We start from the raw sequence: 72,089 nt of genomic DNA, 5'->3' as shown, positions 1-72,089 counted from the left end.
TCCCTTCTGTTCTCTGCTACTTGTAAGGCCTTGTTGGACAGCCATTTTGCTTTCTTGCATTTCCTTTTCTTTGGGATGGTTTTTGTTGCTGCCTCCAGTACAATGTTACGAGCCTCCATCCACAGTTCTTCAGGCACTCTGTCCACCAAGTCTAGTTCCTTAAATCTATTCTTCACTTCCACTGTGTATTCATAAGGGATTTGGTTTAGATTATACCTGACTAGCCACGTGGTTTTTCCTACCCTCTTCAGTTTAAGCTTGAATTTTGCTGTGAGAAACTGATTATCAGAGCCACAATCAGCTCCAGGTCTTGTTTTTGCTAACTGTATAGAGCTTCTCCATCTTTGGCTGCAGAGAACATAATCAATCTGATTTCGATATTGCCCATCTGGTGATGTCCATGTGTAAAGTTGCCTCTTGTGTTGTTGGAAAACAGTGTTTGTGATCACCAGCTTATTATCTTAACAATACTCTATTATCCTTTGACCTGCTTCGTTTTGAACTCCAAGGCCAAACTTACTCGTTGTTCCTTTTATCTTTTGACTCCCTACTTTAGCGCTCCAATCCCCTATTAATGACAAGAACCTTTTTCTTTGGTGTCAGTTCTAGAAGGTGTTGTAAGTCTTCATAGAATTGGTCAATTTCAGCCTCTTCAATAGTGGTGTTTTGTGCATAAACTTGGATTACTGTGATATTGAAAGGTCTGCCTTGGATTCGTATTGAAATCATTCTATAATTACAGATATATAGGTACAGCATAAAATAGAGCCAGAGGCAGACCTGTAAGGCAACAGATCCCCATCCTCAGGCTTTCTGGCCTGGTGCATTACTAATGTGTTATGTTACGGACTGGAGGATATCCAACCTATGATTAAATGCTTTCTGCAAAAACAAATGCTGGTCAAGGAACATCCAAAGGCACAAGAGACTACAAACAGATACTAACAAAAAAAAGTAATTTCAAATGCTAACCAACATGTACTTGGAAGGAATGTCTGGGTGTATCTACTTTATACAGTTGTATCACTTCAGCTGGCATGGCTCCCAGCTATGCAATCCTGGAATTAGTCATTCAGTACCATACTTAGAATTTCCTGCCGTTGTTTGGAAGAATACACTAGATCACTGTAGCAGAGAATACTCGGTGCTAGAAGCATTCACATCTGGAAGGTCTTTTGAATGGTGATTCCCAGAATTTCCTGTGCAGATGTACATAAATCCTAGGTACGTCACAAAACTACAGATCCCAACATTACATAGCAATGCATAGGATGAAGCTATAGCAGTTAAATTCAAAGGCAAGGGCAGGTGATACATTTGTTACACTACTAAAAAATTGAAACAGTTTATAGTTTTTTCATGGTCCACAAACTCAAGGAAAAAGCATCTACCAAATGAGCATCTACTGAGAGCCATTAATAATAATCATGTGCTATCAAGTCAATTTAGAGTTATGGTTACTAACTTTTCAGGGTTTTCCAGGTACAGAGTACTCAGAAGTGGTTTACCCTTCCCTTCTTCCGGAGGTATCCTAAGGCTTCTAGATAGCTCAGAGAACTTCTGGATAGTTCAGTGGCTTACGTCTCTGGCGGAGGAGCCAGAGTTTGTGAGTTCAATTCCTCCTTGACAAGGGCTGGACTTAATGATCTATAGGGTCCCTTCCAGCTCTGCAGTTCTAAGATATTATATATAACAACACCCAGAATGATGCCCCTGTCCTTTTGCAGAACAAAATGATTAATCACATCAGAAAAAACACTGTTCAAAGCAATCCAGCTTTAAAAAAAGTGGAAGCCCCCAGCAGCAGAGGGGAAAACTCTGACTTGGAAGCAAAAGGGGCCAGGCTAATTTCCATAGGCCTTGCCATTGAATGATCATTGGGAAATACTTTGAATTCATCTATGCCAATTTCAGCCAAAGTGTTTGTCAATGTAGTCGCAACCTTGATGGCATCTGACAGCAAGAAAAGGGTACTCAGGTTTCACCCTCAATGGAAACAACAGTTCAACTATTCTAGGATGAAGAAGCCCGTTGTATATTTTTTGAAAGCCATTGTATATTTTTTCTGTGGGGCAGAGTTTGAGGGAAAAGAGGACAGGAAAAGGAGCTGTTTATTCATGTCCAACAATTATATAATACTCAAGTCACAATGTTCTAGCATCCTACCTTTCTCATCAGCCTTCAGGGCAGTTAGTCAGTGCTTACTAAACATGATGTGAGGCGCGGGCTGCAAGCCCTTTATTTCTCCAGCCTGAGCTTGTGCTAAAATCTCCATCCACTGCTAGTTTATCTGTTCTGAAAACATGGCTCAGTAGCCAATAAAAAATTAAGTAACTTGTGCAGACTTACATAAGGTCACTGTAAGATGTATGCCTGAGACCAACAGGGCAAACAGGCAGAGTCTGTGGTACAGCACAAGATGGTCAGATAGGCCATAGAAAGTTTGTAATAGTATTTTGTCTTGGCAGAACAAGGAGAAATATGTACTGTGGTAATTTGTGACAGTTATTCCGACTACCTATACCTTGGTTTTCCCGTCTGTGCAAAAAATGGGTACATAACAACAACAGAATTGTTAAATGTTTCTTTTGCCACCTCATCATCTTCAAGAGTTGTTCTTTCCTAATTGCCTATTGTTAAAAACTTTGCATGGCCCATATGACCACCTTTTCTCTGTCTGTCTCTACCACAGACTCTGAAGGTTAACCTATATGGTCCAGTGACCACATCAGCTAGAAGCTGAACTGTTTTAAAAGGCATCTGTTTATTCTACCACAAGCTTTCTACATCTCTGCATATTACAAATTATTTTGCTTTTCTTATGATTCATCATGAAGAGATAAGCATTGGCTTCATTTGCAAGTAAGCTACTCAGGCATGGAGCTTTGTTCTCCTTAAACAGAAAATGTGCTGGCAGCTTTTAATAAGTGCATGATATAGTTTGGCTCTGATGGTTTATCAATACCACGAGTGGCCTTGATTTCTCTGAATCCCCCTAAATCACCCATTAACTTCTTACATTTTAGACAGATTTGGGGAATACCTTTTCAGGAACATTACCATGGGTGACCAGCATTGCTATTGATCTGAAGTCAGCCCTCTGTCCCAGATGTCTAAGGAGTTCAATCTCTGAAGAAAGAGAAAGCAATACATCTTGATTTAATGTGCAGTTACACGTCCTGCTTTCTTTCTTTCAGATGCAACTATACCCTGAATTACTCCCTGGTCCGTAGTAAGACCAACCATTAAGACAGTCATTCTAGATTTTATTATAATAGCTTTGATCAACATGCTAACATTTTCTACTTCAGAAGCTAGTGCAAGCTATGATGGGACATGCCATGACATTTTGCTTCTGACGAAAGGTGCGTCAACTGGAGTGTATGCATATCCAAGTAAAAGTATGTAGCACCTAATTCATGGCCAGGTTATTTTTGCCCCTAAGGTAGAAAAATCCTACAACATCTCTTCACCTATCTGTCTGTAAAGTTAAAATTATAAGAAACAACTAACAATTTGCTGTGCTTTCTTCATATCTGAGATTTTCTGTTTGTTGTATTTTTATCACTAAATAAAATTTGATTGGGAAGAAGGACATCATTTGTCTTTATATCTCTGGAAAATATATGTGGCTGGCCCTGGTTAAAAATGTTCTTTTCCAGTCTCCCCTCCCTTGGGTATTCCATGTTCCTCTGAGCTCAAGTATTGTGACCAGAGAATAAAGTACACTGATCAGAGTATATATAACCATTTTTCATATCTCTTTAAGGTAGCAGGAGCTCCAGTCTTCTCCTTGGATGAAACAAGCCTCAGGAACAGCTGACAACCTTTGGCAAAATCTTAGCTAAACAGAAGAAAGAGAGAAAAGTTCAGTCTTATAGACTTTAACAGCCAAAGGATGTCAAAAGTCATTCCAAACCATGTGGTACGGGTTGGACAGACAGTATGTGTTTCATCCCAGGGAGAAAATGCTTGTTTACCTCACTTGAACAATGGGCGCTTGCCCTGTTACACTTTGCCAACACAGTATTTATATTACTCAATGGAAAGCTGGGAAAGAGAGAGTTCATTGGCCCAAACCAAAGAATGCTCACTGCCTAAGATGGACCTCTATGAACCTTGCAGATCCATCACTGATCCTAGGACATCTCCAAATCTGGAGGATAAATGCCTGCCACTGGAACCAATGGAAGAAAGAAAAGACACTTGTCCAGTATCTCCTACTTTGGATGTATCCATTGAAAAGTTGAACCGCCTGATGTTAGAGATTGACCCCACCTTCCAACCTCTCCAAGTGAAGCCAAGCCAGGCCCAAAATCTTGCTGTCCAAACTGTTCCACAATGTGACACAGTGGTGGCCCAAAAACATGAACTAGATACATCAGGTAAGGTGTAAAACGCATCATGTCATCTATTTGAATGCCGTACACAGACCTATCCATTTTTTTGTTTGTTTAATGACTCACACAAGCAGGGAAAATGGAACCACAACAAATACTCATTGTCTGAGCACACAGCCCGATCACATTGGGGGTGAATTAGGCAGACTACCTAGACAGGAGGGCCTGGCGTGCTCTGGTCCATGGGGTCACAAAGAGTCGGATACGACTAAATGACTAAACAACAACACCTAGCTTAAAGTGACATGCCAGTGCAGACAGCAGTATCTCAGGACAGGTACATACCTAGAGGTCATAAGATAGGGACAAATAGATTTGATGCACATAAAAGTCCAAACCAGTTGGCATGCTAACTATATGCTCTGAAGAGAGATACTATCTTTAAAATGCACAATTGGAAGCAATAATTATATGCCATTCAAATAAAATAGGACTTATTTCCATGGAACGGAAGCCAATTCTTAACTGGGCACAGCAGCCAAATGCAACTCCCTCACATACAAAGAAGTATATATCTTGATACCTAAATGCTAGAGTAAAGAGGAAGAGTCCATCACCGTGTCATTGCCCTGTAACTCGCATTGGCCTTAACCAACAAAATGGTGAGGGATGATGAGGTTGTTACCCAACTGTGTCTGGAGGCCTTCAGGATTTTGAGGATTACAAACTGCTCAATCCTTGGTGTTGTGGTTAGAATGCAGAACAGCTCCAACACACATGTACAGTGATGCTGATAATGAGAATGATATTTACATTAATCTCTCACTTTTTTTGCAAGATGTCAAGACCACATGTACATGGCTTTGCCTCTCTTTCCCACTTTATCTGCTTCCCACTTTATTCTCACAACAGTTTTATGAGGTAGGTCAATCTGAAAGAAAGTGACTGGCCCAAAATCATCAGCTGAATTTCATATCTAAGTGTGGAACTCAATCTGGATCTCCCAAGTCCCAGCCCAATACTCTTAATAGCTACACCACTTGAACCTTGTGGAGAATAATTCCAACAAGCAAGTCTCTACCTGTAGTCTGAAGTGGTAGAATCCAGACACACATTTATGACCTCATCTATTACAACTGAGTCAACTAGGCCTGTGATGCATCTACTGTCGTCTTCCACTTAGAGGGGGGCTTCTTTGTTGGGTCTTTTTTAAATCTCGGCTTTATGCCATTGTTTTGTCTGGCACACCTGATTGAACTTGTCTGAATGGTAATGGATTAGATGTGCCAGTTTAATTCATCATCGGGTTTTGCTTTCTGGTTTTTTCCTTTTTCCTTGTGTGTGCTTTCCCTCGTGGATATGGCCTTGTCTTAGCTGGGCCTAGAGGCTTGCACAGACAGGTCTGCTGACTCATTCTTAAAACCCAATGATGTGTCAGAGGATGTTCCATGTAGTGATTGACTGCCAAAGGCAACAAAGGACTAATTGCCAGCCTTTCCAGAGCACCCACATAGATGTGTCTTTGAACTCCAACAACCAGGCATGTCAGGAATCTCAAAATAAATGACAAATCTCTGGAGCCAACCCTCATGAGATATTTGCTGCCTGAGGCAAAGGATAAGACAATGTCTACATAGGTTGACTAGACTAGGAGCTGAACTTTACCTCAACAGTGTCAATGGGGCCTCCCCCACATCTGAGGGCAGCAGAATCCTTTGAAGGATGGAATCCTTTGAAGCTTGGAAAAATTATATTGAGATGTTTGTGTTTTTTTTAAAAAAACTACAATTTCCTCCAACCAATATGGCTGCTGGTTGGAGAATTTGGGGAGCTGTACAAGAAGTACTCTAAATTTTCCAGGTTCTGGCCGAGAGGGCACAGACCGCTCTATGGCATAGAGACAGCTGTGTCCTATAAGAGAGATATATATGGCCAGAGGGCTCAGGAGGAACAATTGGGGGAGGTACTATTGCTGCCCCTCTCAGGATCTGCCACCTGGAATAATATTGTCACTCTGCTTAAGGGCAGATAGCTCCCTATAGCTTCCCATCCCATACATGCTTTTGTGTTAATATTTTTAAAATGCCAATACTAATATTCAACTACTATGATATTTTAATATCTGAGGCAAACCTGGATAATTTGTCCCCTCCCTCACCCCATAAAAGTCTATAGTACCTCCAGCCAGCTAAGTTATTCTGGCACATGAGTTAAAAATTCCACAGGTGCCTCTCCTACTCCCTGGCAGTAAAAACGCAAGAATAACAAATTTTAAAAATAACATTTTTGCCTCTTCACAACACCCAAAAGCTGTTGCTTCACTCAGTATTATGGGACACCCACCCATACACACAAACACCATTTGGCCTTTTTCAGAAGGAAATAGCTTTAATGGAAGAGCTGGTCTGAATGAGAAGCCTTTGTTGAAAAAGTTTGCAAAGAAGACACTGGAGCTGTTTGAATCAGCGATCTTTGCAGCACTTTTTTCTTTTTTGAACTACCCAGGCAGCACTGGGCATGCGCTGGCTGCGTTATTCTAGGATCTATTGTCTTAAAAAGTCACTTTTCTAAGTTCTGAATTTTTATGTCTTTCTTTCTAGACTGAAGAAATATATCGCATAACTGGGGAGAAAATGCAGGACATATTTTTTTGAATTGCCAGCAATGATGCTAGCACTTAGAGAAATCCTGTAGATCCTTCCTTAATACCATTGCAGAGACATACAGCAGTGGCTCCCAACCTTGGATAGCCCAGGTGTTCTTGAACTGCAGCTCCCAGAAACCTTCACCACTATGTGTGCTGGCTAAGGTTTCAGGGAGTTGCAGTACAAGAACACCCGGGTTGCCCAAGTTGGGAACCACTGTGGAAGATTCCTTTTAAATAAATCTATATGCTTCTATATGTAGAATATGTAATACATGTAGGAAAAGGTCAGTGTGGAATCATTTCCTTGGTGGAATCAAAATGCCTCAGCGGCATGGCCTTACGCAAGCTCCTTTTACTTGCCTCTGATGTATTCCTTGGGCGTAGCAAGATGTTATTCATCTGAAGTCAGGTAGAGGCAGGAAGGGAAAAATACTGAAGCATGCATCCCCACCCTCTCATACAGGTGTCAACAAGTAATGGACTCAGTGACGTGATGATCACTGGGATATATCTGCATAACTTAATGCTTTGACAAGGCACTGTCTTCCTGATTCAGGAAGGAGGTCTTTTGAAGAGGTTAGGAAAAATAACCTTTTTAGATTACAACTCCCAGAATCTCCCAGCTGGCAGAACCTTGATGGCTAAAACAGGGCCTAGAGCAAAAGAGGGCAGTTTTGGCCCATTTGGGCGTCCATTTTGTTCCTCCAACACCTTCAGGGAGCAGCATCGTCTCACTGCCCAAATTAGGCAGCCAATGGCAGTACTGAAGTTTGGGAGTAAGCATGGGTTGAAACAAATGTTCACAATGCTTTCAGTTGTCCTTGTTTGCCATCAGCTGCTACTACCAATCCCTTCAAGGCATATTGAGGTATAGATCACAGCCAAAAGGTTTGCTTTAGGCAGATTTCTACCCTGGTGGCCACTGTAACTCAGCAGGGTAATTTGTCACAAAAATCTACAATACAGTTTTAAGTGCCCCTGGGATCACTCTTGTCCTAAAGCTAAGCCTTATTTGGCACCATTAGAGCTTCTTGTATATTTATTTATTTATTAATATAATTGCAATATCCTCATCCCAAGCCAGAAAGGCTGCAAAGATTTCAAAATAAGATTTTAAAATTACAGTCCCTGCCTACAAACTTTAGAAAAGGAAGCGGGAAGGAGGACAGGAAAGAAAGATTAAAGCAGGAGGTAGCCTTTCAGCAAGCCTTCTGGAATGCCCTTGCGTCCCATCTCATCCCTCTTTGTTCTGACTTGCTGGAAGGGCTGCCAGAGGTTGCTGTTAATGGAGTAACATTTAAGGAGGGAGTATTCTATTGCTTCTGACCTTTGTTTTGTGTTTATTATTTTATCAGAGATAAAGTACATTGAAATGTCACCAGCTAGAACAAAGCAGGAGGAGAGTTTTCAGAGATCCACAAGTCCTTCGAACACTCCACTTTCTGTGTCTCCCCGTAATCACCATTTGCCTCCTCGTGGAGGAATCCGTGGAGATCATGGCCACATGACTCTCATGGGTGGCCATGATGTTGGAGGCAGCCCTCGGCATCTCCCAGCCATAAAGAGGCAATCGCCAACTTGTATCCACATGTCAGAGAGCATCTCCATTCCACAAAGACATCAGAAGAACTCTGCCCACTATGGGTCACCTTCTAACCTGGCTTCTTCACCGGGCTCTGAGAATTTACTGAAGCTGTCGCAGAATGGGAGTAGGATGGAATGGCGTAGTGAAACATCTGTGCTTTCAACCAGTCCTGGATCAGACACCAGTTATATTCTTGGAAGGTAATGTTGACAAATATTTAGTACTAGATGAATTTCTTGATGCAGTATAAACATTTAGTAACATTGGTTGTATCAGGTATGCCTTAATTCTTTTGTATTGTCTTTCACCTTTGCAGCAGCACTCACTCACTATCCAACAACGATCCCGAGACTCCTCAAACCAGGTCAACAGGAAGTCCTCCTTCCGTTGGATCCTTCAGTGGCTCTTTCTCTGGCTCCTGTAACTCAAGTTCCTCCTCCTCTCCAAGAGGGAATAATTCCCTACCTCAGCAGTGCCAGAAGGGACAGAACGACAATTTCTCTCCTTCATCTGTTTTAAACTTACCTCCTATCCCTATTGTGCTTATCAATGGCTACCCGGAAGAGAGTGAGCTTTCTGCCATACCCTTCAGGGTTCACCCAGGTTCTTTCAAACACAAGATGCACCAACCCAGTTCTGGTACATTTGCAGGCGTCAATCGTTCCAACAAGACTTCTTCTGAGAGCTCCCTTTCATCTTCTTCATCTCTGGATAGTAAGTCATTCCACTCCCTTAATAAGAAAGTGCGTCACTGATTGTATCTCTCCTACATAGTTATCACAGTTTGATGCTACTTAAAAATAACTGTCAATGTTCCATCCTATGGAATCCTAAAGTTTGTAGGTCGGAGAGGTACCTAGAATTCTCTTCTAGAAAACCTTTGGACCCTCCTCTGAACAATAGTAGAGAATTCTAAATATCTCACCAGACTATAGATCCCAGGATTCCATGACAGCTGAAATATACATATATTTTTTGATTTGCTAGATCTTGATTTACATTTTATTAGAAATATAATGCACATTGGCAAATAGACTCATAAAATACGGTGGAGCATGAGGAATAAATGTTAAACTACTTCTGAATAAAAGCTCCCTGACATGCATCGGGGGATGGGGGGCATGTGTGGAGAACAATCTGGGATACAAATCCTTATTTGACCAATGACCAGGTGACAAGGAACATTTATTTATTTATTTATTTATTTATTTATTTATTTATTTATTTATTTATTTATTTATTTATTTATTTAGTTAGTTAGTTAGTTAGTTAGTTAGTTAGTTAGTTAGTTAGTTAGTTGTTTGTTTGTTTGTTTGTTTGTTTGTTTGTTTGTTTATTTATTTATTTATTTATTTATTTATTTATTTATTTATTTATTTATTTATTTATAGTATCCAGTATAAGTATTTATAAACAATCTAAATCCAAACATTTCAAACAATAATCAAAGAAATGATAGAAACAATGGACAAAGAGAGAAGATAATGTACACAAATATAGCCATTAATATACAAAATTTACATAGTCCATAATATAGCTTTGTTACACTGGGATATTGAAGGGCCATAAATAGGTTTGTTTCTAGCTTGTTTCACCCACTGAAAATTACATGTGCATGCTGAATTTGAGATGCAAATATATTTCACATAGTAAGTACAAAAACTCTAAATCTGTAAGCTGGCCAGAGGTGCCACAATTACGGGTGGCTTGATAAGGTTTACCTCTGAGAAATAAGAAGTAAACACTTCTAAATATAATGAAAAGTACGGTAACTGCTTCTGTAGGCTTGTGATTAGAACTCTAACAAATTACTTTTGAAAGTACTGTAACTTCATTTTTTTTAAAAAAGCTCATTGAAGCTCATATGAGCGAATGACTACCATCTGGTGGAAAGCCAGTATAGTACAGTGGATAGATTGGTGGACTAGAACTCTGGAGAGTAGGGCTGAAATCCCAACTCACCTATCAAAACTCATGGGAAGGGGCACTAGTAAACCCACTACTTAAATATATCACTTATCTCAGAAAACCTACCACAGTTGCCATAAGTTAGAACATATTTGATGGTGCGTGCGCACACACACACACACACACACACACACACACACACACACACACACCATCTTGTGGCAATGAATTCAATAGTTTTGTGTTTTTAATGAACTAGGTTATCTGAAATCCCCTTGAAATCGGTGGGATAATTTAGTCATGCTGTAGACTTTATTTGCATTGATATTAAACTAATTTAGAGAATTTATTTTTGAATAGACAAGTGTTAGGATTATGTTATTCGAAGTCACTGGCTGATATCCTGTTGGTATAAGTATGCCAGTGGAAGGCTAGTGACATCATCATTGGGAGGCAATTTTTCAAAAATTAAACATTTCTTACTTCTGTCCTCCCAACAGCTCCAACATAATCCTTTTCATCATCAGGAAGCTGTGGGAGCTGTGGGACAAGTGGAAGAAGTCTTCAATTACTGAAAATTGCCACCAGAAATAATGTTATCCCAATTCAAAACTCCTTCCTCCTTTCCTACAGCTCCCAAGACTTCCACACAATGAAAAGGATTAAATGAGAGCTGTAGGAGCCTCAAGACAAAAGTAGGAAATGGTCAATTTCTTAAAAAAAAACAATTACCCCTGCTAAGAATGTCAGCAACTTTCCACAGGCAAACTTACTATGGATGTGCCATTTATATCAACTCCCAGAATTCTCCAAGAGTTCCCCTGGCAGAATTTTTAGCATTCCAGCCGACAGACCCACACCTACTAACATGTGAGGGCCTACCACAGAGGCTGCATAGTTGTCTCAGGCCTTGCTTCCTGTTAAAAAAAAAAAGGAAGCTGCCAGTGTTTCTTGGGAGTGGTAGTCTCACTGCCTTTTAGGATTTACAGAGGGGCTTCACCTGAAGAACCACCGGAAAGGGCCATGGCACCTTTTTTGAACAGGAAGCAAGGTCTGAGACAACAATACAGCCTCCAAGATGGCCACGCTCCAGGTGTCTGTAGATGTGGGTCTCTGGGCTGGAACTCCAAGAATCCTGCCTAGGGAATTCTTATAGAATTTTGGGAACTGGAGTTAAAAAACAAACAAACCTCCAAAACAAAGGGCAGATCCCTAGTACTTATACTTACAGGATTTTAGCCACCGTCTTACACTTGATGATATGGGATTCTTATGTTGTGAAAACACATATTTCCCCCTCCTCATATTAACTCCTTCCTCCACATTTATCATGATTTTTTTCAGGTCCCCCTTTTTTCCTGCTTAAGAGTTAAAAGTCCTATCTCCAAAAGACGAAAAGAACCAGCCCTCTGATTGTACTTGTCTTGCTGTTGGCTAAGTAATACCCTCAGTTTTGTGATCTTCTATTTCTTCTTGCAGGCTATTCCAAAGACAACCAGAACACAATGAAGTTTGTGATGGACACCTCTAAATATTGGTTCAAACCTAGCATCACAAGAGACCAAGGTACCATAAGGCACAAGGCCAATGCGGGAGGCAAGGGAAGAGCACAAAATTTAATGTCAAAATCTAATAATTTCTGATATATTCAGTCCTAAGGACAAAGCATGTTTTATTCTGCTGTGACTGAACTGATGCGATTCTCAGAGTTAATGTGTTCTCCACCCTTGTATCTAGGAGGGTCACATAAAATGGGGGGAAGTGTTTTTGTACCCTTGGCTGTTGTACAGAAGAGCCAATTTAGGGAAATGCCAGTTGTCTTGCAAGATAAGCCTGCTGAAGTTCTCTTTTCCACAAAACTACTGAAAATAGAGGAGCACTGTCCTTATTTGTATATGGCCTCCTTAGTTACCTACGAGAGAAGAAATGTAAAGCTTTTGCTTTTGCCTCAGCAAATGCTGGCTTGTTGCTTGGTTTGTTAACAAGCCGAGGATATCAGACCAGTACAAAACTGTGTTGTTCAAGCTTAGAGCCAGCACTCAGAATGATGAGCCAGATGCCATAGCTGACAGATGTGGGGGAGGGCACTGCTCTACCCGTGATCTCAAGTTCACTTTTGAAGATGTTTCACTAGGAAGGGGAGGTGATGGCACTCAGCCTACCTCTGTGGGAAAAAGTGCTAGTTGAAGCTGCAGCTGACGATCTGGGCTGGCTTTTCCATGAGGCAAAGTGTCACAACTGCCTTTAGGAACAGAATGGAAAGGCAGCAGATTGCGCTTCAGAGGGCCTGACCACCCACTTGACCACTTAGGGCCTGCTCTCCCAGTTGCCTCAAGGGAGCATCTGGAACATCTGGCCACCCACTGGATTCCTCCCTCAGAACAAGAGCTTGAGCAGCTCTTTAGAGAGCTTCACCAGTTGAACAAAGGCTGCCCACACACTTTACTTGGAAGAAGGCTTCTTTCCCAGAACGAGGCATGACAGGATTGCTGTCCAAGTGGTCTCCACCACTATTTCTCCCATGAAGGGACGAGGAAGGGCCCTTCAGAGCAAGGCATCTGGACTTGGCAGGGGGAAAGGGGCAGGGTTGTTCATCTTCTCACCTTCAGCAGCAGGATCTCTGGCGCAGTCACGGTCTCCTAGCATCTTCATTTTTAAAAGGAGGTGGGAAGGGGGGAAGCATCTGGGCACTAACATATCAAATTTAGAATTATTGGGGGGGGAATGGAGAAGACAATTGGGAGAATACTCAACCTTTGCTCTTCCCACTGTATTTGCTTTGGATTTCTTCCCTCACTTTTCTCCATTTGACTGGAAGGGGGTATGTAGAGGGTTGCGGTGTGGTTTCCTGCCCCAAATCCAACTGATCCTTGAATATGGATGCAAGGATTCCCCCAAATGACATATCATACCTCAGAGTCACCTTGTTTAGCCAGATCCAGCCTAGGACAATTTGGATGTCTAGTCTCGTCCTAAGCTGCAGAGAAGCTGAGGCAGGCTTGGACTTTGTATGTAAATGCATGTGACCAAAGCTGACTTTTGCTTCTTTTAAAATAATGGCTCCCAAACTCTGGGTCCCAAACATTTTTGGATGGCAACTCACAGAAGCCCTGACTGAAGACTGCACTGCCTAGGGTTTCTAGGAGTCATATAGTCTGCGGACTTTTGGGGCTATAAGTTTGGGAACTACTGTGCTAAGGGACAGAAGCTTCTGGAAGAGTAGCAGAACTTAACCTCTCTTCTCACCCACTGTTTTTTCCTCTGCTCTTCACTTCAGGGTTCCAACTTTCAGGTACACAAAGTTCAAGAAATGCTTGGAACCCCATGAGGAAGTTGCAAGGAAGAAGTGGTTAAACAGGGAAAAAGTGAAGCCCTTGTACTATCCTACAAATCTCTCCTACGTATCACCTCCTCCCTTCACACTCGCGCTTCTCAAGAAAGAGCAGTTGTTAGACTTAGGACACATGCATGAAGAACCTGTAAAAAAAACAACAACACCTCACCCCAACCTTTCTGGGGAAGGGGCCTCCCTAATCATGAGTCTCCTTAACTTAATTCTCTCTAGCTGGCTCAGTGGTTTAGGTATCTGGCTGCAGAACCAGAGGTTGGGACTTGATTCCCTACTGTGCCTCTTGTAAGTAGAGCCATCCTGTCTGGCGTTGGACAAGCTGCACGGCCGCAGAATGTCCTCAGGAGAAGAAAATGATAAACCACTATGAATACTCTCCACCTAGAAAAATCCAGGAAAAGGTCGCCATAAATTGGAATTGACTTGACAGCATGCAATTATTAGTTGGTGGAAAAACTGATTTGCAGTTAGTAAAACAGTAGAATCTGCTTGCTGATCCAACAGAATGCAGTGCATTATATACATATTTCTCAGATTCTCACCAATTTATGCACTGCAAGTTCTCAAAACAGATTACAGAACTAGCCTTTGCCTTACTTATTTGTGAAGCGATTTTTCCCTTGAGAAAGTCTAGCATCCAAAACCCACTGGGAATTTAAAAGACTTTTAGATGCGCATGGAGAATTAGTTGGTACCGTCACAGGGGTCTTCTCTAATTTTTCACAGCTGCTGCAATCCCTTTTCTGGCTCTGGATTTTGTAACACACATTTTATGACTAGAGTGTTATTCTGCTGTTTCTTGAAAATAAATCTTGGACTCCCTTTTGTGGGTGTGCTGGACCACAAGTGTGCAAAGAACAACACAAGAGCTTGCAAATGAAAGAAGTCTGCCTCTCCGTATCCTAGAATCTGCTTTGAAAAAGAGAGCTAGTGCTAGCAAAGCCTTCATCCTAAGCCTTCATCAATCTACACTATTGGCTATCTGGGCTGGGGCTTTTGGGAACCAGAGTCCAAATGCTTAGCAGAGCAAAATTACCCTCCCTCCCATAAGTGCATATAATATTGCCTTTGCAGCCTGTGTATGTGACGGGGGTAGTGGTACTTTTCTCCCTCAGATCTGCAGTTCAAATAAATTATTTTTCCCAGAATTTGGGGGATTTAATCTAGGACAGCATACCATTAAGGTCCCCGGCGTTGGGCTAAGAAACTGAATAACAAATCAGGAAGTTCATGATTGACATGTCACTAACATGTACTTCTTTCGTGGCCTTTGGCAAGTCACTCACTCTCAGCCTCGGTTCCCCCACCTGCAATATGGAAGGTAATAATGCTGACATCTGGGGTTTGGAGAGTCGCATTGCCTTCCCTCCTGGAACACCTTGGGAGCTGTGTCCCTGTCTACTTATCTTGTCTGCTGCCACCAATATTTGGCAGGAGCCATTTAGTCTGTCACCATATTTCCCACTGAAATTCAATGTTGGCAGCAACAAGAGCTATGTGTCATGCCAGAGCATCCTCCTGTAGCACAAAGCCCCGTCAGGCTCCAGGGTAAAGTTGTATTTTCTGAAAGGAAGAAAGGGTGGAAGAAGGAGAAAGCTAGCACAGTTCAGTTTAGCAATAGACACTATAATTGTGAACCAGTTATGTGGAAGAAAGGAATAGAAAGGGCTGCAAACACAGGTGAGGAGCCTGTATGTTGACGACCATTGCCTTACAGGATTACTGTAAAAATTACAACTAGACAATGTACAACAAGCACTTTGAACACTTTAAAGTAGTTGTTGTGGGTTTTTCCGGTTCCTAGGAAGAACAACCATCAGAACACGGCCAGAGAGCCCGAAAAACCCACAACAACCATTAGATCCCAGCCGTGAAAGCCTTCGCGAATACTTTAAAGTAGCCTAAGAAATACTACACTTCCAGTCTTTATATCTTTTTTGCATGCTGTGCTGAAGTATAATTTAAACATAGTAAGCTCAGAGCCTGGAAGAGTTAGAAGTTTGAATGGTTTCCAGACACCCCAGCCAGTATGGAGCTGTTGTCAAAACTTTTCGAAACTTTGGGAAAGTGGGATTTTAAAAAAATGAGAAAAGAAATATTGTCATTATTAATTTTTGCCATCCTCTCATAAAATGCCACTCTTCTTTTAATCTTGTGACTCACACACGCACGGCCTATTGTGTTTTGAAACAGCCATACAGCTGCTAAGCAATGAACCTCCAGGATCTTTCATCATGCGGGACAGCACATCATACCGTGGTTCCTTTGGCCTGGCCATGAAGGTCTTCAGCAACAAAACAGGTGCAGAGAATTCCCATGGTGGACTCATACATAGTCAGCCATGCTGAAGATGTTCTTACACAAAGATTTCTCACAATCCGGGTCCTCATTGTGAGAAGCAGGGGTCACTTACTGTATTTTACAAAGACAATTTCCTTTCTGAAGCTTTCCAGTCTCAGCAGTGATCTCTATCTCTCTTTCTCTCTCCAGTCCATACACACAAAAGCACATACACACACATACCAAAATGGAAGAGACACATACCGTTTTGTGAAAGAAAAAAGTATATTTTTTAAAAAGAGTGCTCGAACAAATTCACTCCTCATGTGCTTCTTCCCAAGGCACTGTTCAAAGTATTTCACTCAGTGTGAGAAAGAAAATTGAAGGTTGAATGTTTCTGCTGAATCTCACCCATAAAGCCTAGCTGAAGGACTCAGCCTCAGGCCATCACATGGATGTGCTGGCTGCTGGATTCTGGGAACTATATGCTAAAAAAAAGTTATTGCCAATCTCTCTTTTGAGCTCACAGAAGCCTTTTAATCCTGGCAAACACTGCACACTGGCAGTTCTCTCATGGGGCTAATAAGGAAATTCCTGGAAAACACACACACACACACTAAAAGATATGTAATTTTAAAAGTGCCGGGTCTTCTTACACAAGCGTGTAAGCAATCACTCTTGTATTTTTTTTTAAAAAGTGTTGAAATGTTTTAGTCTTTTCAATAGGCTCTCAAGGCAATTTATATATATATAGAACTACAATAAAACTGCACAGAGACATTTGCATTGCCAAGCTGAGCCAGCCAAGCACATGTTAAACCAGGGTCAGCCCTCAGTGCAATAACTAAGGTGAGGCATCTGGGGCTTTAGCACAGAGATTGACAGCATGCAAAAAATGGCTGCTACAACCTTGCATGTTGGTTCCTCCCATTGGTATCTGCTGTGAACCCCCCCCTTCCAGGAATGCATACCATCTCCAGCCACTGCTCCCCGGGCAGAAATAAATGCAAAATGCAGGATCCATATGGCCATCACGCATGTAGACCAAAGTGTTCCTTCTAATTACTCGTTCCTCTCCCCTGAATCCTAATCTTACATGACCCAAACTAACCAATAGGCCAGCAGAGCTCTGCTATGCCGGGATGAATACTTACAGCTCTGCCACCCCTCCATTAGTCAGACGTTGCTGTTAGTCAGAAGGAATGGCTAAGAATACTATGCAACCTGTTTCATATCCTCTAAATTAGACTACTGTCTCCCAGGTGCACTCATTAATGCCTTCCTGTCATAGGTATTGACATTCGAGTCTACCGCCAGTCCAGCTACTGGATCCTGTCCAAGGAACAGAAGTAGAACACCATTTTGTCTCTGCATCAGGCAGCAAAATGTCTTGGGCTGCTGGCCCTGCATCATATAAATAACCACATTTTTGTTTGGTTTTCATTTTAGCATGATTTGCTGACACTTGCAGGCCAAAAGTCAAATCCAGCTGTGACAGCATCTGTATGCACATGTGCACCCTTCCCCACCTGCCTCTTTTCATGGGCAGATGAATAGTAATTAGCACTAGGTGGAGCTTTTTCTATAACAACCACAAATGGCACGTATACAGCAACACTATTACCACGAGAGATAGATTTCACTTTCCACAAGAATGCTGGAATGTGCAGCAAAATGTTTAGATTTGAAATTCATTTCCCAGTGTGAAATTCAAAATGGTATAATTTTTCTTGAAGCAGATCAGGAACTTAGTCAGAAAACACACACCTTTTTCTTGAGACACTTATACTGCTTTTCTTCAAACAAAATTCTTTCCCATATATGCTATTTCATGCATATTCAAAAGTTACAAATTTCCTGAATTGAAATACAGGACAGTGGTGCCTCGCTAGACAGTCACCCCACATGACAATTTTTTCACTAGACATTGGCTTTTTGCGATCACTATAGTGATTCGCAAAACAGTGATTCCTATGGGGGAATTTCACTGGACAATGTTTGGTCCCTGCTTCGCAAACCAATTTTCGCTAGACGACGATTCTGACAGCAACCTCCGCGCTCGCAAACAGGTGTTTTTGGGACCTAAGCTTCGCAAGACAGCGATTTAAACAGCTGATCGGCGATTCGCAAAGCGGCTTTCCTATGGCCGATCTTCGCTAGACAACGACAATTCTTCCCCATTGGAATGCATTAAACAGGTTTCAATGCATTCCAATGGGGAAATGCTTTTCGCTAGACAATGATTTCGCTAAACAGCGATTTCAGTGGAACGGATTATCATCGTCTAGCGAGGCACCACTGTATTGGGAAGTTACAAGTGGTGACAGGGATTCTCAGCAAAAAATTAGCCTGATCCAATAGTTTTGTATTTTAACATCAATACCTAGTGTGATGTAGTGGGTAGAGTGAATTAGGACTCAAGAGATTTGCTTTCGAATCTCCATTCATCCATGGACACTCACTGGTGGGGGCTGGAACTGGTAAAACCATTCCTTAAGTATCTTGTTTTTCCAGAAAGCCATAACAGCAACCATGATGATGATGATGATGATGATGATGATGATGATGATGATGATGATGATGATGATGATGATGATAATAATAATAATAATAATAATAATAATAATAATAATAATAATAATAATAATAATAATAATAATAATAATAATAATAATAGTGAGCTGTCAATTCAATTCTGATGCTGTCAGTTCTTACTTAACAGCATATCACAAACTCATATTTGTAGCGCAGACATGCCAAGTAGCATCAAGAAGCATTTCTTTTAAAGTTCAGAAATTTAGGAATATAACACATTTTAACTTTTTATTTTGACAACATTTTAGCCCTCTTCCTCTTCAAATGATATTTAGTAGTAATCAAAGCTACATTCAGAAACTGGCTCTTAACATGTGTATGTGCATATGTATGGGCATGTACAGGCACACCAGATCTTAGAAATGTTATTTTTTAATTGCAGTTCTACCAATGGCCATACCAGCTGTGAGATTCAGGAAACAGTAATCGAAAAATGTAACTTATTCGAACCCTGACTTACCGTATTTTTCCATGTATAAGACTATACTTTGTCTAAAATCTTTAGACTAAAAATTGAGGGTTGTCTTATACATAGAAGCTGAGGAGAGAACAAAAAACAAATGGAGGGAAAAGCAGGGATCAAAGCGATTCTGCAGTGCTTTTATCCCTTTCCCCCTACACTTGCTAAGCCCCACTTAGATTTCTTAATTTTGGATTAGAAAAGTGGGGGGTATCTTATACATGGGGGCGTTTACTTACACATGGGGGGGAGATTAAATAAAGAGATTGTGATGAGAAATTTTAAGAATAAAAGGATGCAAAGAAATACAATTTTAAAATCCACTTCAAATGTCAGTTTTGCTTTCTTATTGTCCCCCCCCCCCTAAATTTGCATTTCAAATCCATTTCAACTCTTAATTGTTTTGGTTCATAGGAGAGAATGGTGGTGACCACATCAAGCATTTCCTCATTGAATCCTCTGCCAAGGGAGTGCATCTTAAGGGGGCTGGAGAAGAACCATATTTTGGTAAGATACTCGCCTAGTTTGTTCAAAGCTAGGATTCTAAAGCTGCAAGGTTAATTATAAGCACACACAGATGATAAGGTACACACACACACACATAGTTCTGATGTTGTCTTTAGGTTTGTCCTTAGGAAGAGCACTGCCAGGTTTAGAGGTCCTTCTAGCCAGCCAGATCCTTCTTAGAGGAAGAGCCATAGCTGAGTCACTGGGATCATGCTTGGTGCACAGAAGATCCCTGGTTCAATTAGATAATCATCAGATTCTACCGTTTTCTTACATTTGCTGGCAGCACAACAGCCGCACTCCCAAGGGGGAGAGGCATGCCAAAAGGGACCACTTGACATATATAGTATTACGACTATTACTACTGCCATACCACAATTTACACAGTTAAACTTACACTGATGGAAACCCACAACAGGATTTTTAGCCATTATTAATTGTAAAAATTGTTACAATGGCTTTCTGTTAACTGAAAGCAGTGGATTCAACTTTTGCTAAAATGGTGGTGTTTAAACCAATAGCATCTAGGAAAAATTAAATGGTGGAAGAAGCTGGGAATTAGAGTAACGGAGAGACATGGGTGTCAGCAAGGGAAGTAGATATTTTCCTCCCTCAGGCAGCAGAATTCCTTGTACCTCTCAGAGTCCACAAATACTTTGCAAATACCGATGAAGCAAAACTTCTTACTCATGAAAGGCGGATGTTTCAGATTACTCTACTAATAATAACTTTGATTGTTGATAGCATTCAGTACAGTTCTTATCAGTAGCAGAGATGTGAGAGACTTCCTTTCTCTCCCTTTTTCATAGGAAGCCTTTCAGCGTTTGTGTATCAGCATACTATCATGGCTTTGGCACTGCCCTGTAAATTAGTCATCCCTAGCCAAGGTAAGTTTGGGAACTCGAGCAGGGAATTCTCTCAGTGTTGGAAGCAATGGTACAATCTGTAGTCCACACATATTGGTGACAGACATGCTTTCAACAGTACAGCTGCAATCATGACCACACCTCCTAGGGATTAAGCCACAAACAACACACTGCAATTTAAGTAAACATGAATAGGATTGTGCTGTTAGTCGGAGTTGTATGTTGTGCTGGAGTTCTAAGAGAGCTTTCTGGGACCTCCAGGGAAAGATCTGAAACTTGAGAGTCAACCAGAGCTTAGAAAAGACCATTTTATGGATTATAACTTACAAAATCCCCTCAGGCAGCAGAGCTACTGGACATGCTGGTTGAAGGATATTCTAGAAGCATTTCAAAGCTCTCAGAGAAGGGGGAAGGAGGATGTTTTGGGGTTAGCAGACTCTTGGGGAGTGCATGTGAAAAAGGTGAAGCTTGGCAGAAATGGGAGAGATGTGTCACTGAAGCCTGCCTTGGAACCTAGGCATGTTCATACATTAACAGGCAGGATCACATAACCTGGTCTCAATCTATCCAGCACTTTCAGGGTTAAAACCATTAAGCTTGCCAAGTCTCAGGGTACCAGCTGACACCTCACAGGTTTGCTGTGATTCTCCTGGCTCTGGGGGCTGGGAGATGGATTTCAGGGCAAGCAGCAATAAAGAAGAAGAATGTTAGACTTGTAAAGCCTGGGCACCCAGCATCACCCAATCTCAGCTCCTGCTCTGTGGAAAGACCTCTGCCTGTGTGTTGTCTTTGCTTCTCTCCAAACCTTTGTCTATACTAACCCTGTGACATCACAAAGGCCCACCCATGCTTTGGCCTCAGGTTTTGTCCCTGAAGTCTCTGCAAATGGGGTTCTATTGACCTGACAAGCTCCAGTGCCAGCACTTACAATCTGTCATTCTTGTAAGCCCAGAAATGGGTTAACTGGTGCAACTCAGAGCTCAGAACATTATTTGAAAATGGAACCCACTGTGTTACATTCAGGTTAAAATCATTATTTTGTTATTCTGTCTGCAACAGTGATTTATTGCATTGTGTTGGCTCTAGCAGGGGGTTAAAAAATACAAAGAAATAACTTCCAGGGCCCTCTAATGTCCAGTCGTGATGCTGAACCTTGAAAATATTTACCAAAAGACTAAGTCAAAAGAAACAATACTTTCTTTGCGACTCATAATTTACATAACATAAAACCTGAAAAATTCATGTCAAAATGTCTCAAAAATTGCCTTTAAATGTAACTTCTGAAATTAGCTAGTTTTACTCATTCCACTGAAGTAACTTAGTGAACATGCTCTGCATTGCTTTTCAAATGTAACTTACACTGCCATTATACAACAAGCCAAAGTAATAGGTAACTGTTACTTGTAACAAGTTACTTCCATATTCGGATACAACTGATAGATTAATTATTGTAATATGATCAAGACACTTAGCTCTTAAAAAAAAAACCCAGAACCATTAGACATGAACATTCACAAGACTAACAACTGAATAAGCACTTGAATCTCCAGTAAATATGTTTGCAAATTGCTTGCTGATGGCAGTGATGTGGATTTAGATCATGCTGCAGGAGAATAATGAAGCAATTCCATTTTTAAATTGGCTCTCTATCTACCTCTCTCTTTGGCTATTTATCGGTATGTATGTACATAGGTCAAGATGATGAGGGCCCTTCCAGGGAATGCTTTAGAGGCAGATTAATTGCAGGGCTGCAGATTAACACATGTTGCAGTGTGGGTTGCAACTGTCTTCAGACAGAGTTTCCAGAGTTTGATTCCTGTTCACTCCCTCTGTAGATTTCATTGGAGGAGGAGAAACTCCTACCACAAGCTCAGAAACCACTCTCCCTCTTTCACCAAAAGCCGCTGGTGAGTAAAACAGGGGGAAAAAATACATATTTATGAACTTAATAGTAATTGTCAGACATACTAAAATATGTTATAAACCTGCATCTACCCTGTTTCCCTGAAAACAAGACCTAAACTGAAAATAAACCCTAGCATGATTTTTCAGTATGCTCGTAATATAAGCCCTATCCCTAAAATAAGCCTCAGTTAAGTGAAACTCCGCCCTCCACCATTGTGCAGCAACCAGATGACATAACTGTATTTGGATAAATGCAGACTGTTGTGCATGAAAAAAAAATGAAACATCCCCTTAAAATAAGCCCTAATGCCTTTTTAGAGCAAAAATTAATATAAGACCCTGTCTTATTTTTTGGGAAACAAGATATAGTTTAGCTCTCATGTGTTCCATTAAAATATGTTGTTGTGAAGATACGGCACTTGCTGTCAATCAAATCAAAGTGTTCTCTACTTGGGTAAAATGTAGAATTTTAGCCTTCCTGCCAATTTGCTACAGTGATTTCAGTGTCTGAATAATTTTCACAGATATGGGAAGGTGTGAAATGGGTATTTGTGCTGAAAACCTCAAGTGACTCAAACATAGTCCTTCAGCCTGCACACCACTGCCCACGTCTGGCCAGAGAAGCAAACTACAGGGAAATGACACAAGTTTCATTTAGTGCAAAGTGAGGTTTGTGAGGCCACATGAAACTGCTGGTTCATGGAGACTCCCTGCTAGTCTGACTGAACATAGGTTACAGCTCCTTTCAAAGCAAGGATAAGCAAGCAAGGGTGAGAGACATCTAATTGTCACTGTATTAAAACCGAAAGCAACCTTTAGGAAAGAAATGGGCGTATGGTGCAACTTGTGCCCCCTCAAGTCCTTTGGGGGCACAACCTGCATTCTGAAGAAAGGAAAACTATGGGTTTTATTTTTTTAAATTCATGGTTTCAGAGGTTTACATGGGTCTGTAGAGACTCAGGGGGTTGCAATTTTCCACCCATGTTTTAGCATCCATGCCAAATATCCTCAGCCCTTGGAGACCCATCAACATATTTGGAACTTTGAAAAAATGTTCCTGCTGCCACCTTGAACTGGCAGCTATGTAGGGTGTTTTCCACTCCAACAGCAAAGGTTCACAAGCCCACTGATCGACCTTTTCTTTTCTTTTTGCTCTTCTGACATTCCAGTGTGCAACCTCTTGTACCTGCACTCCATGGCCATGGAGACTCTCACCGGCAAAGCAGCAGTTCTGAAAGCGGTGTCGTCCACTTTTGAACAGGAGGTCCTCCCGACGCCGACCATTGTCCACTTCAAAGTTACTGAGCAAGGAATAACTTTGACAGACATCCAAAGAAAGTAAGAGAGCTGACCTTGGGGCACCTTTTCTTCACATCATCGTTCTAATTAAAATGCTGGAAGTGGGAAATACAGCATTTCTCTCGAAATTTCACAGGCAAAAAAAGAAAGAAAAGGGAAAAAAATCTGGTGTATTTTTAAGATCTTTCTACTCTCCCAAGGAACTCCAGCCAGAGGGTCCAGAAAAGTCACTATGTTGGCTGGGGGATTCTGGGAATTGTAGTCTAAAAAGTAAATTTCTCAAGATCTTTATGCTCTATTCTTTTACTTTGGAATGTTGTTGTTTAGTTGTGCGATTCTTCGTCACCCCATGGACCAGAGCACGCCAGGCCCTCCGGTCTTCCACTGTCTCCCAGAGTTGGGTCGAATTCATGTTGGTAGCTTTAATGACACTGTCCAACCATCTTGTCCTCTGTCGTCCCCTTCTCCTCTTGCCTTCACACTTTCCCAACATCAGGGTCTTTTCCAGGGAGTCTTCTCTTCTCATGAGATGGCCAAAGTAGTTGAGCCTCAGGAGTCTCCTCCAGCACCACAATTCAAAAGCATCATGTCTTCAGCAGTCAGCCTTCTTTATGGTCCAGCTCTCACTTCCATACATTGCTACTGGAAAAACCATAGCTTTGACTATGCGGACCTTTGTTGGCAAGGTGATGTCTCTGCTTTTTAAGATGCTGTCTAGGTTTATCATCGTTTTCCTCCCAAGAAGCAGGCGTCTTTTAATTTTGTGACTGCTGTAACCATCTGCAGTGATCATGGAGCCCAAGAAAGTAAAATCTGTCACTGCCTCCATATCTTCCCCTTCTTTTTGCCAGAAGGTGATGGGACCAGTGACCATGATCTTGTTTTTGTTGTTTTTTGATGTTGAGCTTCAGACCATTTTTGCGCTCTCCTCTTTCACCCTCATTAAGAGGTTCTTTAAGTCCTCTTCAGTTTCTGCCATCAGAGTGGTATCATCTGCATATCTGAGGCTGTTGATATTTCTTCCGGCAATCTTAATTCCGGTTTGGGATTCCTCCAGTCCTGCCTTTCACATGATGTATTCTGCATATAAGTTAAATAAGCAGGGAGACAATATACAGCCTTGTTGTACTCCTTTCCCAATTAGGAACCAAAATTTGGGAATGCTCTGCAGTAGCCATGCTTATTAAAGGAGGCTAGAAAAGCCACTCCTAATCATCTCACATTGTCTCTGGTTGTATATATTGTGAAGTAGCTGCAACTCAAATGATTTAAGTTTGCAATGCCATAAACACATGCTTGAGAGCAAGCACGTGTAGGGTACTTTTAAGTAAAAGGCAGTTGTGGAAATGACGGTAGAAGCACTGATAATGCACATGTGAGCACACTATCACCAACAATTCTAATATCTCGCTTTTTTCAGGGTTTTCTTCAGACGACATTACCCACTGACTACCATTAGCTTTTGTGACATGGATCCTGAAAATCGAAAGTAAGAGTTAAAGCTACCTTTTAGTGCAGACCTCACAGCAAGTACTGTATTCTTATATTTGTAAGAATTGTCATATTCAGAAATTACTCTCTCTCTCCCCAGTTTATTATTTATACAATTTAGATCCAAATATATTTTATAATAGAAATGATCTCTCACTCTTTTAAAAAAAAAAGACCTAAAAGAAAATTGTCTGTTGAATTGCTGTTTCCAAATAAGTAAGAATCATAGCTGTCTCCACCACTGGGCAGAGTGACACAATTACTCTAAATAGAACATGCTGGTGGGGAGGTAGGTCAGTGGCAATGTGGGGAAGCTGTAGTACAGAAAGTAACTTTTCCAAACTGTTCTACATGGAATAGGATTGATTCCACACTGCTAATGCAATGCTCACCTGAAAGACAGACTTGAAACAGTGGAACCACATGGCACTTAGTGATACAACCATATTCTCCACAGCAATCCAACAATGCCTGCCTCATAACACAAACAAAAGTGGAGAGGACTCTTCAGGCTATAAACTGCAGTCTTAAAGTAGTTACATGCAAGGCAAAATAATCCCTAGAATGTAAAGTGGGATAGTTTCAGGATGTCTGTATGGGTGGTCATAGGCTAGGTTGTTTGGGAAGTTCTGGCACTTCTAGTACAAAAACTGATCCCTGGCACATACCCCTCGTCCAGCTCTGAAATAATACCATCTGTATTTGAGATATTTATTCAGGCTCCTGTTGCAGAACATTTATAGAGAAGATTCCATAATGTTGTTGGTCCGCATTTCTTACTACTCATGTTAAGATATTGTTGGAGGGCAACAATGCTTTGGAATACAGACAGCATCTTCAGTTCTTAGAGTGGGGAAACATTAGTATCTACAAAGAAATTCGTGTTTTAATTCCTAGAGTGAGCTGCAAGGTTGGGAGAAAAGTTGTAAAATGTAAAGTGCAGTGTATGCTACTGGTTCAAACCAGAAGAAATCAGTGTGGTCCAGAATTAGGGATGCTTACTTGGCAAGTGAAATTTGCAAGGAAATTATTAAAATGCAAGTTTTGCTCTAAGTGGCTTGGTCTAAATGTTTCTGTTTTAGACCAATAATCTGTGATTATAATGTGCCATTTTGATCCAAGGTAATTCAATTGTTTGGTTTTGTATAAATTCTAATTTCTCCTCTTCCTTTCCTTTTGTTTTTCAGGTGGCAAAAATTTTCAAAAACTTCAAGGTAAGTGAGATGGATGGAATAATGGATGCAGTCTTCCTGGGATATACATACTGTATATAGGAACTAAATCATATGATGTAGGGTGACAAATATTGGTGTGTTTGTCTTAATTAACCAACAAACAGAATAATAGCTTACTGACATAGAATACATAAATATGAGACTAGCATCCTGCTTGGGCACACCAATCTTGTCTGATTTTTGAAAGCTAAGCATTGTTCACTCTGATCAATACAAAGAGGAATATGGATCTCAAGTGCAGTACGGAAGTCTGGTAGAACTAGGCAAGAATCCAGGAACAGAATTAACAACACTTGATAAGCTATACAGACTAGTGTTTGACCCAGTACAAAGCAGTGTTCTATGTTTCCAACAGCTTTGATAGTAACCCAATATCCATATCTTAAGATTGTTTTCATGAATTTTAATGGAATTTCTGTACACACACTTGTGCTTTAGGGCCTTGTTATACAAAACACAGATTCTGTATCCAAAAGCAGTGCACCCTTAAAAGGGAAAAATCATCTGTTTCTTCTAACATGAATTTACCTCAATTCTCATTTGCCAAATCAACCTGGTTCTGTTTTATGACTGCTCAACTGGAAGACAGCACAGCTATCTGTTTGCCTGTCTGATGCCTCAAGTTTGTAGCACTTAAAAGGTCTATATTGCTCAGAGGGATAACACTGGCAGAAGAGGAAATACACTTTTGCCTTAATATGTGATTTGACTCCTAATACTTTAGCTTCCATCTCAGCATTTACTGTGCATGCTATTAATTAATTTTGGATTTGAAACTTGATCTGTACTTCTGTACCCTCCTATTCTAAAACAAATGAAATAACAAATTAATGAAAGAGGGAAAGAAGAAATGGGGCACATAACACGGTCAACCTGACCATTGCCCAGCTTTCTAGAGCTCCTCGACCTTCCTTGACTACCACCAGCAAGATATATCAGGCAACACAAGCATATGGACAAATCCTTAAAACCTCAGAGTAACACACACTACCTTGTCTACATGCAAGCCACATTTCTTCATGTACTGAGAATGTAAACCTATATCTTCAAAGTATGTTTCCTGTCTGTCTCTCACCACAGGATCTTTGGTCTTGTTGCCAAAAGCCCATCAGATGCTGAAAATGTTTGCCACCTATTTGCAGAATATGATGCAGTGCATCCGGCTTCCCACGTTGTTGATTTCATCAAGAAACTTCTGCCTGCTACCTAACGTTACCCTCATGCCAGTTTTTTTTTTTATTTCCAAGCAGCCCCCACCACTACCCTCAGCATCGCAACACCAAGTGCACTTCCACTCCCCCTTTATCCTTGAAACTGTTTGGGTTGCATCATGAAAATTCTTAAGGCGCCAGACTAATATAAATTGTTTGGGTCAAGAGCTGGAACAGAAAAGTAACCCACTTGTGGGAAAACTCCTACTGGAAATGGCAGGTTATCTTACCAATCTTTATAGGATTGGTTTCGTCAAGGACCTGGTGAATGTTTCAGGTTCTGCTCTGTCTACAAAAAAGGCCAGTGATGTAACTTCTGATTCTCCTTTTCATCATGAAGATTCTTTTGGATGATTTGTCAAAATGTACCTCTTCCTAACGCCTAACATAGTCTTGTTGCATGAAAGGTTACACACATTGCCATCTTTAAGATAAGTCTGCCAGCCGCAAATGCTACTGATTATTATACCAAAAGTATTTATATAATATCTGTACCAAAGATTTTTTTATGTATTATATCCTTTTTCCTCTGCTCGTCACTTGTTATATTTGTAACACAATAAAGTCTAATTTTGCAAACTAATTTAACCATCTCATCTACAATGAAATGCAAGTCTTTTGCCAAGAAACAAATCCACTGCAGGCATTTATTGACTAATGTCCATGACATAACTGATAAGGAAAGCCGCAACTCTCCATCCGTAATCCCTAGCTTTTCTAAACAGTTTACTATTTTTTTTATTACTTAGAGTTCAAGGGAGCATTACAGGACCTCTCCTGTCCCCTTTTTATCCTCACAGTAGCTCTGTGTTGTAGGTCAAGCTAAGAGTGCCTGACCCAAGTCGCAAAAAAAACACTTAATTTTTTAATTTAATTTTTATCGCATTTATACCTTGCCTTTCCAGTAAAAGAAAGTGCTCAAGGCAGCTTACAAAACTATTAAAAGAAATAAAAACAGATAAAACAGATATACTGTACCTAACAACTTTAACTACAGGCCTACACAGGCTGTCACATGGGCTAAAGAGAGATGGGCGCGAAGCAAACTACGAACCAGAAAAACAGACAAATTGGGCTGGTTCAACATTCCAGTCTTTAGCAAAAACAAATGGCCGGCCACCCCCCGTCCCCACCGGCCCCAATGCCTCCCTACCTGGTGCAGCAGCATCTACCCCGCCTCCTGCAGACCCGCTGATCCGTGGCACCACAACAGTGGCACAACAGGAGCAGGTAGCCCCTCCCAGGTACCCACTGAAAACCAAACCATGTACTGGTTCCATTTCCCAGCTGGTTTGTGGCTAACCACGAATGGTCAAGAACCACCATTTTTCCATTCCGTGCCCATCTCTCAGGTTAAGCAAATTCTTTGATTTCCAGCCTCCCAAAAACTATTCTCATCTGCCTAAAGAGAGGGCTGCTCGTGAATAGGGTGAGGAAGACTCCACCTGGAACTTTGGGGTTAAAATAAATAATCCCAGGTGAAAACATCCAATTTTGAGAACTTAAGTCTCCCACCCTAGCTATTTATCCTATGAACGGCGCTGCAAAGATTGAAAGAAGGGCAAGCATCAAAAGAACAACCACATTTTGGCTCAGGTGGTTGTTCAGGAAGTGGGGCGAGGTACGTGGGCCGTCATCATCTAGTCGTTTAGTCGTGTCCGACTCTTCGTGACCCCATGGACCAGAGCACACCAGGCCCTCCTGTCTTCTACTGCCTCCCGGAGTTGTGTCAGGTTCATGTTGGTTGCTTCGCAGACACTGTCCAGCCATCTCATCCTCTGCCGTCCCCTTCTCCTCTTGCCTTCATACTTTCCCAACATCAGGGTCTTTTCCAAGGAGTCTTCTCTTCTCATGAGATGGCCAAAGTATTGGAGCCTCAGCTTCAGGATCTGTCCTTCCAGTGAGCACTCAGGGTTGATTTCCTTCAGAATTGATAGGTTTGTTCTCCTTGCAGTCCAGGGGACTCTCAAGAGCCTCCTCCAGCACCACAATTCAAAGGCATCAATTTTTCAGAGGTCAGCTTTCTTTATGCCCCCCCCCCCCGCATCCTTACTCTGCCATCTGCCCCACGTCTGGCCCAGTTTGACCCCCCCCCACCGTTTTTCGGTATCAGCCCAGCAGTGGTTTACATATCCTTGGGAGACGCGTGACAGAGCCCTTCTCTTGTGCTCCCGGCCTCTCTGCTGGCGAACACTCCTGTGGAAGCCCTCGGTTGGCAAACGCGCTCGCTCGCTCGGTTGGTGTTTTGCTCTTGGCCTGCCCGCAGCAGCCGGCAGAAGCGGCGCGGCCTCCTGCTGAGAAGGAGCCGTGTATCTATGAGTTCTGAGCCGCAGGGGGTGCCCGTGAGCCCCTTTCAAGCCGGGCCCACTTTCTCCGGCCAGCCCATAAGTGCAGGAAGGGCTCTGTTGCTGGTTAGCAGGGCCCTGTTTTGATTAAAGCAAGAACGTAATCACCCTTGTTAATGTTCAGCTTGCTTTTTATTTCCCTCTGTCCCTTTCTGGTTTTCATTTCTTTCTTTCTTTCTTTCCTGGCAGCCTCAACCTGCCGCGTCTCCGGGGGAATCTGGGAAAGCATCTTACACAATCCGTGAAGAAGGCCCTTGCTTTTGTCATTTGCTCATATTTTTGAGATTGCATCCCATAAAGACGCATTTCGAATCACAAAGGGGGCTGCGAAGAGGCAAAACGCGCTGCCTTCCCAGCTGTCAGTGGAACCGGCTGCTTTCTAGACTGGCTGGTGTGGGGTTGTTGTTGTTTTTTGCTTCTCCTTTTTGTTTTGGTCTTTTTATTGCTTGGGTTTGGGTTTCTTTTTCTTCTAATGGCCTCTGTGGCGCTATTTCAGCTTTCCAGGGGAGGGGGCGGTTTGGCACTTGTTTTCGGCTTTGTGCAAATGATGAAAGGTGCCTGGAGAATCCCAGTCCAGTCTTACTTCTGTGTAGTAACAATTGGTTATATATTCAGAACTGTAAAACAGAACCCAATGGCGGGGTGGGGTGGGGCAATATCTATCTCAGACTATGCCCCGTAGTTTTTAACTAGTATTTATGTTGCTTCCCCCAAAATATTCCAAGTGCTTCACACATATAGTTTAGCAATGTTTACAACAGGCAAACAGGCACTTTAATTGCATCATTACAGATCGCTGACAGCAGGTGGGATGTTACTGAGGCTGACGCAAAAGATTAACTAAAGCAGCAGTAAAGATTAATTCTTCACCACTCAAGTAATCCTAATTCTGGTTTGGGATTCATCCAGTCCTGCCTTTCGCATGACATATTCTGCATATAAGTTAAATAAGCAGGGGGACAATATACAGCCTTGTCGTACTCCTTTCCCAATTTTGAACCAATCAGTTGTTCCATATCCAGTTCTGTTGCTTCCTGTCCCTTGTATAGATTTCTCAGGAAATAGATAAGGTGGTCAGGCACTCCCATTTCTTTAAAAACTTGCCATATAGATTATACCTGACTAGCCCAGTGGTTTTTCCTACTTTCTTCAGTTTAAGCTTGTTTTGCTATAAGAAGCTGATTATCAGAGCCACAATCAGCTCCAGGTCTAGTTTTTGCTAACTGTATGGAGCTTCTCCATCTTTGGCTGCAGAGAATATAATCAATCTGATTTTGATATTGCTCATCTGGTGATGTCCATATGTAGAGTTGCCTCTTGTGTTGTTGGAAAAGAGTGTTTGTGATGATCAGCTTGTTCTCTTGACAAAACTCTATTAGCCTTTGCCCTGCTTTGTTTTGAACTCCAAGGCCAAATTTACCTGTTGTTCCTTTTATCTCTTGACTCCCTACTTTAGCATTCCAGTCCCCTATAATGAGAAAACCTATTTCTTTGATGTCAGTTCTAGAAGACGTTGTAAGTCTTCATAGAATTGGTTAGTTTCAGCCTCTTCAGCATTGGTGGTTGATGCATAAACTTGGATAACTGTGATGTTGAAAGGTCTGCCTTGGATTCGTATTGAAATCACTTTATCATTTTTGAGATTGTATCCCAATACAGCTTTTCGCACTCTTTTGTTGACTATGAGGGCTACTCCATTTCTTCTATGTTATTCTTGCCCACAATAATAGATATTATAATCGTCTGAATTGAATTCGCCCTTTCCCATCCATTTTAGTTCACTGATGCCCAGGATGTCAATGTTTATTCTTGCCATCTCCTGTTTGAACACATCCAGCTTACCAAGGTTCATACATCTTACATTCCAGGTTCCTATGCAGTATTTTTCTTTGCAGCATCAGACTTTCCTTTCACTTCCAGGTGCGTCTGCAGCTGAGCATCCTTTCGGCTTTGGCCCAACCACTTCATTAGCTCTGGAGCTACCTGTACTTGTCCTCTGCTCTTCCTCAATACCGTGTTGGACCCCTTCCGACCTGAGGGGCTTATCTTCCAGCATCATATCTTTTAGCCTTTTGTTTCTGTCCATGGAGTTTTTTTGCAAAGATACCGGAGTGGCTTGCCAGTTCCTGCTCCAGGTGGATCACATTTAGTCAAAACTCCCCACTATAACCTGTCCATCTTGGGTGTCCCTGCACGGCACAGCCCATAGCTTCTCTGAATTACTCAAGCCCCTTCGCCACGACAAGGCAGTAATCCGTGAAGGGGTACTCCTTATATAGCCAGTCTCAAACTCAAAGGGTCTACAAACCTTTGCAGAGATGGAAGACCTTACTAGAAGGACTGGCCTCAAAACAGAATGGAGTCAAATCATTTTGTGACCATTCCAGGGGAGTTTCCTATCATTTCAGTTGGTGATTCTGTCAATATCCTGATTGATCTCTGGGATAGGAGATTAGCTACCATAATTGCTCCTGAGTGTGTTTTCCCTTTTCAGCATCAACTGAACCTTTTTGAGAAGCTCAGAGGCTCAGCCATATATTTAAGATTTTGGCAACTATTCTACATTAAAGCATTTTTATCTTTAAAATAGATTGATTAATTTTAGAAACTGTGTAGCCTGCACAGTTCATCATTTGCTACTAGTGTGCAGACTAACCCCCCCCCCACATCAACAGAAAGACACTGCTATAGGGGAGGGGGAAGCTAAAGGGGAACAGCACCTTCAAATGTGGGAGGGAAGAGCACTGGTGGTGGGGAGATAGGAAAACAATGTAAAGCTGGATACTTCTGTTAGGCCTATAGAAAAGAGAAGTGGCTGAATGTTGATCAGATTTAATTCAAGACTATTATTTGTTTTCTCCATTACAGTGGGGTCCTGACTTAAGAACGGCTTGAGTTAAGAACATTTTGACTTAAGAACCACTCTCATAGGAAAATATTGACTTGACTTACATACTTAGATTTGAGTTAAGAACTGAAAAAAAAAACCACATGGGAGGTAGGAAAAGTGCAAAATTTGAACTTTCAGGTAACTGTTGGCCCGTGAAAAGGGTGCCTGTCCGCTTCCTCACTCCTTCCACCGTTTAGAGAGTGGATTGGGAGACAGTCTTCAGACTGCCTGGTACTGTACTGCCTGGACTGTATTTTCCCTGCCTTCCCTGAACCTTTCTTGACCTAAGAAAAAAAGAAACAAAATATCCCCCCTCTAGTGGTCGAAGGCGGAATAGCAGCTTCCCATTAGTTTCTATGGACGGAAAAGAGCAGATACGGATCAAATGGTTTTCAATGCATTCCTATGGGAAATGCAAATTTGACCTGAGAACTTTTTGACTTGAGAACCGCCTTCCAATACGGATTAAGTTCTCAAGTCAAGACCCCACTGTATAATCACTTCCCAAAGTTGTATGTTTCAGAAGGATTACTTTTCCAAACGAATGTTTAGAATAGGCATACAGTATTTAGCTGAATTTCATTTCGGAACCATGAAACAAAATTGCATTGTGTGCAGTTGTGTGTGATTAGGGACACCTACTCACTCTCAAGAGGGAATATGAACTTTATATTTGTTTGTTTTGTTCGAGTAGCCCAAAAATCATGAAGCAGGCATGTGCAGCCACCATAGCGTCTCCATACAGTACCTTTCCTCAAGCCACATTTTCAAAGTGACTGGGGGATTTTATTAGTTTCAGGAAAAGCACACTTAAATTAGTTTGGCAGGGCCTGCCACCCCCCTGTTCCCCAAAAAGTTATTAAGCACAACTGCATTGTGTATAAATGTGAATAATTAGAAACACCTACCCTGAGAAAACTGGAATCTTAACAATGTTAATAACAGGGATAAATTTTTATTTCCTTAGTTCTTTATTAAATTCATACCCTGCCTTTCCGCGAGAAAGTAGCTCTTATGGGAGCTCACAATCTTCACAAAAGGATAAAAACAAGGAAAACTAAGTATGAAATCAGAAAAGCAAAAGAACTCCCATTGTGATTATTGAAAGAGGGTCTGGGGGTACTTTTGTAGTTATCCACTTTAAAACATCACGTATACTCTGTCATCCTTATAATCCCATGCAAAGACTGAACCTGACATTTAAACACATCCTGGGGCTAAGCTCTGATTAGAATCAAACACTACAAGAATGTGTAAGATACTACAGCCAGATCTATTCATGCAGCAGAATGAGGTGAGGAAGTATTTGTGAATACTTCCTGATGCTTAAAAAAGCCTTAAAGCATATCAATAAGAGAGGTTCAAATCCATTCTCCTATATGATCTGGGGTTTTTTATTTGCAAATTAATTTTTTTAATAAAGATGAGAAGTTAAAACTGACATGCATGCCATCTGAGTTGGTACATGTGAACCATTTCACCCATTTTAGCATCCTTTTAGCTTCCTTTTCTACATGTGCCAATCCAGCTTCTTTATTATATTTTATGCAGGAAGAAAATTAAGAATGAACACATCTATCAGCTTTGCTTTTTTTCCAGCCCCATTAAATTTTTCATCCGTTTGCAATGTTTAAAAACAAAAATTAAATCTCATATGGGACAATCATGTGCATTTCTCCTAAAATATTCTTTTTTTTACACATTCTGCTAAATACCCACATCTCTGCAACCAGCTTTCCATTATTTAATACTGTTTTGCGTTGTGTATTTTTCTTTTACATATGTGTATTTTTAAACACCTGCACCTAATTTGTGCATCTTTAAATGCATTATTTATTTGATGACCTTACATAGTAAAGTTTTACAAAAGCACAAATGTCAAAGAAAAATTGTATTTCAATTGGCCTATTGATTTGGCATGTGCAAATCTGCTGAATTTCTTCAGTATGTGAACCAAATGAAATTCTTCTCCATCCATGGATAAAATATGTGAGCTGGTAGTTCACCAAAAACACAGAACGTGCTTGAATTGTGTATTGGGCTAAGTTCACTGAAAACACTACCTCCCACAGAGCAAATTATATTATCCTGAGCAAAAAAAAAAAAAAAATGCCACAAAATAAGGCGATAGAGTTTATTGCACTGTTTACAACTACTGTACTGTGTATCCCCAAAAATAAGATAGGGTCTTGTATTAATTTTTGCTCCCCAAAATGCATTAAGGCTTATTTTCAAAGGATGTTTTATTTTTTTCATGTACAACAACCTACATTTATTCAAATACAGTTATGTCATCTTCTTCTGGTAGCTGCATGATAGTGGAGGGCGGGGTTTCAGTTAACTGGGGCTTATTTTTGGGGTAGGGCTTATATTACAAGTATCCTGAAAAATCATCCTAGGGCTTACCGTATTTTCAGATTCGGTCTTATTTTTGGGGAAACGGGGTATAGAGGAAGAGAGGGGGTGCTATTGTATGCTTCCCTGCAGCTTAATCTCTGCATATATATAAAATGAGCGTATTTTTAAAAAGTTTTAATCAACAATTAAATAATATGTATTCGTGAAGGCTTTCATGGCCGGGATCTAATGGTTGTTGTGGGTTTTTCGGGCTCTTTGGCTGTGTTCTGAAGGTTGTTCTTCCTAATGTTTTGCCAGTCTCTGTGGCCGGGATCTTCAGAAGATGCCGGCCACAGAGACTGGCGAAACGTTAGGAAGAACAACCTTCAGAACATGGCCAAAGAGCCCGAAAAACCCACAACAACCAATTACATAATAATTAAGCAATTTATTCCCAGCCTATTTCCTGTTTTGTTTATTTTCTGATTATAAAATGTTCTATTTTAATACAGTCAACAATGTTATTTGTCTGTCTGGAGTCTGAAATGATGCCATCTATTCTAACACCTTGAGATGCTTCCTATTCTTCTGTATGTGTAGACTGGAGTTCAGAAGTTATTCATAAATGGCTGCTTTTGGGGCAATGAATTGTTACAAATGTACAATAATATAACAATCATTACAAAATTACTTTTTAGGCATCACATGACATTTTCTAGTTTCAAAACACATTTCCAAGGCGACTGAAGATACTTTGACAGAAATTTTTCAGATTTTATGCCATTCTCCTATCAATATTAAATGGCAAGTGAAGTATGCTTTGGGGGCCTCTTCTGTATTTATGACATTGTTATGTCAAACAATTTACCTTAAACAAAAGACTGAGACACGAAGGCTTTTCTATTGAAGTTCATTTTATTTACATGAGAACAAAACAAACAAAACACCACTGCAGTTGGTGGGAAGAAAAACCAATTTCACCTTAATTGTGGGTGATTAGGATTTCTTCAAAGAACAAAGGAATTGGTACAGTCTTATAGCTGTCCCCTCAGGGCGAGAGGGGTGGGCCTTTGAGGTCATTAAGTTAGTTAGCAACAATTCATTGGATTAGTGAAAACACATTTTAGACATGCGCAGAACAATTCACTTTCCCTAAATTGGGCCTTTGTCTCAACATTCCATGCTTATCTCAGAAAAGCGTGAGACCTTGAACAGAGAAGAAAAAGCAAGGAGAAAGGGGGGGGGGTCGAGGAGCCTGTTTTTACAAGGCTGGCTAATCTCTTCTGAATACACACACAAACAGCTTGGTTTTCTTTTTCAAGTAAGAATAATCTTTTATGAGGCAATTGCCTTAATTGAATAAGTCAAACCTTTTGCTTCTATCAATTCCCCCGTTTTTCTTTTTATAATTTCTTTTGACTTATTCACAATTATGAAAATTTCCCCCCCTCCCCCAGACCGACCAAAGGTGTCTTTCACTTGGACAATTTTCATAGGAGCCCCAGGTACAATCAAACTTTACAGGCACCTTCCTGAGGCTTGCAGGGCGTGGTAGATTAGGTGACTAACTTCACACAGTTTCATACAGGAACAAACAGGTGAGTTTCTAAACTACACTTGCTGCTATTCTCCATACCATGTTGTGCTGAACCCAGCCTATTCCACCACATTTAATTCTAGTCCAGCCTCCATTACTAATTACTGTAACACGGAATTCAATCCAAATTCTCTCGGGGTTTTCTCTAGGGTCATAACAAGTTTGAGTTCCAAGGGAGTCCTGACAAACTTTGTACTTTACCTTGTCAAATGCACAGGAGGTAACATTATCAACACAATTGAAGATGGACTTATAGGTTAAGGTCTGCTGTTCCCTGCTTCCCTGCCTTGTCGTTATTACATAGGGGCAGGTGGATCCTGTAGCTTGTAGCACAAGGCTCAAGAAGAGCCCTCACACTATCATTATTTTGCCATCAACCCGTGGTCTGCCAATAAACAATTGCCTGATATTTCTCCAAGACATTAGAGGGGTGGGCTTTTACCTCCGCTTGTAGTGGGAATTCCATTCCTCGTCCTCTGAATCTAGACTGGGCACTGACCAGGGGCTTGCGTTCTTGAACTTCTAACACGTTTCGTGGTGCACCGAAGATGCGTAACGGAGCCATCCCTTGGGAATTGGTCTCTGCCTGCGCCGAGCTATCAGATTGAATTCTCCACGGACAGCTTGCAATTGGCGTTTTTACAGCCTACAAGCTTCAGTCCACAACCCTTCAGGATATCTCACCTTAAGCACATACCACCTCAAAGCCGGGTTTTCGTCAAATTTAGTTATTCTGGCACTCCAATGGTGAGGGCAAAAATGGCAATACAAATAACAGTAAGGCTCAAAAGGATCCAATCCTATCAGGGGGTCTTTAAGTTTCAGATATCACCTGATACTCCGAGTAAACTGCCGGGAGGTGAAAGTATGAGAGTAGAAAGACCACTTTCTTCGGGGAATGACCTAGTCGGAGTCTGACTCTGATCCAGGGCTGATGTTGCTATCTCTGATTTTAATGAGGGGGCACTGCTTGCAATCTCGGTTATGCCAGAACTCTAGACTTGAAGCCAACTCAGTGCTGGTATACAAAGTTCCACGGCCCTTACCTCGTACCTCTTTGTGTACCATCAATTGGTTACCACAGGCCAACCCTTTGTATTCAGTGTCCCAATAGGAAGTGGTTTGTATTTGTACCTTCCACTCTTCCACCTCCCCTTTTGGTGTTCGACTAATTGAACAGGAAAACCAGGGACAAATTCTACCTGTTATATAGGGAGTTTTAGACATCCTCCCAATCAATGGTCCCCTCGTCCTCCAACACTACACTTGATCACCAATTGAATATCTTTTTAAGAAATAGAGTCCCCTAAGACTCCTGTCTATTCTCAAATGTACCTGCCAAGTTTGGACCAGATTATTAACTTTTCTTACTTCTATATACACACTAAAGAAAGGACAATATTTATGCGCTAACCGACTAATGGACATTACATATGTCGTTTAAAAATAGTCTTTTAGTCCGTCCTTGGACACAGGCACAACTTTTCACCGTCCCTCAGGGTCGACTGCGCGCTTGGCTCTGGTATAGTGAGTCCAACCAGCTTCCTCAGTTTGGATGACAGTCTCTGTTGTCAACAGTATCTGGAACAGACCAAGCCATCTTGGGGCGAGCGGTTCACTCTCCCATGCCTTGATATAAGCCCAATCCCCGGGGTGGAAGGAATGCACTGCTACCTCCAATAGCGTCCGTTGCACTGAGATGCCTCGCTCCCTGTTATCGGAGAGAATAGAGAATAGGGCCAGCAAATACTTTCTTATAACGGCATCCTTGAACAAATCTAAATTAAGGCTCACTCTCTGTGTATCTCTGTGCATTAACATCCCAAATTTCCATTCTGCACAGGCTTCAAAGGGCGAGAGTCCTGTAATGCTATGCAGCTGCTAGGGGCAAACCCTTCGGTCAGGGCAACTGCGCTTGTTGCATCAACTTATTAATTTGCTCTTTCAAAGTCTGGTTCATCCTTTCAGTTTTTACCCCTGTTGCTAACCATTGATTGGATTAACCCATATCTACAAATAATTTGTTCCAATAAGATTTTACAAACTGTCCCTGTCGTTGCCCGAGCCGTAGGGTATGCTTTTACCCAGCCAGTGAGCTGATCAGTTATTATCAAACACTGATTCCAAAGTCCTGACTTTGGCATATCAATAAAATCACATTGCAAATGTTCGAAGGGGTGGATGGCCAGAGGTCGTCCTCCCATTTCTGTTTTTCTCAGGTTATTCTTATTTACTCTCTGGCAAGGAATGCAGTGGGCTAAAATGGTGTTGGCGTGTGACCACACTTTTCTTCCCTGTATATTTTTGCAGAAAGGCTGAGGCCAGAGCCTTAACTCCCCAGTGTCCTCCCTCGTGCAATACCTTGAGGACTTCCCTGACCACCCCCTCGGGCAGCCATTGTCTTCCCTCTCAACTTTAGCGTGCCGTTCACCATTGTAGCTCCCTGCTCCTCTGCTAATTCAAGCTCCTTTTGTGAATACACCAAAGGGGCAGTGATCTCTTTACTGGTAGGAATAAGGGCTGCTAAGAGGGCGGGATTCAATTCTTTTCCTGCCACCTTTCTTGCCACTTCGTCAGCCAGCCGGTTTCCTACTACCTCCGGGGAGTTTCCCTTCTGGTGCCCTGGAATGTGGATAATAGCTACCTCGGACTGGAGGCTCAACGCTTCTAGAGTGTCCAGTACCAACTGATGGTGGGCCAGATTCTTTCCCTGGGATGTCCTCTTTCACTCCAAATTTTTCCAAAAACGTGGACTACTCCACATGCATACTTAGAGTCTGTCCAGATATTTACAGATTTTCCTGTGCTTATTTCTAAAGCTCTTTTAGGGCATATAATTCTGCTGTCTAAGCTGACATGGACGGGGGAAGGGGTCCAGATTCAACTTCGAACCCCTTATCCTCTCTACCACTGCATATCCCGTTATTCTTTTCCCATTCACTACTCTAGAGGAACCGTCAGTGTACAGGTTCCATGTTCCCTCTATTGCCTCTTCCTGTAGGTCTTCCCTAAACTTTATCTGTAGACCAGTCAGGGCAATACAATCATGTTCATTACACAGTTCCTTCCTGACAGTTTCTGATAAACCCTCAGTATTAGATCGAGTTTTTCAAGGAGAATAGCCTCGATCTGTAGCAGCCTACTGACCATCATCCACCGCCAAGGATAGTCCTATGCTGGTGTGAAAAAAAAATGCAGGACAATCGCTTCCTTTGTTCCTATGTTGCATTTACTCCTGTTCTCAAATTCTTCACCTTATAACTGAAATATATTTTCTCCTAACAATTTCCGGGTTTAGGCTCGATGTAGTTGTTTGTTATAGGAATTAAACCATAACCCATAGTTTATAGTTTGCAAGGCATCCATGCCAATGATTAGATCCTCTGTGGCTTCTGGATAATTCACTCTCAATAAAAATACCACACATATTAATCTCTTAAAACTGGTAGTGACCCCTGAATGCAAAAGTGACTTCTAAGGAATTCCCACAGAAAGTGCCTATGTAAAACAGGCAAACCATTCCCGGTGCAAAATAAACCCCCCCCCCTTTTTCTTTTTAGCTCCCACTTTCTCCTGTCTCCAAACTCTCTATATACATGCGCCCTTCACACCTCCAAAGCCTCCTTTTCAGGCTTTTAAACACGTACTTCTGCCAATCAATCCACATACTGCATCTGTCATTTTCCTGCATGTTTTTCTGTGGGATTCCATAGTCAACAATTCCCCTAGTGTCTTTTGTGTGTGTGTGTGTGTGATTTTCCCCATTTTCTAACTACAAATTTTACAGATCCAGAAGTGTAGCTTTCCAATAGGCTTTTACAGCCCCTTTAGATGGAAAAGAATTACCCTGTTAATCACTAAAGTCTGCATGTGTTTATACAGTCCTAACCTTGGCCGGGATCTCCCTCCCTCAACACCAGGCGATTTTTTTTTTCTTCCTACTCTGTGCCTACTCTTAACCCTTTATACCCCAGTAAGTTTAACAAGCCAAAAGAGCTTTTTCTCATTCCCCGTTCTCCATTCGCTCCTATTTCTCTTAGGACTCCTCCTGAGGATTCCATTTCATATACACTTTTGGATAACATTCTCTGTGTTTTTCCTGAACTTTGAGAAAGTTACGTTCCTTCTTCTCTTTTTAATCCTTTTTCCTTTCAGCTAACTATAGTGCTCAGCTTAGAGCAAACAGTTCTGCTGTCCGAGCTGGCATGCACTATTAGTTTTGTTAAGGACTCCTTTCCTGAATCTCCTTCCTCCTCTAGCTGCATCGCTTGTTGATACACGCTTATTTTTTTTTCCTCCTTTCTAGCCTTTCCTTTCCCATTTCCCTTCAAAACTCTTTACCTGATCTTGCAACAACTTTCCTTGCCTTCTTTACAATATACTCTCTCTCTCTTTGCCTAGCTTCACCTAAGTATTTCCTGAGCCACCTTAAAAGTGAACACAGTCAGGGCCCCTTGCCCCTCCTTTCTCTTCCCCCCGCTTCTTCATTCCCTTCTCTTCTGAGCGGGTAGGGCAGAGAAAAACTCCTCCTGTTTTCTCTTCTTGCTACCACTTTTTCCTGAATCTTCTGGGTCCAGCCCAGTGTTCCTTCGCATATTGCGTTTTAGCCTTTCCAGATGTTCAACTGAACTTTCATTCTTTTCCTTAGGGTTAACCAAAAAGCCAATTTCATGCTAACAGTCTTAGGGACTGTTGCCTCCAACCCTTTCAACAAGAACTCTTTCATTTCTGCACTTCGCCCTCTGATATTTTCATCCTGGAAATCCCAATCTCCAGGGGTTACTTCTGGAAGGGATTCCCCGGCCGCCTGTTCTGTTCGAGCGGCAATTGCCAGAGTCTCCTATGTGACTCCGGCCAGCTGCTTACAAATGTGCAGCAGCTCTGTGGGTTTGTAAATCATAGTCCCTAAAGCATCTCTGAGACTTCTCTGAGTGGATACTGGGCACTAACTCCCTGCTCTTTCATCTGTCGTGCCTTAGAGCGGGTCACTGGTCCCTCGGACAGCGTCCGTCTTTATTTTCGCCATCCCCCTCCTTTTCTTTTACTGAGGTGGAGCAGTTCAATTTACAAACTCCAATTTTGTCATTTCCTCACCTTGTAACTTAGAATGTATCAAGTCTCTACTTACTGCCAGTTTTATTTCTTCTCCAAATTTGATTAGGTACCATATCCAAAAATCTACATAAGGGACACGGGGCGGATGGGCCAAATTTTGGCCCTTTAGAACGAATATCAAATTGTGTCTAAACTCCAGAGCACATGGACCATTTCCTTCTCTGTCTGAAACTCCTGTACCTTTTTACAGACTCCCAATGCAGCAACAGCTTGCCCACCGCACTGTTGCCAGGAATTCCTAACTCATTACCACCCCCACAAGGGCCTGGAGTCGGGGCGTCCCCCTCGGAATTCCCATGGTCCCCACCGGACCTTCTGGACCCCCCGCGGGCCCGTTTTGGAAGTCTGTATTCCCATCCCACGGGAGACAAAGACACAAGGATAGGGAGGTTGCGTAGAGAGTAAGGGGTCTCTCTGACGCAGACACAAGGAGGGTACAGACAACAGTCGCACACCTTGGCCCAGGGCCCCGGACTACTTCAACGGCCACCTCTGGGAACCGCAAGGTCTCTCACTCTTCATTCACACAACAACAACCAACCCTTTCAGAGTTTCCCACTACGACTTACCAGGTCCGTTGGTCTGCTGGCTCGTTGATTCGTTGGCCGGCCGGCTTAAAAAAAACTCTCGCGTTCGTGCCTCTTTCCGAGTTCTTGATGCCAAGCAGCCAAAGCGTCGGCAAGGAAGCGGCTGCCTTAAAAGAAGGCAGGGGCGCCTTCCGATTCACTTCACCACCGCCTGTTCTGCCTGACCTCAACTGGATAAAAATCCAGCCCCAATCGGGGCGTTTAGAGATCCCGGACGAGCCCCCAAATTGTTATGTCAAACAATTTACCTTAAACAAAAGACTGAGACACGAAGGCTTTTCTATTGAAGTTCATTTTATTTACATGAGAACAAAACAAACAAAACACCACTGCAGTTGGTGGGAAGAAAAACCAATTTCACCTTAATTGTGGGTGATTAGGATTTCTTCAAAGAACAAAGGAATTGGTACAGTCTTATAGCTGTCCCCTCAGGGCGAGAGGGGTGGGCCTTTGAGGTCATTAAGTTAGTTAGCAACAATTCATTGGATTAGTGAAAACACATTTTAGACATGCGCAGAACAATTCACTTTCCCTAAATTGGGCCTTTGTCTCAACATTCCATGCTTATCTCAGAAAAGCGTGAGACCTTGAACAGAGAAGAAAAAGCAAGGAGAAAGGGGGGGGGGGGTCGAGGAGCCTGTTTTTACAAGGCTGGCTAATCTCTTCTGAATACACACACAAACAGCTTGGTTTTCTTTTTCAAGTAAGAATAATCTTTTATGAGGCAATTGCCTTAATTGAATAAGTCAAACCTTTTGCTTCTATCAACATGCACTGTCCAAATTTAGCAACTAAAGGGAACTAGAGAACATTTCCCTGAATTATTTATCCTGCTGGTAAAGATAACACAATTGCTAGAATCCAGTAGTAAGTTGCTACTTGAATAGGCCCAATGAATTAGTAGGCCTGCTCTAGCGGCAGCTTACCATTGGATTCCAACCACTTTTTTATTTTTAACAATAACAACATCCTGGCTGTTGAGAAAGAATGAGTAATACAGCATCTTCCTTTATGTTCCTTTATGTTATGCTTTAGCTTCTTCAGAGATTGCGCTAGTTTGACTGATGGCTAAAATATAGGTCTCAGACTATAAATATATCTGGGGATTTATTTTTCTTTGTTTGTTTTGTTAATATAGTAACACCAGCACATCTTCCTGAAATAAACATTTCCCAGAAGAAACTGAAAGCAAAATGGCAGCCACTGAAAACTCAAGGATATACCCAAAGGCTAGGAAAACAATGTAACAATCCACAGCTGTGGCACTTAAAAAGAATCCACCAGCCTGCAGTCCTTTCTAGGGCTACTGGGTCTCAGGAAACTGCCTGAAGATTCAAGGAACTGTAAATGTTTCTCCAGGTCTCCAGGCAGGGAGATAAATCTCAGGGCAAGCAACAGTGGAGGAGAAAGGCCAATTTGTGTGTGAGAGAGAGACAGAGAGATTAACTAAAGTCCATGAATCCCTTTCTACCTATTGCCAGCTGGCAGAAAGGCTCAGGGGTTCAGTAGAACGGTGTTTGCATACAAATAGGGCCTGTTTCCCCCCCCCCAAACCTTGCCTGCCATATCTCATTCCTCTTACCAAAAACAAAAAAACAAACAAAAAAAAAACCACGATCACTTGTGACATCACAGAGGCCTCCTCACCTTTTTTGACACTGAAGTGTGAGGAAGAAGGGGGGCAATTTTACTGGCCCCTGTGAGCATCGATGACATGCCCTCCTAAACCTATGGCCCCATGATCCAAGCTATGGCTTTGAGAAAGAATAAAAGGGGACAGAAAAGCTTGGACACTGAGAGGGCGAAAATGCCAAATAAATACAGAGGATGAGGAACACTGACTTGTTCTCTGGATTTTATGGGGGTCCACAGAGTGTTGTTCTTTTCTTGTAACACTCCCTCCCCCCACTTCTACTGCCATCTTTTTTTTTCTTACCACAGAACACCTGTTCAGGAGAAAGTGGAGTTTGCTCAAGTGAACAACATTCTTTAGTGAGAGTATAAGGAAGCCATATTTCAAAAGTAAGATAAGAATGACTGGGTTTCATGTTTGTTGGTTTAATGAGTAACATTTTCTAATTACCTCTTAAGTTATTTTTCAAGTTACTAGTTTTTGTTACTAATTATTTTTAAAGTTATTTTTAAGGGGGCTTAACACAATCCTTTTCTGCCAGTTATTTTTGAGGTATTTTTAAGCAATCCTTTTCTGCTAGTTATTTTTGGGGGTATTTTTAAGCATTTTAGAAGCATTTGCGGTAAGTTTTTTGAGTTATGCCATTTGCTTAACAATTCTAATAGTTTTTTTTAAATTAAAGTAAAAAGGAGTTAACAAAAAGGAGCAAGCATTGAAATGAGTATTCAGCCAGTTAATCTTTTAAAACATTGCAACTAGTAGTGAAAATAAATTCCTTTTTTCAAATGTCGTGAAGAATAATGTATAAGTAACTTTCCAAGCTCTAATAACCATTTATTATTACAAGCCCACCTATGTGCAGGGATGCTTGCATGCCAAGATGGGTTGGCTCAGGACAAGCATTTTGCACACACTGATAAAGGAACAGGGTTATCTTGCCAAGAGAGATTTATTTAATGGAAAAAATGGTCATACGATGCCAACTGGGGGAGGGGGACAAGCGTCCATGCCAAGTCCTGGAGCGTGCAGCAAATGGTGGAAGGCTTCTTCGCCCTCAAGTTCTAATTGAAAAATGATGACAGAGCCCAGCAGGTTTGGATTGAGAAGCAGGAGTCCAAGGGTTTTCGAGTTGGAATGTTTGTTCTTGGTTGCCCCCACACTCCATTTAATTGCTTTTTGAAAGGAAAAGAAAACAGTTTAAAGATGGACTTCAGGAGGGGAGGCCAGCACCAAGGCCCCACTCCATTATTGCCTGCTGCAAAAACCTGGGCTGAGGGAAACAGTTGATGAGGAGAAAGAAGACAATTGTGAGGCTTTTAAGCAGATCTAATTTCAAGAGGTTGTTGGTTAAAAAAAGAAGAAAAAAGAAGGAGACCTTCTCAGTTTGCAGCCTGTACTGCTTTTTCTTTTGTCATTGTTTGCTAATACTCCTTCCAAGTTTAAAAATAAATCCCCAAACATACCCTGTATACTTTAGCTTATTTGCTCTTTAGGGAAATATGCCGTGAACAAAGCTCTCTGTCATCTGCATGCCTGAGCTTTTGGTCTTGAAACTCTTCATGTAACAGTAAAGAAAAGGCATTTCTGTGCAGCTGCAGAGTTAATTTTCTTACACTGTCAATTGTGGAGTCCCCCAGGGATCAATCATCTCCCTGCTGCTGTTTAATATCTATATGAGGCTGCTAGGGGAAGTCATCCGGAGATTCAGAATGGCACGTCATCAATATGCTGATGACACACAGGGCTGTCTCTCCTTCCATCCTTCCCACCCCTTGAGCAGTGCCTGACTGTGGTACTGGAGTTGATGGAGGTCAACCAATTGAGGCTGAATCTGGACAAGATGGTGATATTTTGGGTGGGTGCTCCATCTGTCTGTGGATTGTGTACCTTCCTTTCCTTTGGGGGGGGGTGTGCTACTCTCTCTGTGAAGGATGAGATGCATAGTTTGGGTGTTCTACTGGATCCAATGCTGTCTATGGACACTCAAATAGTGCATGTGTATTCATCTCAGGCAGATTGTCCAGTTGTCTCCCTGCCTTGACACTGGGTCCCTCATCACACTGGTCCATGCACTCATAAGCTCAAGATTAGATTACTGCCATGCTCTCTACATGGGGCTGCCCATGAAGCTGTCAAGGACACTTCAACAGGTCCAGAACATGGTGGCCAGGTTATTGAGTGGTATGAAGAAATGCCATCATAGCATCTCAATTCTGGCTGCCTTACACTGGTTACCTGACAGTTTCTGTGCCAGCTTCAAGGTGATGGTTCTAACCTATAAACCCCTAAACAGTTTGGGACCTCAGTACCTGGTAGAATGTCTACCTCCAACAGGATCTGCCCGTCCTACAAGAACATCTCAAGCAGGCCGGCTAAGGATGCTAACCTGAGAGAGGCCTGGAATTACAGTATAATACAAAAAACTGGGCCTTTTCAGCAATTGCTCTTCAGATGTGGAATGAACTCCCTCCTGCAATTCATTTGGCCTCTTTGCTGACGATTTTTAAAAAGTCACTATAAACTTTGCTATTTAGGCAGGTGTTCCAAAATGTTATACCTGTGGATCCACCTGAGCCTAGCCAGATGGGTGGTATAAAAAAGAACGTTGCAATCATGTGCCAGGATCAATAACAATGGAAACCCCATGGCTTGCAAGCATGATGGTCCATTAAATAGTGAATGCGCACAGCAATACATAAACCACATGACTGAAATCGATTTAAAATGCATCACATTTAAAATACTGTACATGAAACCAGTACAAATCAGCAGTGTAACTGCACTCTAAATGGGCACTTGACTTCTGTTTTTCCTGAGGGCAGCAAGCTAATTTAGTAGGAAGTGCAAGACAGGCCTTGTGTCACCACTGTCTACGTTCTTCAACAGATGGCAATGACTAGGTGGCCCAGGAGGAATAGTTAGGTAGCAGCACTACTGCCTGCAGTGTCTGCCACCTGAGAGATTTGCTTCATTCTATTTAATGGCAGGACTGCATCTACTTCCTCACTTCTCGTTCAGTCAAAGAAGTTAGGTAAACAGACATCAACAATATGTGGCAGAATGTAAAGTGGGTCTTGGCAGATGACTAGACATGATAACCCATAACTCTGGAAGCCCTGTGAAACCAATTCCAGAAGAAACATGGCTTGCCACCTTAAGCCCTTTTCTAAGGAGAAAGGCAGGATAAAAATATTTTAAATATATTAAATAAATTTTTAAAAATTCATCTGCAGTCATGCAGTCCTTCCCATCCAGTACGTTAAAGGAATTCAAGATTACTTGAATTTGATAATCCAATTTGCCATTCCTAATTGGAGATGGGAGTATTCGTATTTGTATACAAGTACAAATATCCCCGCACAGCTGGACTTAACAAAGGGGCTGGGCCATCCACTCATGCATCCAGCAGCAGCGACAGCTCCACTCATGCTTCCAATCGCTCTCAGAATGCCGCTCTCTTGCCAATCAGCTAGCCACTCCAGGCAGGGGGAGAGAGGAAAAGTGTCCTTGCATGGCTGCTGAGTGGGCAGCCAAGTGGGAAGAAATTGGTGCTCTGGGAGGGCTTGGAAAGATGACCAGGGCTGCCGCGGCCGGTGGATGCGTGTGTAAACGATACTGCCTTGGGGGCTGGACCCTCATTAAGTCCAGCTGTGCGGGGATATTTGTAATACGAATACCCCCATCTCTATTCCCAGTTCATTGCAGGGTTATCTAATTTGCATTATAATGAAGCAAGCAGGGTGCTCTATTTCATCTCATACCTCCTGTTTACTGTTTGCCTAGCTTTACAGTCTTTTGTATCATTTCACAACTCAACCTGTACCAGCATTCATTCATTCTGCAAGGTGGATTGTTTTTGTTCTTTTGTTCCAAAAGATGTTGTAAAATAAAGTGTTGTTTTTGCAATCAGACCAAATCGCATGTAAATCTCTGCAGCTTATTTCTTTTCCCAGACACACACTTCTTAATAGAATCATAGAATAGTAAATTTGGAAGGGGGCTGCAAGGCCATCAAGTCCAACCCCCTGCTCGATGCAGGAATACAAATCAAAGGATATCTGCCAGGTGGTTGTCTTAAGTTTCTCTTGAATACCTCCAGTGTACGAAGCTTTGTAGTTCCTAGGAAAGAAAAGATTCTGTAAGCTTTTTCACAGCCTTCAGCTTTCTTTAATATTCTACTAACGTCCTGCAACCCAACCTTTATTCCTGGCCAAAATGCTTTGCAAAAAGATTCAGTGAGGTGGGGGTGGTGGATTTGGGAGTAAGTGAAAAAAAGTTTTAATTCTTTTCACTCCAGCCTTGCTCAATTTGTTTACAGGATCTAGGGTCACGATGTGTTCCCCTCTTGTCTCCAAAAATGTATTTGGGAAAGAACAGGCTGTTAAACTCAGCATAGCAAAAGTTGAAGCCTCACACAGTGTGTTGGGCGCTGTGTGAGCAAAAGTTTGTTTTGGAAGAAGGGAAGGCCCAGTGGGGACCAGAAGCCATAACTACTGATGTAAGGTTTCAGATTTTGTCCCTGAGTCAGCTGTGGATCCATGGGGTGAATATACAAATAAGACCAGGGCTTTGGTTCTATACAATGAGCAAATGAGAGTAAACAATGCTGATGAAAAGAGCAGGAGGGGAAATCACCACTTAGCTACCATGTAAAAGTGAGAGGGTGCTGGGGAAGCAGCCTGACCAACTAATTCTCATTATATGTTGCACTCACACACTACCTTAAAACTCAAAAGTAAGGGGAGTGGGATAATCCCTCTATTGCATGTATTCTGTGCTATCGAGCAATTCTAATAGGGCTTTCAAGGTAAGTGAGATATTTAAGGAATGATTTCATCTGTTCCACTCCCCCAGTGAGTTTCCATGGCCAAGTGGGGATTTGAACCCTGTTCTCCAAAGTCCTAATCTGTCAATCTATGCACTATACCACACTAGGAATCCCAATACTTCTTTTAGTCCACTAAAAATCACAAACAAATGCCAGCTTTCAGCCTATACAGACATTCATCAGGCTAGGCACCACTTATATGTAGATAGGTCATTAGAAATGTCAGTCTTTTAGAAATCATGGGTAGATATTTATGTGAATTTCAAAATGAGGGCTGAAAAGTCAAACCAGGAGAGTCAGTGTGGCATCCGCCTGGGTCATGAATATCAATGTGCTATCTGCATGGACCAATGAGAGTGCTGGGGAGGTGGAGTCACGAGATACAGGAGTCTTTGCAGGGGGAGGCAGGAGTTAGATTTGGAGAGAGCCGAGTCTGAGATTGAGAGTTTTGGATTTGAGGATTGGTGGTTTTGGAGTTCGAGGTGGATAGAGAGAGGGTTGACAGTTGAGAGTGGATGAAGTAGAATGTTTTGTTAAGAGTTAAAGACATTGATTGTACCTTCATCACTTGTAATAATAAACAACTTCTATTTGGTTCTTTAACACAATGGTCCCCAACCTTGGGCCTCCAGATGTTCTTGGACTTCAGCTCCCAGAAATCCTGGCCAGCAGAGATAGTGGTGAAGGCTTCTGAGAGTTGTAGTTCATGAACATCTGGAGGCCCAAGGTTGAGGACCACTGCTTTAACACATTGCTTGCACCTCTATTATTAATAATACAGTACATAATATTGATGTAATCAACTGGTGGCAGTGACACGACACGTAGCTTGTGCCCTTTGATTGGTGAAACAACCAAGGGACAGGCAGGAACGTGACAGTCAGTTTTAAATTTTACCTCTTACTTCCCCCCCCTTTAATTAGACTTATAGCCCGCCCCCCTAGACAAAGTCTACTCCAGGCGGCTTACATAGATAAAAAATAACAATAGACATACATAATAAAATCCTACCAATTACTTCTATATATATTACCAAGATGGGGAAAATTAAAGAAACAGAAAAAGAGTTAATTAACTGGAGGGAAGGCCTGCCTAAAGAGCCAGGTTTTTAAATGGCCTCTGACAATAGGTTGATTGAATTATCCCAAACTTACTGGACAGAGGGCTGCCAGCCACTCAGCACCCACTCCACCCCAGAACTGTTCCTTGTTTCAGAAGAAGTGTATTGTAGCCCAAGAACCCTCAAGCCAAAATGGCTATTTATTTCAAAGGTGTTGTTATGTTATTGCTGTTCTGCAGATGTTTTAAAACAGTAGCAGTTTACATCCAGGTCAGGGCAAAATTATTTTTGATTTACATTATCAGAAATCAGATCATCCAGTACAAGTACATTCACAGCATATGCTCAGTGAGTCAGGGAACTAGCATCGTTGAACAAACTGATTCTTGCTTTGGAAGAAGTGCATTATAGCCCATTGTAATTGACTGGTGGGACTTAAAAGCAAAAGAAAGAACAATAATGTGCATTAGTTTAGTTTCCTCACCCTACCCCCACTACAAGATTAGGCCAGCGGTGAGGAACATGTGGTTCTCCAGATATTGTGGGATTCCAGCTGTCATCCGCCTGAGGCAGCATGATCAGAAATGTTTGGCAATTGGAGTCTGCCATCATTCCCCCATCTTTGGCCTCCATGTTCAGTCTCTGTTGGGGTGGACATTTTGCAGCCTATGGTGAGCCACATATAGAAAATGGGACTCCCTGTAGTCTTGAAGCCTCAAGCAGCCCACAAGGGGCTCAAAAAATCCCTTTGTGCCTTCTGGGGGCATGAGGCAATTGCTGTGCTATGATGGACCTCCACAAACACCCAAATTTTGTTTTAGAACAATGGCCACAGGGGTTCAAGGAAACTTTTTCAGTTTGGAAAGAAATGTTTTTGTTAGAAAATAAAAGTTAGTTTGTTGGTTGTGGGGAAGAGTATTCATATACCCATCCCAATGCCTAGGGATGGGTATATGCAGCCTGCAGACTTTTGAAAATTGCCCACCTGTGGCCTGCATCCTCTCATTCTTATTCACTAAAGATGGGAACACACTTCGGTTCAAATGTTCCCTTCCCCGGCCAGCTCCCTCACTCACCAGCCAGTGTGTGCTGCTCTTTCTCTTCTCTTTGCATGATAGTCCAGTTGCAGCAGGAGTGCATGCTTCCATCCTCTGCCTCCTTCAAGAGCCGCCCACTCAAAAGCAGTGCTGCAGGAATCCCTGCCCTGCCTCCTTGTCTGTATGGGCGGCTGCCATAGGAGGCGAAGGAGGGCAGCACACACTCCTGCTGAGATTGGACAATCATGTGAAGAGGAGGGAAAGAACAGCGTAGGCTGGCCAGTGAGTGGGGGAGTTGCCCACGGCGGTGGTGGAAGAGAACAAGCAGCATCAGTGGTTCCGTGCCAATGAACCAGCACAAATCACCAAACCGAAATTCTAATATCCACCTTTTCTGCTCTGTCCTTAGAGCAGGAGGAGCATGACTATATAGCTCCCAGGGATGCCTAAGCTACTCCTTCAAGAAAACAGAGATTCAGAATCTCGTATCATTATTTTCAAGTTTTCTTTCTTTATTTGTATTAGTGTGCTGCACAATTTAAAATTATGGACATACAATGGTGCCTTGCTTAGCGATTGCGTCATTTAACGACGAAATCACTTAGCGATGACTTTATCGGAGCGTTTTTACGCTTCGTTTAACGATGGTCCCTATGGGTGATTTTCGCTTAGCAATGGTTGGGACCATGCTTCGCATAGCGATTAAATTTTGGATCCCCTGTTTTGCTTAACAATGGTTTAAACAGCCTCACATTTGCTGTTTTTGAAATGTTTCTCTGTTATTTATAAAGTTAAAGTTTACTGTTTAAAATGTTTGAAATCATAACGTGCACTTAATAAACCCTTTGTTAACCAAATTTGACTCTGTTCTGACTCTTTTTTTAATTTGTTGTTGTATTTTTCCCCCATTGAGATGCATTGAATAGGTTTCAATGCATTTCAATTGGGGAACTGCGTTTCGCTTAGCGATGTTTCCTATGGCGATTTTCACTTAAGGACGGCAATTCGTTCCTATTGGAACGGATTATCCGGTTTTCAATGCATTTCAATGGGAAACTGCGTTTCGCTTAGCGATGAAATCGCTTAGCAGCAATTTTTTTGGAACCAATTAACATCGTTAAGCGAGGCACCACTGTATAAGAAATATAGGTAAAATTAAAAACAAATTAAAATTTTAAGATAATTACACTGTTTTTTACCAGAAGCAAGCTACAGTACTTCAATATCGTTATCTCAGTCATTTGCTAAATCTTGTTTTGTACACATGGTGGGGCTTAAATTGCATGGATACAAGTGCTACATTGATTGAATTTCTCCATAGTCACAGAAAATTTGTCCTGTATCCAAGTAGCTCCATTTTATTTGATTGTTCCTTGATCTTCCTACTTCATTTTAGAGTCTGTTAAATGACTTTCAGATGGTCCAGCTAGAGTGTCATCCTGGTGGGAGACAGTCTTCAGCATTCATTCATTCATCGTGTTGTTTTTGTTGTTTTGTTCTTCTATTTTGAAGCAGTAAAGCTATTCAAGCCTGAACTTTACCTAGAAGTAAAATGCCTAAACTAAGACTAGAGAAGACTCACTGGAAAAGACACTCGGTAGAAAGAGCTGAAAGCAACATGAAAAGAGGAATACCTGATAAGAGATGGATTGACTCAATAAATGGGGACTTTACCTTGAGTTTTTAAGAGCTATGCAGAGCTGCTGATGACAGGGACACCACTAATTCATAATGTCACCATAATTTGGAAGCAACCTGACAGCACATAACAGTTATTCTTAAGAACTTCAAGTCACTGCTTACAAGTAACTAAGTACTTGATGTTGAGCAAAATCCTTTTGGTGCAGCTCTGGCAGCATAAACTGGTTCAGGGTGCTGGAAATAATTAATTTCATAATTAATAAATAATTTATTTAATTTGGTTTATCTTGGCAGAATTGCACCAAAAGGATCTTCCCCAGTGACTCCTTTTTGCAGCAACGAAGGTTTACATACATTTCATTGCAATGAAAATGTAAAGGATAATGTGACTCCTCTTGAATGTAATCATAACTCTCCATTATTTTTCTAGTTACAGGACTGTGGCCTCACTAAAAGATAGAGGAGGCATATTTTGTTCAAGTGCATACTCATGCTATGTTTTTTATTGCTGAATTAAAACCATTATGATTTTTAAACTGAAAGCTTCTGTTTTAATTACTTTTTAAAAAATAGGAAAGAAAACTATTTTGTATAATTACTTATATAATCAGTTTCTTATACTGTAATTACTAACACAAAATTGCTTACATAAGATTGCAACTATAATGGTCCACATTTTGACCATAAACTAATTGCTTACTGAAAGTAACTTTCAAAGCCTTGATACTCTTGCAGCGACAGGATTATAACATGACAAGCTGCAGGTCATACCCTACATGTAGCTTTTGCTAGCTGATCACAACCCAATGTGGTGTGTAGGGGATAAAGTGACAGGCAGACTCTGAAGACTAGGGTTCGAACCTCTGCTCAGCCATTGGAACTGATTGCAGTAGAAGAACTGGTAAAGCCACTACTTAAATACTGTATCTCACTTATCTTGAAAGCCTTATTAGGGTTGTCACAAGTCAGTTCCAACTTGTTGGTACATAACAAGAACTGATCATCTGTATATGTGTGTGTGTCCAAAATTTCAAGAATAGTTCACTCATGCTATTTGAGTTTGCTGCCAATCTGAGGGTCGTTTTCTGAGCTGCCAGGTGCAGGTGGCAAGGACAGGATGGCTTCATCCCAGTACTCACACAATTCCTTCTCCTGGCAAGCGGTCACTACGTGGAGCTCATTCCAGCAGAACAGAGATCCATATAATACATTTTAAATTCCTAATATCTGCAGGAAATATCCAGTTACTAATGGTCACTTTATTGTAAATGGATCCAATTATAATTTTACGTTTGAATAGTCAGAGAGGTTTATGTAAGGATATAATAAATACTAATACTAATACTAATAATACTAATACTAATAATACTAATATTAATACTAACAACAACAGCAACTGCTGCTGCTACTACTACTACTACTACTACTACTACTACTATTATTATTATTATTATTATTATTATTATTATTATCATCATCATCATCATCATCATCATCATCATCATCATCATCATCATCATCATCATCATCACCCCCTCTTCATATTTCTTTTTTTTTTCTTCTTGGACTTGATCCACTTCAAAATTAAAATGCCAGAGACAGGGATTGGCAAAAATTCTTACAGCAGGCATTTTCCATTGCTGGCACCGGTTCTTCTTGGCTTTAACCATTTCCTCTCTGCCTCCAAACCTTAACAAACAATAATCTTCTTCTTCTTCTTACCAGAATAAACTACTGCATCAGAATCCCCTTTTCTGTTTAGGAGAATATTTATAGAATTGTTTTCAAAAGTTTTTTTTTTCATGGCTATGATTATTTTCATTTGTCAGGGGAAAAAAATTGGAACCCAGAATATTATTCTTCTGTCTTGGGGAGGAAATTAAAGTTAGAAAAAGAAGATGGTTATAACCAGGTTTCCTCTCTTTACTTCTCAGAAAGACCATTGTGAAATTCCTGAGCTGTTTTAATACTGGCATCTAGAATCCATATAATTCTTTACCTACCTTGTCTCGGTGCGTTGCATTACAATTGCACATGACATACATTATTTTTGGGACATTATATTATAACTGTATATGGCCGCATTCCTCCACCTGGTGTCTTCCAGATATGCTGGCATTGCATCCACGCAGATGGAGATTTATTCCTATTCCTTTGGTGATCAGTGCCATTTTGTGCCAAATGGGAATGCCAACTTCTCTTCTCTTAAAGAAATCAGCATCTTTTAAACAAATGTTCGAAAGATTTTCCAGAAAGCTTGAGGAAATGGCTTAAAAAACTACCTTCTGTGCTCGATCGATTGATATTAGACTGAAAGCTTCCTACCTGAGTCATTTCAATAAAAATCTGCTATAAATTTGCTTTGAAAATCAGGTATCTTACACAACAGTTTTTTCAAAAATATTGAAAAATATCTTTTAAAATTATCTTCCATCCTGTTTTTTTTTTATTGTTTTAAGGTAAAGGTTCCCCTCGACATTTAGTCCAGTTGTGTCTGACTCTAAGGCGCAGTGCTCATCCCCGTCTCCAAGCCATAGAGCCAGCATTTGTCCGTAAATAGTTTCCGTGGTCACGTGGCCAGCATGACTAGACACGGAATGCCGTTACATTCCCACCATGGTGATACCTATTTATCTACTCACATTTACATGCTTTCGAACTGCTAGGTTGGCAGGAGCTGGGACAAGCAACGGGAGCTCACTCCGTCGCGTGGATTCGATCTGCTTTGGAGATGATGGCGGACAAGGAAAACCAAATGCCTGAAATGAGACAAAATGATGCGGGGAGACCCAACCCCAGAAAGAGTTACATGAGTACAGAGTCTGAGAGTGAGGATATGCACCCGTAGACTTACAATGTCTTGAAGACCCTGACAGTGTCTGGCATAATATGGAAGTCTTGTTTGATACAGAGGAACCTTCTGTGGAGCCGGTAGGTGTCCCTTTTGGGGTTTGGGTGTTGGTAGAGGTTTGCTATACTATATAGAATGACTCTATGTTCTAAAAAGTCCTCTTTGATTTTTTATTTTTTTTCAGGAGCCAACACACAAGCCAGTGGCCATCCTCTGGAGAAAAAAAAAGCAAAGCCATGCGTTCAGCAATAAGGGGTTGTCTTTATGCAGACCTGGGCAAAATGCGGCCCTCCAGATGTTGCTGAACTGCAACTCCCAGAAATCCTAGCCCACACAGCCAAAAGTGAGGATTGCTGGGAGTTGTAGTTCAGCAACATCTGGAGGGCCACATTTTGCCCAGGTCTGTCTTTATGGGATTCTGAAACACTGCCTGATGGATCTGGTGGTGAAACAATGTTCGGGATGTAGGGATGCGGTTCCAGGACAGGAAAACGAAAGTACAAAGCAAAACCGGAGCGACAGCTAAAATAAAATACATACATAAGTTCCAGTGTGTGTCAAAAGAATTCCATATCAACCAGGGATTCGTAGCTCATTATGTGTATTGAAAACAATCTAGGATCCTGTGCAAGGAACAAACCCTTCACTTGATAAGTCATTAACCTAGGAATCAATCAACTGTTGCTTCAACAGTTGAACCTAGAAGGAAACTCTTGCTGCCTGTGTACCTCACAACACGTGTGAAACTATCCACTGAAACCAGGCTGTGTGCTGTCAAAATTATTTCAGTTAATTACTTATGTCAATAATGCTGTTGCCCTCCTCCTGTCTACCCAGTATACACCTGTGGCTTCTCTTCACTACAGTATGTATGACAAAGTAGATTTATTCACAAAACCTTACACTAGAATATAGCATTTAGTCTTTAAAGTGCTAGTACATTTAGTCTTTAAAGTGCTAGTACATTATGTTTTTGTCTAAATATATTACACTAAAGTAACTTAGGTATTACTTATTGATGTGAAAAGTAATTTTGTAATTACCAATTACCTGATTTATTACAAAAATGTGGCTAGTTAGAGGTAACCATGTTCCTTATAGCTAGTTAAGGGTGAGAGCAGCTATCTTTGAATGGCCATGTAAAACACACTGGTGTCCATAGAGGTTATAGCAAGATAGCTCCTCAGGGATTCTCCAACCCCCACAAGAGATCTCATCTCTGGTGCAAAACTGAAATATCAAATATAATTTGTTTCCTGTATTTGCAAAAAGCTAGTGTCTTGTTCCTGAGCATACATCCACACAAGATAGCCTGAACAATCATAAACCACAAACAACCCATCTGGTGGTACTGCTTTTACTATTTCATGTAACAAGGCCAAAGTTAATGCACTTCCGCATTCTGTGTTTTACATAAATCCATTAAAACAGTTCTTGCAAAAATATGAACATTTTTGTTGAGATAAGGTAGGGAGAACACTGCTATCTTGCAACAGATCATATCAAGGAGAACATTCTTGAAAGCTTCTTGTTTATGTAGTAAGGAGTATTTAATTAGCATTTGTTTGTTTGTTATATTTCATTTCTGACTTTCCTCCAAAGAGCTCAAGGCACTGTATATGGTCCTCCTTCTTCCCCACTTTATCTTCACTGTGAATGTTGGTCAGATTGAGAGTGTGTGACTGATCTAAAGTCACTCTGTAAGTTTCATGGTCACTAAGGATTTGAACCCAAGTTTCCTGAGTCCTAGTCTGACCACTATGAAGCCCTAGCCTTTTGGACTCCAACTCTTCCTGGAGGAGTAAATCTACATCTGTACAATACTACTTCATAACTGCAGGTGGTGGCTTCTATTAAAAAGTAGAGCAAGAGCTTACTTCAGATAGAGCAGGGGTTGGCAACTTTCATGGGTCCTTGGACCACACATGCTTACCCCTGGAACCTGCAGGGCCTACCCTCAATTTTTTAAAAAAGAGGCCTTTAAACCCAAAATGTGGCTTTTAAAAAAATGGTAAAATGTATTTTCAAAAACTGGACAAATTTGGGGAAGGGTAGAGGAGTGAAATGGTGCCTGGGTTTGGTTTGAGCCCACAAAACATGGCGCAAGAGAGCTTTTTGAGCAAGAGTAATAAAAATGTCATTAGTTTTTGGAAACCTTTTGGGTCTTTCTTGCATCTGATGCCCCATTTATGCCTGGGGATTCCTGTCTAGGCCACGCGCTGTACTTTGTCCACTCTGATATAAAGGATGGGCCAATCAAGGAGAATATGAGGTTGAAGAATGTTTCAGGAAGTTCAAAGCTCAGCATTAAACAAGCAGACCAGAAGCAGGCTGACAGCCCATCAACATAGATGATCAGGGAACTGGTGGGACTTACAGTAGGAAGCATTCGGAGAAGGAAGCAAAAGTAATGGGAATTTAGGGGCGAGGCAAGTGGAAATAGTTATAATACCATAAATAGTTATAATACCATATAATACCATAAAAGACGTCTATTTATCTTAGCATGAAGCTTTCTCACCTTTTTTTTTTCCTTACAAAATTGTTGTGATTATTTCAGACAAAAAGTGTTGAAGGAGTTCTGTGTCTGGAATGAAAACATGTTAGTGGCGGGGATACTTATCTTTCTTAATGTGTAAGAAAAATGACCTTACACTTAAGGGCACCATTTCAGAGTTACAGTACAGCAGCTGTACCCGAGGATAACAACAGAGTTATAGCAGCTTTCCCCTGCTTGGTGTCCTTCAATCTTCAATGGAGGTATTATTAGGAAAGAATGCAAAAAGATACTTAACAAGTAACGTCATAAATACTCATTTCATTACTCTTTGCCCCAGAAATAACCTGCTAAAAGTAAATATATTACTTGTAACTAACTACTTCTAAACTCTCTTTAGAGGTTACAACAAGAAGTAAAATTATCTGATAAATATTTCAGTCTGCCACTGCCATTCAAAATGCACTTTGTATATAAGTAAGAAATACATAAATGGATCATCCTTCAGATGTTTTTTTTTTTTTTCACTAAAGCCGAACTGGACCTTCCAGTGAGTAACAATAATAAAAACCCCAGGGGATCAAAGCAGTAACTAAACAATGCCAAGCAGGCAGCAGGAGAGGAATGGAAAATGCAGCACTGCTTCTTAGACGTAAGTCCATGACTGTGTAAGCTTTCTATTATAATGTTTTCTTTGTGCGTAGCTGGATGAAAATGGTACTGTCAAGACAGGACTTTAGGGCAGAATTCCAGGACCCCACTCAGAGAATAAGCAGGAAGGAAGGACCCCAGATACAGCATTACGATCTCAAGGCAGGGGGTATAAGAGCATGTCATGATTTCAGGGAAAAGCAAATGTTATTAGTTTTGGAATATCTGTGTGCATGTTCCCATTGCTGATTGGCTGGTAAGGCAGCTGATGAGAGGCAGACCAGAACAAAGAGAAATATGTTTAATGTGTCAGGATTAAAGGGGCAAAAAAAAAAAAGGAGAAAAAGCATAGTGAGGTGATGGAGACCAAGAGAAGCCAAGTGGAACTGAATCAAGGTTCCTATAAGCGTGAGTGTGTGTATATGTGTGTGTGTCTTCCGAATGTGAGTGTATATACTTGCAGTGAAACACCCTTTACATTGAAAGACTAGAACTGTGCTAAAGCAATGGTTCTCAAACTTTTCAGCACCATACGTCCTGTTTGTTTCCTGAGAACTCCTAAAGCCTCTTCATCTCTTCTTCACCAACATCCGCTCCCCTTAAAAACGTTGTAATTTAAAATAAAAATTAAACCCCCAAATCTAGTAAAATTATTTTAAATTAATTTTACTGCTATAAAATTTGAACATTTTAAAAAAAGGTTATGCTGATTTTAAAAAATAGTTTTGTTTTGAAAATTTTGTGGCCTTTTGCCACCTTAGAATATCTTCATCATCCCCCCCCCGCCACCCAAGGGGGCATATCCCAATATTTGGGATCAAAGGTTCTTAAAAGTTTGGGTTGTGAGAAATGACCAGCTTGAGGAAGACTGGAAAAAGGATCAGCCATATTTTTTAAAAAATTATTTAAAGCATTTTTATTAGGCATTCAAACCATGTTCAGTTTCTTTCTCTGTTCTCTCACCCTTAAGTTCTGCTGGTTCGTGATCGATGCTTTGTTCTTTTAGCATTAATTTCTTAATTCTTATTTAATTGGTCTTCTGTAACAGAGAGGCAGGTAGTGGTGGTGCCAGACGATTTTGGCTTACACGTCCTACCAGGCTAGCTAGCTGGGATGCTGCCAAGTCTTTGGGTCCACGTCCAAGTTTTTGGTACCAAGTCCTAATTCCAAGTCCCTATTAAAAGTAAGCTTTTTTCCCCTAGAAAAAAAAGGGAGGTGTAACTAAGTTCTGTATGGGATGTGTGTGAGGTCTGAGGTTTGTGAGCAATCCACTTTTGCTTCCATCTGCCCTGCCTGCCTCACCCCTCCCTACCTTCTTGGAAACCCTCCCTTCCCTTCACTACCTCTTCTTCTGCTATTTGATGCCAGTTGCCTGCCTCTCTCTCCTGCGTCCTCTGATGAGCGTCGTCGTAAAGCTTCTTCCGGGTTTAATAACAAGGACCTGAAAACTTGACTTTGAAAAATGAGTGTTTGTCACGTTCAAGTAATTGAAAAAAACACCCAAGTCAAGTCACCAGTGCGACTAAAGTCCAACTTAAGTCTGCATGCCTCAAGTCCCCATCCCTGCTAGCTTTTGTTGTTTAGTCGCTAAGTCATGTCCGACTCTTTGTGACCCCATGGACCAGAGCACGCCAGGCCCTCCTGTCCTCCACTGCCTCCTGGAGTTGGGTCAAATTCATGTTGGTTGCTTTGGTGACACTGTCCAACCATCTTGTCCTCTGTTGCCCCCTTCTCCTCTTCCTCTCACACTTTCCCAACATCAGGGTCTTTTCCAGGGAGTCTTCTCTTCTCATGAGATGGCCAAAGTATTGGAGCCTCAGCTTCAGGATCTGTCCTTCCAGGGAGCACTCAGGGTTGATTTCCTTCAGAATAGATAAGTTTGTTCTCCTTGCAATCCAGGGAACTCTCAAGAGTCGCTTCCAGCACCTGCTAGCTAGTGGGGAAGGATTATAAAGACTGCACTCCAAAAACATCTGGAAGGTGATAGATGGCCCCATAAGGGAGAACGGCAGGATGTGAAATGAAATGAAATAAAATATTGTGAGACATTGTGGGTCGTTTTCACATGAAAAATTGTAATCATTTATGTCTTTTCACATTTATTATTGCACTTTAGGGAATCTACGCAACTTCTGTATCTCTGTGAAACTCCATGAACAAGGCAAAGCTACTGAGATGTAAAAGATTTGCAGCAAATCGAAGTTTGCCACCATTCAACTTATTGGACGGAATGCTAGTTAATGTGACTTTCCCCACAATGAAAGTGTCTGGTGGGATGATGTTTGGGTAACAGCCAGGCAGCTCTCATTTTTAATTAAGACACAGTTTTTGGACATACAGTACTGCCTATTAACTTCTGCCATTATTATGAATCTACCCATAAGGTTTTTTTTGGGGGGGGGGAAGGCTTATGGGTTGAGCTTTTTGAACTATGTAGGTGAAAGGTGCCCTTTCTGGTTTGTTTTGGCTCTTTGTTCCTTTTCTCATCCTCCTACAGGCCTCCTCCTTTGCTACTGTTGGCGTTCACACTATTACCAGTCTTAAGCCCACACGTAGTTTCCTGAATTTTTACCCATGTTTTCTTTGTAATATCTAATCCAGGGGAAATTTCTGAGCACTTTTTACACCAGCCATTATGAAAACACAAACCCATGTTCCCTGCTGAAGCTCTTATTTTCACAGCCTTGTGCTTAATGAGTCAGGAAAGCCAAACAAAATGCCCCCTGATGAAGATCGGCAGGAGTTTGGCAAAGGTGTGGAGTCTTGCTGTATTTGGCGTCGCTGGAAAGGGGGGATATCTTGGGACGAAGCCCAGTGATGTTGTGGACCGCAGCTATTTAATGATATGTAGAAATTGTAAACTTCTCACAACTCTCATAATCCTAAAATTATATAGCCAGATTGTTAGGTGGCATAAAATATTTTAGTACAGTGGACCCTTGACTTACAGACGGCTTGACTTCCAGACTTTTTGAGTTACAGACTTCTCTGGCTGCAAAATTTAGGTTTGACTTGCGGACTGAGATTTGACTTACAGACCAGAAAAAACCCAAAATGGAACAAAAACAGCCTGTTACGGGATTAATCGGTTTTCAATGCACTGTAGGTCAATGGAGACTTGACTTACAGACTTTTTGACTTGAGAACCGCCTTCCAATATGGATTAAGTTCTCAAGTCAAGACCCCACTGTACGTATGTTGAAAAAATCAACACAGGGTCTTCAGCTGAAATGGAGCACCAGAGCATGTAGCAAGTGATCTGAAGGGGAAGTGGACAAATAGAATATGTGTTTCATGTTGTCTTTTCTAGATATACATGAGATGTATACCTGTAGGTGTATACCTTATTTTTCTAGATATACATGAGATGTATACCTTATTTCTTATCTACGGACCTCACGAGATAATAGCAGATAGTGGGTGCCAAGAGATCAGCCATTCTTTATATCAGTTAAGGAATCCTTTTTCCTTTGGCTTTATCTTCATATAGTAAACAGTTTCCACTCTTGTCTAACTGCCATTTTCCAGAGTGACTGATTCTCCTAAGAAGTCAGAATTTTTGCACCAGACTGCCACATTTTGATAGTACAAATATCAAAGTATCTTAATACTTATTTCTCCCTAATGTTGCTATTTTGTCCCAGAAGAAAAGACTTGTAGACATAAATAAAAGCTTTGGAAGAGCAACTATAGGGACGGAGTCCTCATAATACTAATACAGATTGAAAGAGGGCCTTCAGATTATATGCAGATACTGTAATAGTATGCCCCTGCATATTTTTAGTTATCTTTAATTGGACACAATGATAATTCTGGATCTGAATTCTTGAGAAATATTCTGATATCTAAGAAATGGGTGTTTCTTGGACTAGATACAGCTATGCAAAAAATTAGCTTCTTCTTGATATGAACGTTGCCTGTGCTAGGAAAAAAACAACTGTGCACAGATATTCTTGTCTGTTCCATAGATCTGCCACGAATATGTGAATATAGCTTTTTATCCATGAACTTGGGCAGTTTTGGTCCATAGATCACTAGTGGTCCACAAGTTTTATTCAGGTACTCAGTGGAAAAGTTGCAGAATGTTCAAATATGTCTGTACTTTACTCATTTCCCCCCACCCCAATATTGGAGTCGAGTAGATCAATTAAAATAAATAAACTATGTTGCTTGTGATTGAAAATCCCTACTAATTTTCATAGTTTTTCTTCAGTTATGACAGACATTAAATTTACCCTTATGGTTATTCTGACCAGAGATGAATGATCAAACAGATCAGCAAGACTCTGGCCTAGGGTTCATGATTCTCATAATGCATTTTAGCCAAATGACAGATGACTTGTTGTTGTTGTTGTTGTTGTTGTTGTTGTTGTTGTTGTTGTTGTTGTTGTTGTTGTTGTTGTTGTTGTTGTTGTTGTTGTTGTTGTTCTTGTTCTTGTTCTTGTTCTTGTTCTTCTTCTTGTTCTTGTTCTTGTTGTTTAGTCATTAAGTCGTGTCCGACTCTTCATGGCCCCATGGACCAACCCCCCCCCACCCTCCTGTCTTCCGCTGCCTCCCAGAGTTTGGTCAAATTCATGTTGGTAGCTTCGATGACACTGTCCAACCATCTCGTCCTCTGTCGTCCCCTTCTCCTCTTGCCTTCACACTTTCCCAACATCAGGGTCTTTTGCAGGGAGTCTTCTCTTCTCATGAGATGGCCAAAGTATTGGAGCCTCAGCTTCATGATCTGTCCTTCCAGTGAGCACTCAGGGTTGATTTCCTTCAGAATTGATAGTTTTACTCTCCTTGCAGTCCTGGGGACTCTCAAGAGTCTCCTCCAGCACCACAATTTTAATTTTGTGACTGCTGTCACCATCTGCAGTGATCATGGAGCCCAAGAAAGTAAAATCTGTTACTGCCTCCATATCTTCCCCTTCGATTTGCCAGGAGGTGATGGGACCAGCGGCCATGATCTTAGTTTTTTTGATGTTGAGCTTCAGACCATTTTTGTGCTCTCCTCTTTCACCCTCCTTAAGAGGTTCTTTAAGTCCTCCTCACTTTCTGCCATCAGAGTGGTATCATCTGCATATCAGAAGTTGTTGATATTTCTTCTGACAATCTTAATTCCGCTTTGGGATTCCTCCAGTCCAGCCTATTCGCATGATGTATTCTGCATATAAGTTAAATAAGCAGGGGGACAATATACAGCCTTGTCGTACTCCTTTCACAATTTTGAACCAATCAGTTGTTCCATATCCCATTCTAACTGTTGCTTCCTGTCCCACATATAGGTTTCTCAGGAGATAGATAAGATGGTCAGGCACTCTCATTTCTTTAAGAACTTGCTATAGTTTGCTCTGGTCCACACAGTCAAAGACTTTTGCGTAGTTAATAAAGCAGAAGTAGATGTTTTTCTGGAACTCTCAGACTTTCTCCATAATCCAGCACATGTTAGCAATTTGGTCTCTAGTTCCTCTGCCCCTTCAAAATCCAGCTTGTACTTCTGGGAGTTCTCGGTCCACACACTGCTGAACCTTACCTTGTAAGATTTTTAGCATAACCTTGCTAGCATGTGAAATAAGTGCAATTGTACGGTAGTTGCAGCATTCTTTGGCACTGCCCTTCTTTGGGATTGGGATGTACTGTTGAATGATCTTTTCCAATCCTCTGGCCAGTGTTGAACTTTCCAAACTTGCTGGCATATTGAGTGTAGCACCTTAACAGCGTCATCTTTTAAGATTTTAAATAGTTCAATTGGAATGCCATCACCTCCACTGGCCTTGTTGTTAGCCATGCTTTCTTGTTTAGACAGGTGTTTATTTTGTGAGTTGTGTTCAATGTTTTATCTCTTTGGTTGTCTTTATTTAGCAGAGGATATTGTGCTAATTTTTTATTATTATTATTATTATTATTATTATTATTATTATTATTATTATTATTATTATTATTATTATTATTATTATTATTATTATTATTATTATTATTATTATTATTAGATTATTAATTTGTTTTACTGTTGTTTGTTGTTGTAATATATTACTGTGGCTGTTTGTATACCTCTCAGAGAGTGTCTGTTCATTGTTGGGCACTATAAAAATCTAACAATAAATAAATAAATACAATAACTATCTGTCTTTCTTACTCTATTTCACAATTTTGTTGTATTAGTTGTAATTATTACTAGGTGCCCTTAGTATTATGTGGGGAATAAATCTTTCTATAAACAAATAAATGATACAGTGCTTGTGAGGTACAATAACCAGCACCACCACCATCATCATCATACTCTACCTCACCATCCTTGAATGGTAACCAGCCTTCATAACAGCCTGATCCGTGAACTGTAATTTTCATAATATGGTTTTGATGATAGCGATGGTGTGGAAAATCAATGTTATTAAAAGATGAAATATGTGTCTGCCTTACTTTGTAGAGCCAAAAATGCGTTGTGACACAGTCTGCCAAGACCTCCAGCAGCATTCATACTGCCCACACACAAAAATTGGGAAAACATCTGCTTTGGCTATTCAGTGGCAATCCTTTGTTCAGCCTGTTGCTTACTTAGCAGTTAAAGATAGTTGATGCTGAATGCAATAAAATATCTTTTGATGTTTTTTTTAATGACCAATTCACCTGCAAAGTGATATCTGCCATGCATATGTGTGTTCATGTGTAAAAAGACACACAGAGAGAAAAACAGAAGAGGGAATGGAGGCACTTCCTAGTTTTGAATGGAGACAGAGAAGCTCAGGCAGACAGCTGTCTCTGTGTGTTTCATCTGGAGTTGATGACAACAGAAGCAACTTTATGATGCAGCAGCTGCCTTTAGGAACATGATGCAGGACCAGCAGTTTTGTTGCCTCTATAGGATTGTGATGTGCTGTTGCATATTTGTGAACAGAGCAAATGGCGCAAAAGGCATAATCAGTTTCCACTGCTGTCTCATCTACAGGAACTAGTCCTTGTAGTGCTGCTCTGGACTCCCCATCATTTAGAAAAGCAAGAGAGGGAAACATGTTTAATTATTGTTCTTCTTTGTGGCCTCTGTGAATCATACCCTGGGTAATCTGTGCCTGCACGGAACCTCGTCAAAAGATTCTAGAGCTTCTGCGGTAGCAAAAAAAAAATTATTGTAGACCCCTCCCCCTCCGTATATGTACCTTTACACCAAGACTCTCCCTTCAGTTTCTTTCAACCGCCGCATTGAGAGCCTTGTATCAATCGCTTCTGTGAGTTTTTCCCTAAAAGTGAAAGAGAGTTTGTTCTTGATTCCTTTAAACACTAAAGACTTTATTAGCATTGTTTTAAAAAAAGAAAGAAAGAAGTTTTTCTTTTGATGCTTTATTTGGCCTTACGGCCAAAGCCCCCCCCCCACGCCTTTTTCCTTATTTTCATGGCCCCAGTGGGCCCATTTTGAACATTGCGTGGTCTGCGAGAACAAGATCCCACTTTCTGATGGCCACGCTAAATGTCTTTTCTGTCTTGGTGAGGCCCACCAAACCTCTTCCTGCCCTCACTGTAAGAATTCCAAGTGTAGAGTTCTCCATGGTTGTCTTTCTAGACTTAAGCTTCAGCTTTAGGAATGATCCCTTCAGCCTACAAAATCTATGGCTCAGACTGCCTATAAGTCCACCTCACAAGCTGAGGCCATAGATAAAGCCATCTCAGAGACGGCGAAACAGCGCCCCTTGGCCACACCATTGCACTCTGATGCCCCTTTGACATCATCCATTAAGGGGCACAAAGCCAAACATTCAATGCCGAAATCATTGATATAAAAATGACCACCAAATAGAAGCCGTTCACTGACGTGTCTTTGGCTTAAGAACCCTCGTCACCTAAGATACCTAAATCTTCGAAGGCCAAATCCCCAAGGGTTACTTCCCCACAGTGCCCAGAATCTGGGGATCTAATAGGCATGGGTTCACCCTTGGATGAAGAAGTACTTCCATTGCATCAACCGTATCTGTCGCAGCCACCAGAATGGGAGGAGCGGATGGGACAGCTCACATCCTCCCTGGCTAGCCCTCAACAATCTGGCTCTCCCAGCGAGCCCTCCTTGGTTGCTTTGCCAGACATGCAAGAGTCAAGACGCAACCTGAGACTGTGCTCTACTCCATCCCAACAGGCCTACCACCTCGGCCTCTGACATGTCATCCAGGGCACCAGCCATGCGAGACCGGCAACATATCTTCACTTGCTGCATCAACCCACGCTCAGGACTATCATTGGGTAGCCATTTACCCCAATCAGTGCTCAACTGATAAGCCTGACAAACATTATAAACCGGTTGCTCTCCCCAGTTCAAGGGCAGTGCCACATCAGAGGTCTCACTTACGGCAGCCCTCAGTGTCAAAACGGTCTTACCTTTATGATCCTCAAGAGATTTCTACAATTTATCACCATCTGGCACCTAAGAAACCCAGAGCAGCTGATCAGTACTCTTCAGCTCAGGGTGCATTTGCAGCTCCGGTAAACCACTACTTTCCTGCCAGTCAGGAGGATCAGGATCCAACTTGGCATCACTGGCATCTGTCTACTCCACAGCCATCCATGGTAGCCCATTGACACTTATAACATCTCGGCACCAACCTCCATTTCAATACTATCGAGATACTGTCTCCAGTATTGACAGTCCTCAATATCGACCATTGTCCAAGCCTCCATTTCACCATAATCAAGATACTGGCTCAGATATCAATAATCCTTGATATCGACCACTGCCCATGGATGACTCATTGACATCGATACCGTTGGATGACTCTCAACATCAACCACTGTCCACGGATGCACCTTCAACATCAAATCCAGATGTTGGTACCAATATTTCAAGGCGCAGCCCCTCGATATCGAGGTCAATTGTCAATCCGTGGATTCTCGACTCAAAGCTGAGCATTCCGAACAGGGATCCAGACTGCAAACAACATCTATTTTGCTCACATCACTGGACTCTGACTTAGCAGATGCTGACCCTCCATCTCCAGTGGAGGACTTTCAAACTTATGCACAATTGATGGTGCACATGGACTTCCAAATACATAGACCCACGACTGAACCAGCAAACCATCTCTACGACCCAATCTCGAAGGATACCACAACTCTGGTTCACATTTCTATGTTACCATCCCTGCTTAGTACTTCATCTCACTCGATGTCAAAACACATTGACAATATTTACCGAGTTCATGATCCAGGAGTGGTTTTTCTTCAGAAACAACCAGCCCCAAACTCAGTCTTTGTCGAGGCTTCCCAATCTCGATCTTGATATCGTCAAATTCTCATATCGCCCAATAAGGACAGAAGGTGGATCAACTCCATGGGCAGATGGCTATATTCTTCCTCTGCATTCACCATGAGAGTCACCAACTACCAAGAACCCCGGTTCCTCTGGGACAACATGTCCACCTTTATTGAGGCACCTCCTGAGGACAAAAAGATTTTGGCTCAGATGTTCCAACAAGAAGGACTGTCGGCTGCCAAATAACAAATGCTCTCAGCTAGACATACTGTTGATGCCACAGCCAAATCCATGGCTACCTCCGTTGCCCTTCAGCATTTTTCCTGGTTGACAACAGCTGGTCTCACTGAGGAAGCGAGAACATGCACTGAAGACCTCCCTTTTGACGGGACAGGTCTCTTTAATGCAGAGACAGATGACATTCAGGAAAACATCCAGAAAAAGAGATCTGCCACTAGACGTTGGGGAGTCTACCACTCATACCAGCAACGTCCCCACTGTGCTCAATGGCAACACCCCTATAACTCCTACCAGAAGTTCCATCCGGAACCTCAGAGGCAAACCTTTTATGCGCCCTACTTCAAACAACAATCTTATTAGGCCAAACCGCATCAACAAACCACGACTAGGCGCAATGATCGCAAGACTAAGCATCATGTTTGACATCCAACTGGCCGAGATTGCAACACACCACATTCCTCCTCCTGTCCTCTGGAAACACTTACCTGCATGGGAAGCCATCACCACAGACACTTGGGTCCTCTCCATTGTCCAAAGTGATTACAGCATTCATTTCCATCAGCTCTCTCCACCAGTGCACACTGTCACACCTCCATCACTAACCCTGAAGGACGAAATACAGGCCCTGCTTTTGAAAGACACCATAGAACCAGTATATCAAATCAACTACCTTTTTTTCTCTTGTTATTTCACTGTCCCCAAAAGGGATGGAGGTCTGTGTCCCATCCTCGACTTCAGAGAATTAAATCGCTACATCATTAAACCAAATTTCGCATGGTGACCCTCAAGTCTGTTCTTCCCCTGCTCCGGAAAAACAACTGATTCGCAGTAATAGATTTAACAGAGACTTACTTTTATATATCCATCCATCCTTCTCACAGGACTTACCTCTGCTTCCAGCTCGGAACTCAAGCCTACCAATTCAAAAGACTCCCCTTCGGACTTGCAACAGCTCCCAGAGTCTTCACCAAATATATGGCATCTGTGGAAGCTTACCTCAGACTTCACAAGATCCACATATTTCCGTACGTCAATGACTGGCTCCTTGTATGACTGCCACATGGTCACAGGCATTCACATTCATCAAGCACTATAGGTTGGATGTTTGGAAGAAATCTGATGCGGCCTTTAGATGTGTTGTACTACCTTCTACCTTGGCATGACACCTTCCTCTGGGTAAGACAGCTTGTTAGTCACCCAGGGTGTGGTTCACAGAGACTACGAAGAAGAACGACAGGTTACTCACGTGTAATTGTAGTTCTTCAAGTGGACCTCTGTGATTCACTCATCCCAACTGAGCCTCTCCACTGTCACACCATGCAGTTGACATAACTGAAGGGAGAGCCTTGGCACCAAGGTACATATACAGAGGGGGAGGGGTCTACACTAATGTTTTTTTTTTTGCTACCACAGAAGCTCTAGAATCTTCCAATAAGGCTCTGCGCAGGTACAGATTACCCAGGGTGTGAATCACAGAGGTCCACTCGAAGAACTACAATTACAGGTGAGTAACCTGTCATTTTTCATTAGTGAGGGAAGGAAAATCTTAGTGCCAACTTTATGTAAACATTTCTCTCCATCCCTGAAATATGTAATTGTTTCGAGCCAGACATTCTACAGATGTTCATCCAGAATTTGAAACAGCCGCCTGAACTACAGACTGTGTAGGCTAGGTAAGTGTTGACAGGTATTTCTAACAGAAATGGACTCCAGAAGCAATCCAAAATTATTTGGAGTCAACAGCCAAAATTACGTGTTGAGTAACATGTGTGCACAACTTGAGGTTGCATGCGTGCATGGTAATAAAGTTGCCCCTCTGCTTGTAGATGGTAGAATCTGCCTACAGATACTTTGCACTCTGTGCTCCTCTAGATGGTTTTTGATGTTCAAAATCTCAGTTTCATTCCACTTAGTAATAGATTTGATTGTGTTAGACTTCTTTAGAGTTATTTCCCCACATAACAATTATTACTGTATTTTTCTGTGTATAAAATGACACTTTCGCCTAAGATTGAGGAAAAATTGAGGGTTGTTTTATACACGGAAGTAGGCGGAGGCAAAGGAGCAGCCGTGCTCAGCTGTCTCACGTATCTGCCCATTAACTGCTGCTCCCTTTGGGTAGGGCACAAGGCGGCGATGTGAGCTGGAGGTGAGCCCTGACAGGAGGAGGCGGCGACCAGACGCCAGCGGCAGCAGTCAATGGGCAACCATGAGAGGTGGCTGAGCATGGCTGCTCCTTTGCCTCCACCTCCTCCTGCTGCTTCCACTGCCAGATTTACTCCAAAAGCACCACTCACGGGCTCCCTTCAGGCAGGGGACAAGATGGCAACATGATTGGGCGGCTGAAGCAGGAGACGGAGGTGGAGCAGCTCCTAGTGGCTGCCTATTGATTGCTCCTCTCCCTCCAGCAAGGGACAAAATTAGGAGGTTGTCATATATATTGGGTCGTATACACAGAAAAATACAGTATGTGCCATCAAATAAATTCTGACTAATGGTGACTCCTGCCAAGATTTCATAGGTGTAGAGCAGGGATCTCAAACAGGCGGCCCGGGGGCTGCTTGCGGCTCACCAGATGATAGTTTGTGGCCCCCGCCTTGCCTCCCCTCTCGAAGCACACATGCGTCCTTTGCTGTCAATAGTAAAAAAAAAAAACCTTGTGTCTCCTAAGACAGCGCCTCTTGCACCCTTGTTAAAGTCTTGTTAAAGTCTTTCTTCCTTTGGATATGATAACTGGTGAAGGTGGCACAGGACCAAAGGTGTGATTTTAAACTCATTACTCCTGCATTCAATGTATTCATGTAAAAGAAACCTGTGGGTTTTCAAACCATGGAAGCTTATTCATGCTCAATTAAAATAGCAATGTTGTTTGCATCCTTGAAGCCTTTGGCATTTTAGAACTGAGAAAGCAGAGGACGTTTACAAGGTTAGGTTTATAATGGTCATCTATTTTGTTTTCTTTTAGTGGTCAGACTGGGCCAGCTTAGAATAATAGTTAACTCTGCCCTGGTTTTACCTTTTGCTCTTTCAGAAACCCGAATGGTTTGTTGAGATTTTAGACTGATTCATCTCTTGTCTCACTAATCAGGAAGGGGGAAAGGGCCACGGTCTATCTCCTCAGCCTCTCTTGCCTGTTTCTGTTTTCTGCTATCTTCCAAATTAGCACAGTGTGTATTCTGTACACAGTAAGCAACTGGGACACAAATATGGGCAGAAAGCCAAAACCAAAGTCCATTTTGAGATTCCAGTTTTGCCATCTATAAAGTTGCTAGAGCTATCCCTAACTATTATAGAGAGAGCTCTGTCCCCCTGTTGTAGACAGAATTGTGTTAGCTGCCATTCTGTGAAAATGCAGTAAAAATTTAGGATATGGCATCCGGTGCACAGTCCAGCTTCCTGAGAATCCGGGTGTTTTTAGTGAAAGAAAGAAAGAAAGAAAGAAAGAAGGAAGAAAGAAAGAAAGAAAGAAAGAAAGAAAGAAAGAAAGAAAGAAAGAAAGAAAGAAAGAAAGAAAGAAAGAAAGAAAGAAAGAAAGAAAGAAAATAAATTAATTAATTTCTTGTAATTGTCGTTGAGGCCATGTATTGCCCAATGCCTGTTCACAAGCCAAAGAATTTGCTGAATCATAGTTTCCAGTGATCAGTAGAGGGGGGACTTAAGTTCTTTGCATAGCTCCTTGCAACCTCCTATTAATGAACATATGGATTATCCAAAATAAGAGGAACAATGCAAAATTTCTTGATTTTTTTTCATGATTGGTACAAGTAAGTTTCTGTCTTTTTTGTGCGCAGAAAGATATTTTTAAAACCTGATTTGGCATGAAGTTTGGTTTATAGTCCTACTTAAATTAATTTGGCAGCTCAGAGTACGGTAGAGCACAGACTT

General features: G+C 41.6%; 1 protein-coding gene and 2 long non-coding RNA genes across 5 annotated transcripts in view; 1 reads left to right on the top strand and 2 right to left on the bottom strand.

Moving 5' to 3' along the window:
* The window catches only part of TNS4 (tensin 4), a 33,566-nt gene extending 5,305 nt beyond the window's left edge, over positions 1-28,261 (top strand). The window contains exons 2-13 of one of the 3 annotated variants that reach the window (XM_073004257.2): positions 3,770-4,385; positions 8,343-8,772; positions 8,889-9,286; positions 11,960-12,046; positions 16,023-16,130; positions 19,579-19,671; positions 20,481-20,558; positions 22,373-22,444; positions 23,612-23,780; positions 25,162-25,230; positions 26,420-26,446; positions 27,548-28,261. In XM_073004257.2, coding sequence (XP_072860358.2) covers positions 3,899-4,385; positions 8,343-8,772; positions 8,889-9,286; positions 11,960-12,046; positions 16,023-16,130; positions 19,579-19,671; positions 20,481-20,558; positions 22,373-22,444; positions 23,612-23,780; positions 25,162-25,230; positions 26,420-26,446; positions 27,548-27,677 — 2,148 coding nt within the window. In that variant the 5' untranslated portion in view covers positions 3,770-3,898 and the 3' untranslated portion in view covers positions 27,678-28,261. The remainder of the gene's footprint in view (positions 1-3,769; positions 4,386-8,342; positions 8,773-8,888; positions 9,287-11,959; positions 12,047-16,022; positions 16,131-19,578; positions 19,672-20,480; positions 20,559-22,372; positions 22,445-23,611; positions 23,781-25,161; positions 25,231-26,419; positions 26,447-27,547) is intronic. The other 2 variants (XM_020805881.3, XM_073004258.2) reach the window with 2 other exon arrangements.
* Positions 28,262-36,146: 7,885 nt separating this feature from the next.
* LOC144583647 (uncharacterized) lies at positions 36,147-43,171 on the bottom strand. The gene is made up of 2 exons (XR_013537557.1): positions 42,532-43,171; positions 36,147-38,558 (listed from the first exon to the last, which is right to left on the bottom strand). It is a non-coding gene; the product is annotated as an uncharacterized LOC144583647 (long non-coding RNA).
* A 485-nt stretch (positions 43,172-43,656) lies between these two features.
* On the bottom strand, positions 43,657-51,240 carry LOC144583646 (uncharacterized). The gene is made up of 2 exons (XR_013537556.1): positions 51,147-51,240; positions 43,657-48,301 (listed from the first exon to the last, which is right to left on the bottom strand). It is a non-coding gene; the product is annotated as an uncharacterized LOC144583646 (long non-coding RNA).
* Positions 51,241-72,089: the final 20,849 nt, after the last annotated feature.

This window comes from Pogona vitticeps, chromosome 6, assembly GCF_051106095.1.
Source record: "Pogona vitticeps strain Pit_001003342236 chromosome 6, PviZW2.1, whole genome shotgun sequence".
Classification (NCBI taxonomy): Eukaryota; Metazoa; Chordata; class Lepidosauria; order Squamata; family Agamidae; genus Pogona; species Pogona vitticeps.
This window is presented reverse-complemented; position numbering and strand designations above follow the sequence as displayed.